This window comes from Telmatherina bonti, assembly GCF_933228915.1.
Source record: "Telmatherina bonti genome assembly, chromosome: 4".
Classification (NCBI taxonomy): Eukaryota; Metazoa; Chordata; class Actinopteri; order Atheriniformes; family Telmatherinidae; genus Telmatherina; species Telmatherina bonti.
This window is the reverse complement of record NC_136622.1, coordinates 38,183,186-38,245,685: the sequence shown is the minus strand read 5'-3', so window position 1 is coordinate 38,245,685 and position 62,500 is coordinate 38,183,186. Positions and strand designations below refer to the sequence as shown.

The 62,500-nt window shown below is 46.4% G+C and overlaps 2 protein-coding genes across 2 annotated transcripts in view; both read left to right on the top strand.

Moving 5' to 3' along the window:
- Positions 1-1,556, top strand: part of otud5a (OTU deubiquitinase 5a) — a 31,535-nt gene extending 29,979 nt beyond the window's left edge. Inside the window, 1 exon segment of the mRNA XM_079239760.1 lies at positions 663-1,556. Within this exon segment, the coding sequence (XP_079095886.1) occupies positions 663-802 (140 nt within the window). The 3' untranslated portion in view covers positions 803-1,556.
- A 22,973-nt stretch (positions 1,557-24,529) lies between these two features.
- On the top strand, positions 24,530-34,994 carry slc35a2 (solute carrier family 35 member 2). The gene is made up of 5 exons (XM_079239759.1): positions 24,530-24,744; positions 25,172-25,354; positions 25,862-26,013; positions 28,484-28,606; positions 29,736-34,994. The coding sequence occupies exons 1-5, from the start codon at positions 24,684-24,686 to the stop codon at positions 30,321-30,323; spliced, it is 1,107 nt and encodes a 368-aa protein (XP_079095885.1). The 5' UTR covers positions 24,530-24,683; the 3' UTR covers positions 30,324-34,994.
- Positions 34,995-62,500: the final 27,506 nt, after the last annotated feature.

The window sequence follows — 62,500 nt, the reverse complement described above, 5'->3', positions numbered from 1 at the left end:
AAAGCTGCTGTGTGTGTGTGTGTTAAAGCTGCTGTGTGTGTGTGTGTGTGTGTGTGTGTGTTAAAGCTGCTGTGTGTGTGTGTGTGTGTTAAAGCTGCTGTGTGTGTGTGTGTGTGTGTGTGTGTGTGTTAAAGCTGCTGTGTGTGTGTTAAAGCTGCTGTGTGTGTGTGTGTGTGTGTGTGTTAAAGCTGCTGTGTGTGTGTTAAAGCTGCTGTGTGTGTGTGTGTGTGTGTGTTAAAGCTGCTGTGTGTGTGTGTGTGTATGTTAAAGCTGCTGTGTGTGTGTGTGTTAAAGCTGCTGTGTGTGTGTGTGTGTGTGTGTGTGTTAAAGCTGCTGTGTGTGTGTGTGTGTGTGTGTGTGTGTGTGTGTTAAAGCTGCTGTGTGTGTGTGTGTGTGTGTTAAAGCTGCTGTGTGTGTGTGTGTGTGTGTGTGTGTGTGTGTGTGTTAAAGCTGCTGTGTGTGTGTTAAAGGTGCTGTGTGTGTATGTGTGTGTGTGTGTTAAAGCTGCTGTGTGTGTGTGTGTGTGTGTGTGTTAAAGCTGCTGTGTGTGTGTGTGTGTGTTAAAGCTGCTGTGTGTGTATGTGTGTGTGTGTGTGTTAAAGCTGCTGTGTGTGTGTGTGTGTGTGTGTGTGTTAAAGCTGCTGTGTGTGTGTGTGTTTCAGGTCTGACTGACTGGGAGGATGACGAGATCCTGGCCTCGGTTCTCGCCGTCTCTCAGCAGGAATATCTGGACAGCATCAAACACCAGAGCGCCGCCGCCGCCATGCATCGCGAGAGGGAGCCGTCACCTGACAGCAGCTGATCCCGGGGAGCGCACACACAACACACACATTGACAGGCTGCCCCCCTCCCCCACCCTCCTCCCCCGCCTCACCTTTGACTGCCAACGGAGCTGAAAGAGAAAATAAAGCCTCCATCTTGGTCCTGCTTCCTGGTTCCTCTCACTTCGGTCTGACAGCTGATTTGGGATCAGTTGCGTTTGTTTCGGCGTGTTTTTGGCAGCTTCCAGCAGCTCCACTCCGGTCGGCACAATCAGGCTGCTAGCTCTGTGGCTAACAGAGCCATTGGTTTCAATGAAGAATGCTAATCAGGACTGAGCCTCTTTAGCGCTCGTTAGCCAGCAGGCTATCACACTAAGAAGTCTTACGTTTATTTTTGCTGCTTCGCCGCCAACAGCCAAATCATTTCTCCGTGCTGGCGGCCGTTTAGTGTGAACACGTCATCAGCTGCCAGAGAAAAGCCTTCAGCCTCGCGGCCTGTAACAGCTTCTCATCTTCCTCCTCCATCACCTTCATCATCAGACTTATTTAGCTGCATGTTTAACTGACCACGGCCGATATCATAGAGAAAACACCTCACAGAAAAGGAGAGAAAATAGAGAATTGTCATACTTATCCTCCTAATGATTGATTATTGTTGTTATTATTAATAATATAAGTTTGTTTTATTTTCTCGTTTAGGATGAAAACTTTTTTTCTTGGAATAAAAAGAGGAAAATGTTTCTGAAGAAGTTTCTGACTTTCATTTTATCCATTTAGTTTCTTTTCTTCTGGAGTAAAACAACAACAACGTCTGGCGTCCGATGAAGAGCGGAGTGAGGATGAGGAGGGTTTCTGTGTGAAAACATCTGAGGATAAAACGTTTAACAAGTTCAGGGTTCAGCCTGAACCCTGAACTTGTTTATCAGAAAACAGATTTGATTTTGTTTTATCAGAAAACAGATTTGTTTTGGCTTCCTCGCCCATCATGTCACCATAATGTCCCCATACTGTCTAATTCATGTCCCCATAATGTCCTCATACTGTCTCTGTTATGTCACCATAATGTCCCCATACTGTCTAATTCATGTCCCCATAATGTCCTCATACTGTCTCTGTTATGTCACCATAATGTCCCCATACTGTCTAATTCATGTCCCCATAATGTCCTCATACTGTCTGTTATGTCACTATAATGTCCTCATACTGTCTCTGTTATGTCACCATAATGTCCCCATACTGTCTAATTCATGTCCCCATAATGTCCTCATACTGTCTCTGTTATGTCACCATAATGTCCCCATACTGTCTAATTCATGTCCCCATAATGTCCTCATACTGTCTCTGTTATGTCACCATAATGTCCCCATACTGTCTAATTCATGTCCCCATAATGTCCTCATACTGTCTGTTATGTCACTATAATGTCCTCATACTGTCTCTGTTATGTCACTATAATGTCCTCATACTGTCTCTGTTATGTCACTATAATGTCCTCATACTGTCTCTGTTATGTCACTATAATGTCCTCATACTGTCTCTGTCATGTCACCATAATGTCCCCATACTGTCTAATTCATGTCCCCATAATGTCCTCATACTGTCTCTGTTATGTCACTATAATGTCCTCATACTGTCTCTGTTATGTCACTATAATGTCCTCATACTGTCTCTGTCATGTCACCATAATGTCCCCATACTGTCTAATTCATGTCCCCATAATGTCCTCATACTGTCTCTGTTATGTCACTATAATGTCCTCATACTGTCTCTGTTATGTCACTATAATGTCCTCATACTGTCTCTGTTATGTCACTATAATGTCCTCATACTGTCTCTGTCATGTCACCATAATGTCTAAGTCATGTCTCCATAATGTCCCCATACTGTCTAATTCATGTCCCATAATGTCCCCATACTGTCTCTGTCATGTCACCATAATGTCTCATTCATGTCCCCATAATGTCCCCATACTGTCTCTGTCATGTCACCATACTGTCTAATTCATGTCCCCATAATGTCCCCATACTGTCTCTGTCATGTCACCATACTGTCTAATTCATGTCCCCATAATGTCCCCATACTGTCTAAGTCATGTCTCCATAATGTCCCCATACTGTCTCTGTCATGTCACCATACTGTCTAATTCATGTCACCATAATGTCCCCATACTGTCTAAGTCATGTCTCCATAATGTCCCCATACTGTCTAATTCATGTCCCCATACTGTCTCTGTCATGTCACCATACTGTCTAATTCATGTCCCCATAATGTCCCCATACTGTCTAAGTCATGTCCCCATAATGTCCCCATACTGTCTAAGTCATGTCCCCATACTGTCTCTGTCATGTCACCATAATGTCCCCATACTGTCCAATTCATGTCCCCATAATGTCCCCGTACTGTCTCTGTCATGTCACCATAATGTCCCCATACTGTCTCTGTCATGTCAGCATAATGTCCCCATACGGTCTAAGTCATGTCCCCATAATGTCCCCATACTGTCTCCGTCATGTCACCATAATGTCCCCATACTGTCTCCGTCATGTCACCATAATGTCTAAGTCATGTCCCCATACTGTCTCTGTCATGTCCCCATAATGTCTCCCATACTGTCTAAGTCATGTCCCCATAATGTCCCCATACTGTCTGTCATGTCCCCATAATGTCCCCATAATGTCTCTGTCATGTCCCCATACTGTCTCCGTCATCTCCCCATACTGTCTCTGTCATGTCCCCATAATGTCCCCATACTGTCTCCGTCATGTCCCCATACTGTCTTTGTCATGTCCCCATAGTGTCCCCATACTGCCTCTGTCACGTCCCCATAATGTCCCTATACTGTCTAAGTCATGTCCCCATACTGTCTCTGTCATGTCCCCATAATGTCCCCATACTGTCTCTGTCATGTCCCCATAATGTCCCCATACTGCCTCTGTCATGTCCCCATAATGTCCCTATACTGTTTAAGTCATGTCCCCATACTGTTTCTGTCATGTCCCCATAATGTCCCCATACTGTCTCTGTCATGTCCCCATAATGTCTCCGTCATGTCCCCATAATGTTTGTCATGTCACCATAGTGTCCCCATACTGTTTCTGTCATGTCCCCATAATGTCTCCGTCATGTCACCATGTCTCCATCATGTCCCCATAATGTCCCCATACTGTCTAAGTCATGTCCCCATAATGTCTCTGTCATGTCCCCATAATGTCTCCATGACCCCGTCATGTCCCCTTAATGTCCCCATACTGTCTCTGTCATGGCCCCATAATGTCTCCGTCATGTCCCCATAATGTCTCCATCATGACCCCGTCATGTCCCCTTAATGTCCCCATAATGTTTCTGTCATGTCCCCATAATGTCTCCATGACCCCGTCATGTCCCCTTAATGTCCCCATAATTTTTCTGTCATGTCCTCATATTGTCTCCGTCATGTCCCTACCATGTCTCCATGTCCCCATAATGACTCATGTTTCCATGTCCCCATATTGTCTAAATCATGCCCCACAATGTCCCCATCATCTCCCTATAATGTCTCCATCGTGTCCCCGTCATGTCAACATAATGTTTCCATCATGTCCCTATAATGTCGCCGTCATGTCCACATAATGTCCCTGTCATGTCCCCATTATGTCTCCATCATGTCTCATCATGTCCCCACAATGGCTCCATAATGTCCCCGTAATGTCCCCATCATGTCCCAGTAATGTACCCATAATGTCTCCATCATGCCCCCATAGTGTCTCCATCATGTCACATAATGTCTCAGTCATGTCTCCATAATGTCTCCATCATGTCCACATTATGTCTCCATAATGTCCCCATCATGTATCCATCATGTCCCCGTCATCTCTCCATCGTGTCCCCGTCATGTCTCTATCATGTCCCATAATGTCTCCATGTCTCCTGTCATGCCCCTATAATGTCCCCATAATACCCCCATCATGTCCCCATAATGTCTCCATCATGTCCCCATAATATCTCCATAATGTCCCAATAATGTCTTCATCATGTCCCCATAGTGTCTCCATAATGTCCCATCGTGTCCCATAATGGCTCCGTCATGTCCCCATAATGTCTCTCATCATGTCTCCGTCATGTCCCCGTCATGTCTCCATCATGTCCCCATATTTTCTCCGTCATGTCCCATAATGTCTCCATCATGTAACCATAATGTCCCCATATTTTCTCCGTCATGTCCCCATCATGTCCCCATATTGTTTTCATTGTCTCCATGTCTCCATAATGTCCCCATGTCTCCATAATGTCTTCATAATGTCCCCATCATGTCTCCATGTCTTCATAATGTCCCCATCATGTCTCCATAATGTCCCCATCATGTGTCTGTAACCCACATAGTGCTACGAGTATGTGTCGCTATAGTGCCGGATTGTCCTTGAACGCACCGTTTGTTCACGTGACACTTTACGTATGCACGCACGGTGACGTCTGAGCCTGTCCGGCCAATCCGAGTTGCGGCAATTCTTCTTACACGCTGCTGGCGTCTTTCCCAGTCGGTGTGTGAGAAACGTCAGAGGAGGCTGCAACAGGTTGGTCCCGAACAAACTCATTCAAACGCCATCAGGTGTTTCTTATGACTTATGACAGTCGTCATATATTTTAGACACGTCTATGCCCGCCGTGGGCGCTGTGAACGTCATTGCAGGCGGACCCCTACCTTGGATTGGTGAGTCTGCCTGTTTGAGGCTGTGCCTACATTGGTGCATCCACTGCTGATGCTGACGCTGTCAGTTGAATGGTTTGATTTTGTGTTTTATGAATTCAGCAACATACTGTAACTGCATAGAGTGTTGCATTGATATGTTTTCTATTATTGTATGTGTTGCTTAAGTAACCTGAACAGATTTTGAAGTGATTTGAACTGTGTGCACCAAGTTAATGGAAGTAGTGAAAATAACCAAGGGTTCATGAATCCTGATGATTAGTTTTGACTGATGATTGGCTTTGCTGTTTTGATGCAGGCCAGGTGTGCCCTGTGAGGTACAAGGAATTGGATGGTGAGCTAGAACAAGAGCCTGAACCGCTACCCGGATTGTCTCCTCTACAGTCTGGTAGGAGATTGTTGCAGCCAGCTGCTCCCACCGTTGTCCACTCAAACACACTATGCGCATTTGGACTTTCAGCACTCATGGACTCAAAAAGAACTGATATATATATATTTATACATATGGACAATTCTCATCTCTCTGAACCACAAACCTTGACTTGGATAACTGGGAGCGAAGACAGCAAAACTGGCTGGATTGACTGAAATCTTATTTGTTGCAACCTTTTGAATAACCTGAACAGCTGTAAATATTGTACATTGTGCCATGTCACTGTTAATAATAATCCACCTGTTATCCAAACTTATAACATTTGTCGCTGTTCACTGTATCCCCACCTCCTCCAGCAGTTACCTAGACTTCTGATTTAATTGCCCAGATCAATAGTCTCTACACTCTTACATATAAGGTTGGTTACATGTCCATAATGTCTTCATAATGTCCCCATGTTTCCATGTCTTCATAATGTCCCCATCATGTCTCCATGTCTTCATAATGTCACCATCATGTCCCCATATTGTCTTCATCACGTCCAATAGTCTCCATCACGTCCCCATAATGTCTCCATCATGTCTCATGTCTCCATCATGTCCCCGTCATGTCCCCATCATGTCTCCGTCATATCCCCATGTCTCCATGTCCCCGTCATGTCCCCGTCATGTCTCCATCATTTCCCATAATGTCTCCATCATGTCCCCATAGTGTCTCCATAATGTCCCATCGTGTCCCATAATGGCTCCGTCATGTCCCCATAATGTCTCCATCATGTCCCCATGATGTCTCCATGTCCCCATCATGTCCCGATAATGTCTCTGTAATGTCCCCATATTGTCTCCATCATGTCTCCATCATGTCCCCATAATATCTCCATAATGTCCCAATAATGTCCCCATAATGTCTCCATCATGTCCCCATAGTGTCTCCATCATGTTCCATGTCTTCATCATGTACCCTATGTTTCCTTCATGTCCCCATAATGTCTCCATCATGTCCCCATAATGTCCCCATATTTTCTCCGTCATGTCCCATAATGTCTCTGTCATGTAACCATAATGTCCCCATATTTTCTCCGTCATGTCCCATAATGTCTCCGTCATGTCCCCATATTGCTTTCATTATGTCTCCATGTGTCCATAATGTCCCCATCATGTCTCCATAATGTCCCCATCATGTGTCCATAATGTCTTCATAATGTCCCCATCATTCCATAATGTCTTCATAATGTCCCCATCATGTCTCCATGTCTTCATAATGTCCCCATCATGTCCCCGTCATGTCACCATCATGTCCCCATAATGTCTCCATCATGTCCCCTATAATGTCTCCTTCCTGTCCCCATATAGTCTTTATCACGTCCAATAGTCTCCATCATGTCCACATAATGTCTCCGTCATGTCTCATAATGTGTCCATCATGTCCCTGTCATGTCCCCATCATGTCTCCGTCATGTCCCCATAATGTCCCGATGATGTCTCTGTAATGTCCCCATATTGTCGCCATCATGTCCCCTTAATGTCTCCATATTGTCTCCGTCATGTCCCCATAATGTCTCCGTCATGTCCCATGATGTCTTCATAAAGTCCCCATCATGTCTCCATAATGTCTTCATAATGTCCCCATAATGTCTCCATCATGTCCCCGCCATGTCCCCATCATGTCTCTAACATGGCCCATAATGTCTCTGTCATGTCCCCATCATGTCCCCATATTGTCTCTGTCATTACCCTATCATGTCTCCATTATGTCTCCATAATGTCCCATCATGTCTCCGTAATGTCCCCATCTTGTCTCCATAATGTCTTGATAATGTCTCCATAATGTCTTCATAATATCCCCATCACGTCCCATCATGTGCCATAATGGCTCCATAATGTCTCCATCATGTCCCCATAATGTCTCCGTCATGTCTCATGTGTCCATCATGTCCCCATCATGTCTCCGTCATGTCCCCATAATGTCCCGATGATGTCTCTGTAATGTCCCCATATTGTCGCCATCATGTCCCCTTAATGTCTCCATATTGTCTCCGTCATGTCCCCATAATGTCTCTGTCATGTCCCATGATGTCTCCATGTCCCCGTCATGTCCACATAATGTCCCGATAATGTCTCTGTAATGTCCCCATATTGTCTCCATCATGTCCCCTTAATGTCTCCATATTGTCTCCGTCATGTCTCCATAATGTCTCCATCATGTCCCCATAATATCCTCATATTCTCCTCATCATATCTTCATAATGTCCCCATCATGTCTCCATAATGTCTCCATCATGTCCCCATAATATCCTCATATTCTCCTCATCATATCTTCATAATGTCCCCATCATGTCTCCATAAAGTCCCCATCATGTCTCCATAATGTCTTCATAAAGTCCCCATGTCTCCATAATGTCCCCATAATGTCTCCATCATGTCCCTGCCATGTCCCCATCATGTCTCTAACATGATCCATAATGTCTCTGTCATGTCCCCATAATGTCCCCGTCATGTCCCCATATTGTCTCCATCATTACCCTATCATGTCTCCATTATGTCTCCATGTCTCCATAATGTCTTCATAATGTCCCCATCATGTCTCCGTAATGTCCCCATCTTGTCTCCATAATGTCTTGATAATGTCTCCATAATGTCGTCATAATATCCCCATCATGTCCCATCATGTGCCATAATGGCTTCATAATGTCTCCGTCATGTCCCCATAATGTCTCCATCATGTCTCCATAATGACGGTGAAAGCAGGTGCGGTGCGCGCTCCCGATGTAGTGCAGTGGCGGGAGGCGGGGCTTAATGCGGAAGAGTCTCAATCCACTCGTTTTGCCCGCAGGCTGATCTGACAGCCTACGGAGAGGGTCGGTCTGAAGTAAATAAAGCCATTTGTGACAATAACTCCATCAATCCCTGCCCTTCTGGTCTCAGAAATAAAAATAAATTAGCCTGAAATGCACAGAATAGTTCCACTCAAGTTCACACAAGTTTCTCACGCGGGGTTTAAATATTCATGTTGTCCAGCCCATATCTGATTGGTGGAGAGACTGAAACGATTGAGCACACGTCTCCGCGTTGATTGGAGGAGACGGCGTGGTGGGCGTGGCCTGAGAACCGGGTATAAAAAAGAAAAGTGGCGCAGCGCGGAGAAAACGGTTCTGATCCGGGTTCGACCTTAGAGGGAAAAACGAGCAGACAGGAAGTTTTGGAAGAGTTTCCTGCTGAAGCTGGACGTAAAAAGCGCGAAAAGACAAAGTTGCTCGTGACATGTTGGACAGAAGGCTCATGCAGTTTCACCTGGAGGGGGGCGCGCGGTAGGAAGACCAGGTTGAGTCAGTTTCTATTAGAGATCCCGTTGCCATGGCAACAGCATCCGCAGGATGTTTTATTTATATAAATATCAACTGATCAGTGACGTGGAAAAATAAATATTTAGTTTTAGACATAAATGTCTGAAATGTTGCATCATTTGTGTTTTTCACAAGTAAAAATGTCTTGGGCGCCTGGAAACTCACCTGTCCCCTATACCTGTTCCTATACCAGTCCCCTTACCTGTCTCTCTACCTGTCCCCTTACCCATCTCTCTACCTGTCCTCTACCTGTCTCTCTACCTGTCCCCTTACCTGCCTTTCTACCTGTCCTCTACCTGTCTTTCTACCTGTCCCCTTACCTGTACTCTACCTGTCTTTCTACCTGTCCTCTACCTGTCTTTCTACCTGTCCCCTTACCTGTCTTTCTACCTGTCTCTCCACCTGTCCCCTTACCCATCTCTCTACCTGTCCTCTACCTGTCCCCTTACCTGTCCCCTTACGTGTCTTTCTACCTGTCTCTCTACCTGTCCCCTTACCCATCTCTCTACCTGTCCTCTACCTGTCCCCTTACGTGTCTTTCTACCTGTCCCCTTACCTGTCTCTCTTCCTTTTCCTCTACCTGTCCCCTTACCTGTCTTTCTACCTGTCTCTCTACCTGTCTCTATACCTGTCCCCTTACCTGCCTTTCTACCTGTCCTCTACCTGTCTCTCTACCTGTCCCCTTACCTGTCCTCTACCTGTCTTTCTAACTGTCCTCTACCTGTCTTTCTACCTGTCCCCTTACCTGTCTTTCTACCTGTCTCTACCTGTCCCCTTACCCATCTCTCTACCTGTCCTCTACCTGTCTCTCTACCTGTCCCCTTACCTGCCTTTCTACCTGTCCTCTACCTGTCTTTCTACCTGTCCCCTTACCTGTCTTTCTACCTGTCTCTCCACCTGTCCCCTTACCCATCTCTCTACCTGTCCTCTACCTGTCCCCTTACGTGTCTTTCTACCTGTCTCTCTACCTGTCCCCTTACCCATCTCTCTACCTGTCCTCTACCTGTCCCCTTACCTGTCCCCTTACGTGTCTTTCTACCTTTTCCTCTACCTGTCCCCTTACCTGTCTTTCTACCTGTCTCTCTACCTGTCTTTCTACCTGTCTCTATACCTGTCCCCTTACCTGCCTTTCTACCTGTCTCTCTACCTGTCCCCTTACCTGTCCTCTACCTGTCTTTCTAACTGTCCTCTACCTGTCTTTCTACCTGTCCCCTTACCTGTCTTTCTACCTGTCCTCTACCTGTCTCTACCTGTCCCCTTACGTGTCTTTCTACCTGTCTCTCTACCTGTCCCCTTACCTGTCTCTCTACCTTTTCCTCTACCTGTCCCCTTACCTGTCTTTCTACCTGTCTTTCTACCTGTCTTTCTACCTGTCTCTATACCTGTCCCCTTACCTGCCTTTCTACCTGTCCTCTACCTGTCTCTCTACCTGTCCCCTTACCTGTCCTCTACCTGTCTTTCTAAGTGTCCTCTACCTGTCTTTCTACCTGTCCCCTTACCTGTCTTTCTACCTGTCTCTCTACCTGTCCCCTTACCCATCTCTCTACCTGTCTCTCTACCTGTCCCCCTTACCTGTCCCCTTACCTGTCTTTCTACCTGTCTCTCTACCTGTCCCCTTACCCATCTCTCTACCTGTCTCTCTACCTGTCCCCTTACCTGTCCCCTTACCCATCTCTCTACCTGTCCTCTACCTGTCCCCTTACCTGTCTCACTACCTGTCCCCTTACCCATCTCTCTACCTGTCCTCTACCTGTCTCTCTACCTGTCCCCTTACCCATCTCTCTACCTGTCCTCTACCTGTCTCTCTACCTGTCCCCTTACCCATCTCTCTACCTGTCCCCTTACCTGTCTTTCTACCTGTCTTTCTACCTGTCCCCTTACCTGTCTCTCTACCTGTCCCCTTACCTGTCCCCTTACCCATCTCTCTACCTGTCCTCTACCTGTCTCTCTACCTGTCCCCTTACCCATCTCTCTACCTGTCCTCTACCTGTCTCTCTACCTGTCCCCTTACCCATCTCTCTACCTGTCCCCTTACCTGTCTTTCTACCTGTCTTTCTACCTGTCCCCTTACCTGTCTCTCTACCTGTCCCCTTAGCCATCTCTCTACCTGTCCCCTTACCTGTCTCTCTACCTGTCCCCTTACCCATCTCTCTACCTGTCTCTCTACCTGTCCCCCTTACCTGTCCCCTTACCTGTCTTTCTACCTGTCTCTCTACCTGTCCCCTTACCCATCTCTCTCCCTGTCTCTCTACCTGTCTCTCTACCTGTCCCCTTACCTGTCCCCTTACCCATCTCTCTACCTGTCCTCTACCTGTCCCCTTACCTGTCTCACTACCTGTCCCCTTACCCATCTCGCTACCTGTCCTCTACCTGTCTCTCTACCTGTCCCCTTACCCATCTCTCTACCTGTCCTCTACCTGTCTCTCTACCTGTCCCCTTACCCATCTCTCTACCTGTCCTCTACCTGTCTCTCCACCTGTCCCCTTACCCATCTCTCTACCTGTCCCCTTACCTGTCTTTCTACCTGTCCCCTTACCTGTCTCTCTACCTGTCCCCTTAGCCATCTCTCTACCTGTCTCTCTACCTGTCCCCTTACCTATCTTTCTACCTGTCCCCTTACCCATCTCTCTACCTGTCTCTCTACCTGTCCCCTTACCTGTCTTTCTACCTGTCTCTCTACCTGTCTTTCTACCTGTCTCTATACCTGTCCCCTTACCTGCCTTTCTACCTGTCCTCTACCTGTCTTTCTAACTGTCCTCTACCTGTCTTTCTACCTGTCCCCTTACCTGTCTTTCTACCTGTCCTCTACCTGTCTCTCTACCTGTCCCCTTACCTGTCCTCTACCTGTCTTTCTAACTGTCCTCTACCTGTCTTTCTACCTGTCCCCTTACCTGTCTTTCTACCTGTCCCCTTACCTGTCCCCTTACCTGTCTTTCTACCTGTCCCCTTAGCCATCTCTCTACCTGTCTCTCTACCTGTCCCCTTAGCCATCTCTCTACCTGTCTCTCTACCTGTCCCCTTAGCCATCTCTCTACCTGTCTCTCTACCTGTCCCCTTACCTGTCTTTCTACCTGTCCCCTTACCCATCTCTCTACCTGTCTCTCTACCTGTCCCCTTACCTGTCTTTCTACCTGTCCCCTTACCCATCTCTCTACCTGTCTCTCTACCTGTCCCCTTACCTGTCTTTCTACCTGTCTCTCTACCTGTCCCCTTACCTGTCTCTCTACCTGTCCCCTTACCTGTCTTTCTACCTGTCTCTCTACCTTTTTGTCCCTACAGGTTGCTGTAAAGCAGATCTCTGCAGACGGAGTCCACCAGTGGACCCGCCTGGTGAGTCCTGTAAACAACAACAACAAACATGTGACGTCATGTCGTCCCCTGCTGCAGACGCAGGGGACCTTGTCAGACCGACCCAGTTCTACTGTCCCGGTTCCACTGACCCACCAACGTCTCCGGCCCTCCGCAGGTTCCTCCGTCAGGTCATGGAGGTGTTGCGCTTTGTCAACGTGCAAGGCATCGTGGACAGAGACATCAATGTGAGAACATGGTGGTGGACAGACGGACGCTTCACATCTAGATCGGAGAGTTTGAAGGTAGAGAAACGCCTCATCGTCATCTGACCTTTACCCCCCCCCCCCCACCCCCCACCACCAGAACCGGCTGCTCCATCAGAACCGGCTGGTCCAACAAAACCAACTGGTCCAGCAGAACCAACTGGTCCATCAGAACCAGAACCAACTGGTCCATCAGAACCAGAACCGGCTGGTCCAACAAAACCAACTGGTCCAGCAGAACCAACTGGTCCATCAGAACCAGAACCAAATGGTCCATCAGAACCAACTGGTCCATCAGAACCAGAACCGGCTGGTCCAACAAAACCGACTCGTCCAGCAGAACCAACTGGTCCATCAGAACCAGAACCAACTGGTCCATCAGAACCAGAACCAAATGGTCCATCAGAACCAGAACCGGCTGGTCCAACAAAACCGACTCGTCCAGCAGAACCAACTGGTCCATCAGAACCAGAACCGGCTGGTCAAATCAAATCAAACTTTATTTGTAGAGCACTTTTCGTGCTTAAAAACAATACAAAGTGCTTTACATTATAAAACAATTTACATCAAAATAGATAAAACACTAACACACATACACATCCCCTTTCACCCACCCACAACCACCCCCACCCATGCCCTATTTGCCCTGTAACAGTTAAAAGAAGATGAATGGCCAGGTGCATTTGTACCAGATGTGCACCAGATAAGGAAATTATATTCTCAGGGAGCCTCTACACAAAGGGCTACCCCCAACCAAGACCACCCAGGCCATCACCATGGGGGCCACCCGGGTCCGGGCAGACAGGACCCACGCCACAACTGGTCCAACAAAACCGACTGGTCCATCAGAACCAGAACCAAATGGTCCATCAGAACCAACTGGTCCATCAGAACCAGAACCAAATGGTCCATCAGAACCAACTGCTCCATCAGAACCAGAACCAAATGGTCCATCAGAACCAGAACCGGCTGGTCCAACAAAACCGACTGGTCCAGCAGAACCAACTGGTCCATCAGGACCAGAACCAACTGGTCCATCAGGACCAGCTGGTCCAGGAAAACTGGCTGGTGCCATCAGGGGGGAAACTAATTCATGTTTGTATAAAATATTAAAAACAGACATGAAATTAAATTTAATCAGAAACGACTCGATCTATATTTGTTATATTCATTTTTACGTTTATAAATAAATTTTTAACATTTATTTTTATTTTGTTGAAATTAAAATGTTTTATATATATGATACAAAACGTATTTGTTTAAATATCAATATTTTTAATAAAAATGTATGTAAATTTGGTTGTACATTTGATACATTTTAAATCTGATATAAATATTTAAATTGAAAAAAAAAATTTTTATGGAATTTTTAATTATGGAATAAAATTGCATTTTGACTTGAAGCTTCAGTCGTTTTGTTTTTATCGACTCCTTTTATTTTATCGACGCATTTTGTTTTGACTTGTTTTTGTTGACTTGTTTATCTTGACTCTTTTTGTTTTGATCGACTCGTTTTGTTTTTGTTGACTTGTTTGGTTTTTATTATTTTGTTTCTTTTTACTCGTTTTGTTTTTATCAACTCGTTTTTTTATCGACTCGTTTTGTTTTCAATGACTGTTTTTATCGACTTGTTTTATTTTTAACGACTTGTTTTTGTTGAGTTGTTTATTTTTTATTAAATTTTTGTTTTTATCAACTCGTTTTGTTTTTATCCACTTGTTTTGACCGACTCGATTTGTTTTCATTGACTTTTTTTTTTTTTTTACAGATTCGTATTCTTTTTAATTGACTTGTTTTGTTTTTGTTGACACGTTTTGCTTTTATCTACTCATTTTGTTTTTTTCAACTCTTTTTGTTTTGACTCGATTGTTTTTTGTTGAAGATGAAGATGACTCGTTTTGTTTTTGTTAAATTATTTTGTTTTTATTGACTTTTGTTTTTATTGACTCGTTTTGTTTATGTTGACCCGTTTTATTTTGACTTGTTTTGCTTTTGTTGACTCGTTTTTATCTACTCGTTTTGTTTTCATTGACTTTTTTTATCAACTCATTTTGTTTTTATTGACTCGTTTTATTTTTATCGACTCGTTTTGTTTTTATCTACTCGTTTTTTTTACCGAATCCTTTTGTTTTTATTGACTCATTTTGTTTTCATTGACTCTGCTTTTACTGACTCTTTTGGTTTTTATCAACTCGTTTTGTTTTCAGTGACTGTTTTTATCGTTTTGTTTTGATTAAATTTTTGGTTTTATGTAGTTGTTTTGTTGTCATTGACTCTTTGTTTTGATTAACTCGTTTTGTTTTTAATGTACTCTTTTTTTATTGACTTGTTTTTATTGACTTGTTTTTTTTTTACTCGTTTTGTTCTTATTAAATTGTTTTTATCTATTTTTTTGTTTATTTTATCGACTCGTTTTGTTATTCATAAATTATTTTGTTTTTATCTACTTTTTTTGTTTTATCGATTCGTTTCGTTTTTGTGGACTTGTTTTGTTTTTATTAAATTATTTTGTTTTTATCTATTGGTTTTGTTTTTATTGACTCGTTTTGTTTTTTTGTTTTTTACTGGTTTTATTATTAAATTATTTTGTTTGTGTCTACTTTTTTTGTTTTATCGACTCTGCTGGAGATCAGCAGGAACTGCAGCGCCGCTGTTTGACCAGCAGGGGGGCGACAAGCACAAGCAAGTGATTTTTCCCAGCAGCCAATAGGAGCCGTTCAACCTGGAACACGGAAGTGATCGTTTCTGTGTCGGGGTGAAGACAGAGGTCTCACTATGGCAGTATTTACGTCTACATTTGTAGATTTATGTTTAAATGTAAAAAGCAGTGACTTTTATCACACATTAAAAACCTGTCTGCATAATTTTGATAAAAATTCTATAAAAAGAAAAAAACTAGATAGGAAAAGCATTTCAGAAAGTTTCTTCCAACAGCAGGTCTAATGCAGGTCTAGAACAGGTCTACGGCAGGTCTACTGCAGGTCTCCTGCAGGTCTAGAGCAGAGGACGATGGGAGGAAGGGTCTTCGGCTATCAGCCCTCTCTCTTATGAGCAGGTCCCAGTCTGGGTTCAGGAGGCAGACTCCCTCCACTCCTTGAAGATCAAACTGAAAACCTTCCATCTTCCAGTCAGGAGACAAACATCTCCTGAGTCTGCAGGTACGGGACCCACCTGTCCAGGTGATCTTATAGTTCGGAGTCGTCTAGACATCCATTAGTTATGTAACCATGGAGACGTCGCCTGATGCATTGAGTGATACCTCGTTCCTGTCCCTGTCGCCTCGTGCAGATCAGGGCGGGGACTGGATCCAGGTCCAGATTCAATGCAATCAGTTGGTTTCTGTTGCAGCTTCCGAACCACCTTTGCCGCTGAGAGTTTGGGTGGGGTCCTCCTGTTCGCTTATTTGTGACGCGCGAGGACGTTCTCTTGACAGAATACCCTGAAATCCAGGGATGCGTTTAATACTTTATTGCGTCTCCAAGCTATAACAGCGCAATCAAGATTGAATGAATGGATTGTTTTAACCAGGGAGATAACAGACAGAAATGATGTATGAATGTGTGGATAGCGGTCAACAAAATTATGGCGACTACCCCACCCTTGCTCTCTCATCCGTTTCCCAGGTAAGTATGCGCCTTTATACACCTCTGTGCAAGCACACGCCCAATCACACACAAACCACCACCTCTGCCACACACACTAATGCACCGTGCACCTCCTCCTCATCTATGTCTCCTACACAATTCACATCACTAAACTACAACAGGAGACATAATTAGTTAGCATATCAACATCAAATACCAAAATGTCTAATACATTTCCAAAGTCTACAAATAAACAAATGATAAACAGTTCTTCTCGACATCCTGATAACCAGATAGTGACTAGTCCAACTTAAAAAAAAAAAGAAAGTCTATATAGATGTCAATATTGTCCTCATGCTGCCTCCTCTGCTTCCAGCAACAAACAGACCTTGGATATGGGTCTGTCCAAGCATCTGGTCTTAGTCTTAATCCGAATTCGATGAACAAGTCCATTGCTGTCCGGAAAGGTTTGTAATATACGTCCCATAATCCAGGAATTACGAGGTGCAGTACTGTCCACAAGCAGAACTAGATCCCCTGCAACAAGATTTTTCTGGGCTCCAGTCCATTTCTGTCGTTCCTGTAACAGAGGTAGGTACTCCTTTGTCCAGCGTTTCCAGAAAAGATCAGATATACACTGTACTTGTCTCCATCTTCTCCGGGCATACAGGTCTGTCACTTGTAACTCTCCAGGCGGTAAAGAAGGCTGGTTTTTAAGCAGTAACAGGTGATTTGGTGTCAGCGCTTCCAAATCATTAGGATCCGTAGAGGCCTTAGTGATGGGTCGACTGTTGAGTATGGCTTCGACTTCACAGAGAACTGTGTGGAGTCCCTCCTCATCCAAACGTTGCTCTCTGAGGGTGGAGTTGAGGACTTTCCGCACAGACCTGATCAGTCTCTCCCACACTCCTCCATGATGTGACCCTGTCGGGGGATTAAATGTCCACTTTATACCCCTTTGGAGCAACACATCATGCAACTGTGCCTGGTTCCACTGTTCGATTGTCCTTTTCAGCTCGTGTTCTGCTCCAATGAAATTCGTCCCATTGTCAGAACACAGCTCACGGACCTGTCCTCTCCTGGATATAAAACGCCTCAAAGCATTTATGAAAGAGTCAGTATCCAGAGAAGATGCAACCTCAATGTGAACTGCTCTTAATGCAAGACAGGTAAATATCACTCCATATCTTTTCACTCTGCTCCTCCGGCTCCTTACTTCAAAGGGTCCGAAGTAGTCGACTCCTACACAGGTGAATGGAGGTTCATCAGGCTTGAGTCGTTCTATTGGTAAATCTGCCATCTGCTGATAAACGGGTGCAGCACTGAGCCTTCTGCAGATGGTGCATTTGGACAGGACTCTCCTAATGGCAGTGCTTGCCCCTGTCATCCAGTATTTCTCCCTGAGCTTGGACAACATATGGTTGTGTCTACTGTGTCCTACAGCTTGATGGATATACCTTAGCAGCAGAGTAGAATTATGGAGATCCTTTGACAGAATTATAGGATGCTTAGCCTCCATTGGCAATGCTGCTTTACTAAGCCGACCTCCCACACGCAAAACTCCATCCTCAAGTCTTGGAGCCAACTTGTACAGGTGACTGCCTTTCTTCACATTTTGCTCCTTCTCTATACAATACAGCTCCTCTGAAAACTTCCTCCTCTGGCAAAACTGTATTATCGCCAGCTCAGCCTTTTCAATGTCCTCCACTACAAGACATCTCTGGACAGATGTGCTCTTGAACATGCACATTTCTCGCTCCATCAGCCTCTGCTGCTGCTCACACCCTTCGCTCTGCTTCATTATTAACCTTTTCCTCTCCTTGCTACAGGACCTCAGCCATTCCTTGTATTTAAGCCACCACGCCACTGCCTTCTTTAATCGAATCCAAGAGGAATAATGGTGGATCAGGGAAGTGGTGGGGTCTTCCTCAGGTTGTACAGCATTTACAATGGTACTTCTCTTGATCTCCGGATCGTCCCGCGAGAAGTGGCTTGAGGGCTCGAGGTTAACAGGCCATTCCGTTTCTGGTTGACAAAGAAATGGAGGTCCCGTTAACCAGAGTCTGTTCTTCAAGAATGCCTTCACGTTGAGCCCCCTGGATGCTGCATCGGCTGGATTTAAAGCTGTATCCACATATCTCCACTGTGTCGGGTGCGATGATTTCTGAAATCCAGTTGGCAACAAACACCTTGAACCTAGAGTTTTGGTTTCTTATGTATTTCAGCACTGAAGCACTATCGGTCCAAAACACGGACTCCTGAAGACTCATGTGTACACTCATTCTGTAATAGCAGGTAATTGACTGTGCCATAGCCCTCTTCACAAGCATCACAGAAATGATGCAGTTGTGCTGTAATAGCATCTCCAAAGTCCAGGGGTTTTAAACATCTGTGTAGCTCAAAGCTGTCCAGTAGGTAAAGCCCTTGCATCCACTTAAGCCACTCTTGGGAGACGGCTTCTGGAATGAGATCGTCCCAACCAACTTTTCTTCTGCACAAATCCCTTAAAATCCTTTTTTCAGTCAGAACAAGGGGACTGAGCATACCCAGAGGGTCGTAAATAGAACTGACGACTGAAAGGATGCCTCTGCGGGTGAGTGGTCTGTCCTTCCATAAGAGCTTGAATTTAAAGGTATCTGACTTGATACACCACTCCACACCCAGAACTCTTTCAATGGGCACTAACTCCTTCTCCAAATCCAATTGGTCGGCACCTTTAGCTCTGTGGGATTCTGGAATAGCCTTGAGCACTTCAGATCTGTTACTGTGCCATTTGGTCAGACAGAATCCCCCTTTAGCACACAGTGATGTAAGCTCCTGATAAAGGATCAGTGCTTCCTCCTCTGTAGCAACTGATACCAAACAGTCATCCACATAGAAATAGTGCTGCAGTTTATCCACTGTCTCCTCACTATACTCTTGTCTGAAATCCTCTGCGCATTTCCTGAGGGCAAAGTTGGCACAGCTAGGAGAGGATGAAGCTCCGAAAAGATGCACCTTCATCTTATACACACCGGGTGTCTGGCTCAGGTCTCCTTGGGGCCACCAGAGGAATCGCAACAGGTCAGTATCCTCTGGGGGCACCCGCAATTGCTGAAACATAGCTTCTATGTCGGCTGTGATAACTACAGGTTCCCTCCTGAACCTGGTCACAACTCCAATTAATGAGCTAGTTAAAGCAGGGCCTTGTAACAGCGCTTCATTCAGAGATTGCCCATTACACCTAGCACCACAATCAAACACAACTCTGAGCTTTCCCTTTGTTGGATGATGGACCCCATGATGCGGTATGTACCAAACCCTACCATCTTTTCTTTCCAATTTTGAACTGGAAACTCTTTCAGCATAACCTTTACTGAGAAGACCATTTATAAAGCTGTTATATTCCATGTGGTACACTGGGTCCTTCTGAAGTTTCCGCTTCAGATGGTATAAGCATTGTTCCACCATTTTTCTGTTGTCCACCATGCAGATATTTGGAATTTTCAGAGGCAGAGCGATCTGGTAATGACCCTCAACGTGTTTGGCTGATTTTGCAACCATGTCCATGAACTTTAGGTCTTCCCTGGACAGACCCAACTGTTCCTCCACAGCAGATTCTGGAAAGTCCATCTTAAATTGTTGTTGCCACAGTTCATCCAGATTCACAATGGACACACGATTTACAGTTACTGGCTGCTTACAGTGATTGGCCTCTCCACCATTTCCTGTTAGTGGTCCATTCACTGTCCAGCCCAGCACTGTCCTCACTGCGTACGGCCCATTATGCTTGCTAAGGATGACCTCCAGTGGCTCCATGGCTCTTGGGACATTTGTTCCAATCAGCAAGTCTATTCCAGCCCGAATCTGTGGTAAGGAGAGATGTTTTAAATATGGCCACCTTGTCAGATCTTTATTTCTGGGTATGTTTGCTGTGTGGACTGGCATTGACATCTGAGTGTACGCTTTTGGGAGTTCAATGAAGATGTCCCCTCCAAGTGCTGCCACCTCTAGCTCTGGCACGATGTAGCTATTAACCACCTTTTCCTGGCCCATTGTTCTCAGGAGAATACTGGTTCTTTTCCCAGACAAACTGAGCTTCTGCTTCAGTCTCTCCGTACAGAACACTGCAGTACTTCCCTGGTCCAGGAAAGCATATGTGAGAATGATCTTATTTCCCTTTTTTGCCTTCACTTGGACTGGCACAATAGGAAGCTTACAATCCATGTCACCAGCCCCTGTAAACCCACTTGAAACCACGGTACTATCCACTGTCACTTGAACGCTGCTTTCAGCCTTCTCCGTCATTGCCACGCTGTTCTTATGAAGCACAGTAGGATGTTTTTGGCCACACTTAGAGCAGAATATCTTCCTTTGGCAATTCCTGCTGATGTGTCCTGTACACAGACAGCGAAAACAGGCACCATTTTCCTTCAGGAAGTCTATTTTCTCTTTGTGTGCCATTTTGTCCAACCGTGCACACACATCTAATGTGTGTCCTCCAGTGCAGCAGGGACAGATCTTTGCCGATAGCCTCATATCCTTGGCATTTTTCACAAACTGGGTTTTTTGCTCCACCTGATTTACTGTGGTAGCAAAGCTGGTTCCTCTGATGTTAGAGCGAGGGGACGGTTGGTGTTTCATTTGTCTTAATGTAGCTGTATCCTGGATGTTTCCAAACACGGGCTCTGTCAAGATTTTCACCTGCTTTTCTACAAAGTTGTTAATATCCAAAAACCTTGCTCTTCTATTGTTGTTTTCTTGCAGGTCACAAGCGTGGTTCCTCCAGCGGTCTCTGAGATTGTAGGGCAGTTTTTTGATGATCTCCATCATGTTTGTGGGAGTGTCCAGATCATTTAAATACTGCACATCTTCCATGGCGTTACAGCATCCACGCAAGAAAAGACTGTACTCCTGGAGGGTCCTCACATCCTCTGTTTTAATGGCAGGCCATGACAAAGCTCTCTCCATGTATGCTGCTGCCACCTTTTGCTCATTACCATAATGTTCTCTTAATAGAGCCTTTGCCTTGACGTATCCTCTGTCTGACCCCATATGCTGACAACTCCTCACCAACTCCTTTGCTTGTCCTTTGGTGTACTGTCCAAGAAAATAGAGCCTATCACAGCTGTTATTTGTGTTTCGTTCGACTCCATTTTCAAAAGCTTTAATAAATGAATGGTATTTGAGCGGATTGCCATCGAAAACAGGAATTTCCCTTCTGGGGAGTGCTGAAAGACACTGTTGCTGCATCAGAAGTGTGGTAATTTCATTTTGCTTTCTCATAATATCTAGTACACTGTAATTTTGTGAAGAGTCAGTTTGTGTAACATTTGTTATCGGATCTTCAGGAGCCATTAAATAACGTTGGAGCATGTAAGAAGGACCTGGGGGCTGTTTCTGGTAGGTGTGTGACTTTTGATTTCACAGCTGGATGTGTGGTTTCAACTGCATTGCATTTTTATTCAAATGGCAATGGCGGCACAAATTCAGTTGCATTGACATTTAGTTGTTTCGAGCATGTTTTTTCATAATAGGAATTCATCCCATCTGAAACCTGTGACTTTGATTTACGGCCAATGCTGCTTTGTGATTTTATATTGCTTAACTTTGCCATTTCTTCAGCAATTTTGTTCTCCAACAGCAGCTGTTCACGTCTTTTGCGCAATTGTAACTCTTCTTCATCCAGTGCGTATTTTTCCTTTAATGCCTTTTGTTTTATTGCCAGAATTGCAAGATTTCTTTCAGCCTTTGAATAAGCAGATGAGCGTGAACTCTTGTCTGCATTTGAGATGCTGCCACAAGGCCGCAGTTCATCCTGAAGGTCTTGTGCAGTGGATCCAGGTACTGGGGGAGCAGCAGCAGGCATGTGTTTGTCGTTTTTGACAGGAGCTTGTTCTGCGTAATTTATATCCTTTGATGGTTGTTCAGCAATATTTCTTTGAAATAATATTGTATTTGAGTTTACATGTGTATTTTCCTGTGTCCATTTCTCCACTTGTTCCTTGAATGCATCGCTGTGATCCATAATGCTGTTAAACCAGTCATTCTGTTTTGTATATTCATCTTCAGGAAGTAGTGGAAGTAACTCGTTGTGTAGGTCTGTGGCCCTTTTACATAGTGCGTTCAAGTTGTCCAGTTGTGAAAACATTTCAGCCGCACTATCCTTTGATTTCATGTGCGCCTTTATTTGCGGAATAAGTGATTTGAGTTTATTAACCACACTTTTGCAGTCATGCTGGAGCCGTTCAATTTTATTCTCCAGCGCTTTAACAGTCAGTTTAATTTCTCTTTTTCCCTTTTCCATATTTGGACATTCATCCTGAGAGAGTATGCGACTCATTTCCGTCTGATTTTATTGCGTAGAGCAACACGATCACAGTTCATAAAGAGCATCCAAAATCCATCCATAGACACTGTTTTAATAATCATTCCACCTGGCATCAGAATTTATCCACAGACATTGCATTTGAATTCATGCAAAGCAAATTCAATACAAACGTCTCCACAATCAGGTCTTCAGACACCACCAGCCACCACGTGCTTATGCCACAAAGTCCCGACATCACAATCCCACAAAACTCGGGTTTAGGCCACCATCAATGTGCCGTGACAACCAGCGTAACATCCCATCACAACTTAGTCCTCATTTGGCATCACGCATTTCCATGAAGAGAAATCCTCCATCCAAACTTGAACAGATTCAGCCTACCTGTTCCCAGGTGTAAGGATGACGTGGTGTAACCTGTGCGGCACTTAGCTGTGGTTCCTTCGTCCTCAATCCAGTCGTTGTGTGATGACTTGGCTCTTTGGTGCTCGCAAGCGGATTAATGATTTCATTAAACGCCGATTTTTGTTGACAGAATGTTGCGGCTTCCAAACCACCTTTGCCGCTGAGAGTTTGGGTGGGGTCCTCCTGTTCGCTTATTTGTGACGCGCGAGGACGTTGTCTTGACAGAATACGCTGAAATCCAGGGATGCGTTTAATACTTTATTGCGTCTCCAAGCTATAACAGCGCAATCAAGATTGAATGAATGGATTGTTTTAACCAGGGAGATAACAGACAAAAATGATGTATGGATGTGTGGATAGCGGTCAACAAAATTATGGTGACTACCCCACCCTATGTGCCTTTATACACCTCGCCCAATCACACACAAACCACCACCTCTGCCACACACACTAATGCACCGTGCACCTCCTCCTCATCTATGTCTCCTACAGTTTCTATTAGATCGGCTATTGATCTTGGATTGGCTGGAATTGATTCTGTAAAGCCCTGAGATCACGTTGCAAGTACAAACAAAGCTGAATAGAACTGAATAGCATGGCCCTGCGACAGATTGGCGAGCTGTCCAGGATGTACCCTGCCTTTCGCCCAAAGGCTGCTGGTATGGGCTCCAGTTTCCCCGCGACCGTTAATCGGACTAAGCGGGTTCAGGAAATTAATGAATAGAATAGAATAGAATAAGTAATTAAGAAGATGGAGCTTGGTCCAGCTGTTTGCTTTCATGCAGCGGCGGTTTGAGGTTATGAAGGAGCTCCTGTGTCTGATGGAGTTTCACCTCGACTGCGGTGCCAGTGGCCCACGGGGTGTACAGTGAAGCAACAGGTGGAAATGATCAGATTATGGAATCACCTTCTTCACCAGAAAACAGACTTACTGGAAACATTTTTATATTCCCCTCAGCAAATTAATTTATTCAGGAATAGTTTATTGACAGTGGTGTAGTAGTTCCCCAAGAAGTTGCCCTAACACCCGTGTACTCACACGTGCACCTGTGTATATCCCCATATACCTTTCAGATGATCTAATGTTTTATTCTTTCATGAAAACTGGACTAAAGCCCGCAAAGTTTAAGCCAAACAATCAGGTTAATTCCAACAGGCTAAGCTAGGCTATTAGCTTCTAGCTAGCTTAGAAACTTTTCAGACTTGCGTTAAAAAGTGTGAAATTAGTTTAAACTCGTGACAATAAAACATTTTTTTATTAACATTATGGTGTGATTCACGTCTCACTTTCTGATCAATGTTGGTTTGGAAGAAAACTGCGGGTCTGTTATTTACTTCTCAGAGACAGAGCGGTTTTTGTTGTTTTTTTCCCCCGCAGAGTGACACCTCCTGTCAGTGTAGCGATCTGCGCAGCTGTAGTCGCTTCTCTTCCGGGACACCTCAGCGCCTCCGCGGAGTCTTCTCCTCCTGCAGGTCCTCCTTCTCATCCTGCAGGTCCTCCTTCTCCCGTCCCTCCAGGGAACTCCAGCTCCGGTCACATCTGGCCGGCAGACCTGCTGCCTCCTCCCGCACCAGCACCGCACCAGGCCGGCGCGCGGAGCTCCGGTGGACCGCAGGAGGCTAGCGGCGCGAGCCGAACAGCAGCAGGGGGAACGCGGTCTCCGCGCGCAGCATGTCCCCGGGAGGCCGCAGCACCGCGGCGGAAGAGCCGGCGGCCAGGGGTCAGAGTGAAGGTGAGCCGGACCGGATGGGTCCTCTGGGGATCGAACCCGCGAGTCAGATCGTCTCAACGGAGAGTAACTTCCGGTTTACCTGCGGGCTCGCGCTGCTAACGGCTAGCTGGCAGCAGCCAATCACCTTTTAGATAAAGATGCTCGCGCCAGGTAGAGTCAGGTAAACACCGGTACCGGCGACTGGTTAACCGGACTAACTAGTCTTACTGGTCTGACTGGAGGCTTACTGGCTGACACGTCACGTGACTGGAACAGCCAGGTGTGTCTGAAGGTTGGTGACGTGGAGGGTGGCCAGACCACACGTGCACGCGCGTCCATGTTCACAGTGAGGAGTCAGAAGGGTGTGTGTGTGTGTGTGTGTGTGTGTGTGTGTGTGTGTGTGTGTGTGTGTGTGTGTTTGTTTCTGATGTTGTGTGTGTGTCTGCAGCCAACCGGAAGTTGAAGTACATCAGCTTGGCCGTGCTGGTGGTCCAGAACGCCTCGCTCATCCTCAGCATCCGCTATGTGCGCACGCTGCCCGGAGACCGCTTCTTCGCCACCTCGGCCGTCGTCATGGCCGAGTTCCTGAAGGTGCTGACGTGCCTCCTCATCATCCTGCTGCAGAAGAGATGTGAGTTGTTTTAATACGCGCTTCATTCTGGTTGCTGATGATCTGTGTGTGTGTGTGTGTGTGTGTGTGTGTGTGTGTGTGTGTGTGTGTGTGTGTGTGTGTGCGTGCTTGTTTTTCCATCGTCATGAGGACCACATGTACTTTTCGACCGTTGGATCGGGACATTGTGCAAAGTGAGGACCTTGTTGTTGGCCTGGACTTTTTTTTATTTAACGGCCTCCAGAGAAGTCGATAAAGTGTAGATTCATCTAAAAGTTTCAGACAGGTCCTCAGGAAAGTGGCAGGAAAAAAATCAGCAGCTGCAAACCAAACATGTTAACAGGTTCAGTGGTACTTAATGAAGAGATCCTCTCATTATACTCAGTAGTTTTTAATAATCAGAGGTGAATATTGTGTTAAACGGTAACATTGCACTTTTTCTATGTGAAGCAGAAATGCTGGGTGTCAGCAGGTTAATGTACTCGGTCCCTACTTCCCCATGTAGACAGGAATGTGTGTGTGTTGCAGTCAGTGTGAAAGAGACCTCCCTGTTCCTGCTTGATGCCGTCGTCTTTCAGTACAAAGATACCCTGAAACTGGCGGTCCCGTCCCTCATCTACACACTCCAGAACAACCTGCAGTACGTGGCAATCTCCAACCTGCCTGCCGCCACCTTCCAGGTCAGAACCAAGTGGTTTGTACACGTCCGTCTCACACAACATTCATGTTTCTTTCTGATTTCTGGAAAACATTTTGTTAATTAAACTCTCATGTTTGTTAATAATATCCAACCAGAAGGGAATCACTGTCCATCAAAATCAGATGTCTTGGAGTAGTTGATCAGGGGCCTCGTTTATAAAACTACAACGCTGACTACAGGTGGCGTACGTACAGGAAACAGGAAATGTGGTGCAAAAAAACTTCCCGATTTATAAAGCAGCACGTCCCACGCCTGCTTCGCTTTATAAATCAGGACCAAGGCTAAATGTTGCCTCGTGAGGAAACATCTTGTCACATCCACATGTTGGCCATAAATATATAATATATAAATATGAATTCATCTCAGTGGTTCCACCTTGTCCCCCCTGCAGGCGTGTCCTGGCAGAGGAGGAGGTGCAGGAGACGGAGACATAAAGACAGAAATGAGACTAAACTTGTGAATAAATGAGAATTGTCCACCTCTAATGTGTTGCATCACTTCTAGACGTTTGGCAGCAGTTTGGTTCCAACATGATGGTTGGAGGTCGGGGACAACAGCGCTGGTCGCAGCTGAACGGGACACGTTACCATTTAGTAGCATGTTATGTAGCGTCTCCACTATCTGCACACATCTGCAGCTGTACAACAGGTTTCCTCCTGGGCATGGAGGCACCTCCACCTGCCTCCATCTGCCCGATGGCCGCTACACCACGTCTGGCTGTGGAGAACATCGTTCTGTTCATGTAGAGCTTTATTAGTACGGCAGCTTCTGTACGACTTATTAACTGTGTGATGTGGCTTTTCTAACATGTAGAACTGCTTGGTTTCAGAACATTTTCCTGCTGGACGTTTTACGTGCTGGAGGAACTTTTTCTCTTCTCCTGCAGATGCTGTTAATGTCCAACATTCTGGGGGAAAGTTTACGTTTCATTTGGAACAAATGGCTCAGATTTCTTTTTATTTCCTGCCTTTGGTGTCGCCGTTTCCCGTTTCTCCAGATGTTGTCGTACGCCGGGGTCAGAGTTGGCGTGGAGGTCGGGACGTTTTACCGCCAAGTCCTGCTTTTAGAAACCCCAGAAGTGGACTGGGACTGGTCTACGCCGGGTTTGGTGCGAAAGTTTAAGAAATGTGGCCCCTGGTCTTTATTATTCTATCTTTATGCTCACATTAATTAGATAACTGAAGAAATCTGATCACCAAGCATGATAACAGACTGTTATTTGTTCTCCAGAAAACCAGACAGCCTGATCAGGTTGTTCAGTTCTTCTGATTCACCAATATGAATAAATATGAGGAAGGAGTTCCATTTCTTTGTTTAATTGACCAGTAGCTTCAGATAAAATCTGTCAGAATGACCTGGTTGTGCAGAAGCTTGTTGCTTATGGTGGCAGGAAAATAAATCAGTTTCTGAATTAATCAAACACTTCCAGGTTCAATGGTAATTATCAGACTTCCACAATGAGGAGGAAGAAGCGGTTTCTGTAAGATCAGAGGATGCTGCTTCAGAACCGCAGTCAGGAAGTCTGGGTATAAATGAAGTAAAGCATTCAGATATAGTCTAGTTAGCAGTTTATGACCTCCCATATTAGCAGCTAACGCTAGGATGGTAGGCCACTGCTAATGCTAACACTGGGGCTGTTACTTTTAACAGGATGTTATATAAAACATCGAGATGTGATTGGAAGTTGTTGGAGAATGAACTTTATGCCCATCTGTGTGTAAGAAGTTGCTGCTTTACCAGTTTTGCTAAACACCTAAATGAGCATTCAGCTCCAACAAAGCCAGTTATTTTTCTGGTCTTTACATCTGGTTTGTTTTTGTGCTGAAGTGAACGTTTCCTCGACGGTTTAGTAACTGTGCTGCTCTGGATTTTAGCCTCAGCTGACTAAAAACTCTGACAGAAGCAGCTGTTAAACTCTCCGCCTCTAAAACCAAGCTCTGGAGGCTGAGTGGAGGAGAAGCTGCCGCAGCTAGCGTCTTTAGCATCATCTGAAACTCCCTTCACCTCACCCAGCAACACCCCCTCCCCATAAACACTTCAACGCCCCCTTTTTGCTCCCTGCACCCCCTGACGGTCTCAGGCCAGCAGAAAGAAAAGAAGTCCCTGACTTGTCAGAGTCCCAGCAGAATAATTAATTCCAAATAAAAACTTTATTTAACTGTGGCAATTGTGCGATGAAATTGTGTTCCCGTAAACAAAGGGAGTGTTGTATGGAGGGCTAGAGGGGGGAGGATAAGAAGCAGCACCTCCCGCTCCACACACTAACACCTGCGTCCACCTGGACTCGCAGCAGTCTGTGACCTCCCTCCTGGTTGAGTTTTTGCTTGTGGTGTTCTATCTCTCAGATGTAAGTCGCTTTGGAGAAAAACATCTGCTGTTTAACAGTAGAATAAGGTGGAATGCTGTGCAGGCCACTACCTGACAGGTAATCTGTGGCTCCTCCCCCTCAGGTGACGTACCAGCTGAAGATCCTCACCACTGCTTTGTTCAGCGTCCTGATGCTCCGGAAGTCTCTGTCCAGAGTTCAGTGGGTTTCCCTGCTGCTGCTGTTTGCCGGCGTGGCCATCGTCCAGGTAGGTCCGACCCACCTGTCTGATGCGGTCGTATCACGGACGCTCACACGAGGATAACCCAGCACAAACAGCCGGAAGTACAGCTGCAGGAACAGCTGGAGGAACAGCTGGAGGAACAGCTGGAAGAACAGCTGGAAGAACAGCTGGAAGAACAGCTGGAGGAACAGCTGGAAGAACAGCTGGAAGAACAGCTGGAGGAACAGCTGGAGGAACAGCTGGAGGAACAGCTGGAAGAACAGCTGGAAGAACAGCTGGAAGAACAGCTGGAGGAACAGCTGGAAGTACAGCTGGAAGTACAGCTGGAGGAACAGCTGGAAGAACAGCTGGAAGAACAGCTGGAGGAACAGCTGGAGGAACAGCTGGAAGAACAGCTGGAGGAACAGCTGGAGGAACAGCTGGAGGAACAGCTGGAGGAACAGCTGGAGGAACAGCTGGAAGAACAGCTGGAAGAACAGCTGGAGGAACAGCTGGAAGAACAGCTGGAGGAACAGCTGGAAGAACAGCTGCAGGAACAGCTGCAGGAACAGCTGGAGGAACAGCTGGAGGAACAGCTGCAGGAACAGCTGCAGGAACAGCTGGAGGAACAGCTGCAGGAACAGCTGCAGGAACAGCTGGAGGAACAGCTGCAGGAACAGCTGCAGGAACAGCTGCAGGAACAGCTGGAGGAACAGCTGGAGGAACAGCTGGAAGAACAGCTGGAAGAACAGCTGGAGGAACAGCTGCAGGAACAGCTGGAAGAACAGCTGGAAGTACAGCTGGAAGAACAGCTGGAGGAACAGCTGGAGGAACAGCTGGAGGAACAGCTGGAAGTACAGCTGGAGGAACAGCTGGAAGAACAGCTGGAAGTACAGCTGGAGGAACAGCTGGAAGAACAGCTGGAGGAACAGCTGGAGGAACAGCTGGAAGTACAGCTGGAGGAACAGCTGGAGGAACAGCTGGAAGAACAGCTGGAGGAACAGCTGGAGGAACAGCTGGAGGAACAGCAGGAGGAACAGCAGGAAGAACAGCTGGAAGAACAGCAGGAGGAACAGCTGGAAGAACAGCTGGAAGAACAGTTCTGTTAACATTTTAGCTCCTTTCTTTATTAAAACCTAAATTACTCCGATATAAATGCTCCGTCTCTCTGCAGGTGCAGCAGGAAGGAAACAAGGAGGCGTCGGTGTTGGACAGCTCCAACCAGAACTACACGGTGGGGCTGGTCGCCGTGGTGATCAGCTGTCTGTCGTCCGGATTCGCCGGCGTTTACTTCGAGAAGATCCTGAAGGGGAGCTCGGCCTCGGTGTGGGTGAGGAACGTGCAGCTGGGGATCTTCGGCATGGCGCTCGGCATGCTGGGACTGTGGTGGAACGACGGCGCTGCTATCGCCGAGCGTGGCTTCCTGTTCGGCTACACCGACATGGTGTGGTGCGTCATCTTCAACCAGGCGTTCGGCGGGCTGCTGGTGGCGGTGGTGGTGAAGTATGCCGACAACATCCTGAAGGGTTTCGCCACCTCCTTCTCCATCGTGGTCTCCACGGTGATGTCCATCTACCTGTTCGGCTTCCACGTGGACCTGCTCTTCACGGCGGGGGCGGGGCTCGTCATCGGCGCCGTGTACATGTACAGCCTCCCCAAAGCGGCCGTCGGCTCTCCTTCCCCCAGCTCCTCCTCGTCTTCCTCTGCGTCCTCAGCGTCGGAGATGGACGCGTTTCTGCCAAAGTCAGTGCCGGTGAAGTGATTCTGTTTCTCTGGCGCCCCCTGGTGCTCACTTCCTGTCTGCTCTGCGGGGCAAACTAACCAATCACTGAGCTTCATCTGCTGCTTCTCCTCTTCCTCTTCAGCTCTGCGTGCCCTTCATCACGCCGCCTCCTCCTCCTCAACACTAACGCCTCCTCCCTCACCAGACTAACCCCACTACCCAGGAGGAGGAGGAGGAGGAGGAGGAGGAGGAGGAGCCGCAGCGTCTCCTCTCTGCCTTAAACTAACTGAATGAAGATGAAGGCCTTATGCTGATTATTGATTATTGATCTGTGGGGGTGTTGGCTTCGTGTTTCTGGAACTTGACACGCTTTTATGTTCGGTGCCTTTTCTTCATCTGTACAGAAGCCATACGGTCGCGTCGCTGTCGCATGGATCAGCTGATCGGCGGTCGGACGCCTCGTATTGATCCGATGCCGACTGCTTCTCGTTGTCGCCGTCTGAATGTTTCTGTCGTCCGTCTGCAGCTCGTTTGGGGGGCGAGAGGAAAATGTGAGTTTTTTTGTCTCTGGGCCGTCAGCGGGGATCGATTCGGCTCGTCGGATCTTTCAAGCTGAAGGTTGAATCGATCTGATTGGTTGATGGATCAACTCTTTCCCGAAAGACGGACAGAAGATTTCTGGTTAGTTTCAGTCAGAATAAACTACAGGTGAGCTAACAAGCTGCTGTCATGAGATGATTGAGTCCCGTGGGACGTTTGATTTACAACCAAAACCTGCTAAAAACGTTTTCCTTTTATCTTCGTTTCTCTTCAGTCCAGATCAAACGACCAGAAATGTCATTTTAAGGATTTCTACCGTCAAACGCCGGTTAGTTGACACGATGTCTTCCTGAAAAGCAGTTTTATGACAGATTGGCTCTGTGGAGATTCATTTCAAATAAAATAACTTTTTTCTTGCATTGATTTATTAATTATTTCCATTTTTGACCATTAGAGGAAAAAAATCCCAAAAACGGCTGAAAATAAAAAGAATTTTTTGCAGTAAATGTAATTAAAACCGATAGATTTCCGGCTTTGAACGTCTCGACGTTGCTGCGGTTACAGCTCAGAAGTTCTGCTCATGTTGCTGGAGAACGGGCCGGAACCGTGACGTGTTGGGTGGTTTTTTATCTGGACTGGCGAGTGGAAAATGTTCGCGTTTTTTTTTTACGTTTTTGTCCTCCGACCTGAAAACGGTAAATTTGACTTGATGTGGTTTAAACTGCAGTTTTCTTCTGTTTGTCTTTCATAGTTTGATACGAAGGAAAAAAATCACGACTTAAAGCTCGAAAATCCCGACTAACTTCAGCGTGAACGCCTGTTTTTATTTTAACTGAGGACGGGTCCGGTTCTCCGGTCTGGTTCTCCGGTCCGGTTCTCTGGTCTGGTTCTCTGGTCCGGTTCTCCGGTCTGGTTCTCCGGTCCGGTTCTAAGGTCTGGTTCTCCGGTCTGGTTCTCTGGTCCGGTTCTAAGGTCTAGTCCGGTCCGGTTCTCTGGTCCGGTTCTCTGGTCTGGTTCTCTGGTCCAGTTCTCTGGTTTAGTCCGGTCCGGTTCTCCAGTCTGGTTCTCCGGTCCGGTTCTAAGGTCTGGTTCTCCGGTCTGGTTCTCTGGTCCGGTTCTAAGGTCTAGTCCGGTCCGGTTCTCTGGTCCGGTTCTCTGGTCTGGTTCTCTGGTCCAGTTCTCTGGTTTAGTCCGGTCCGGTTCTCCAGTCGGGTCCAGATTCAGACAGAAGAGATTCCCAAACATGTTTCATCCTGTTGAGAGACGTCGCTTCACGTCTGATGATGCGTTCACTGACAAACATCTCAGAACACGTCGGGATCCGGTCCAGCCAAGATCCGGTCCAGCCGATTTCCGGTCCAGCGGGATCCGGTCCAGCCGATTTCCGGTCCAGCCGGGATCCGGTCCAGCCGATTTCCGGTCCAGCCGGGATCCGGTCCAGCCGATTTCCGGTCCAGCGGGATCCGGTCCAGCCGGGATCCGGTCCAGCCGATTTCCGGTCCAGCGGGATCCGGTCCAGCCGATTTCCGGTCCAGCCGGGATCCGGTCCAGCCGGGATCCGGTCCAGCCGATTTCCGGTCCAGCCGGGATCCGGTCCAGCCGGGATCCGGTCCAGCCGATTTCCGGTCCAGCCGATTTCCGGTCCAGCCGGGATCCGGTCCAGCCGATTTCCGGTCCAGCCAAGATCCGGTCCAGCCAAGATCCGGTCCAGCCAAGATCCGGTCCAGCCGATTTCCGGTCCAGCCGATTTCCGGTCCAGCCGGGATCCGGTCCAGCCGGTTTCCGGTCCAGCCGGGATCCGGTCCAGCCGGTTTCCGGTCCAGCGGGATCCGGTCCAGTCGTAGTCAGAAACCCGGCGAACTCGTCACTGCGTGAAATATTACGTTTGAACTTTGAGGACATTTCCGTCATCCTGCTGTGACGCCTGCAGACGTAAGTCATGGAGGCGGCCATGTTTCCTCGCTGCCAGCACGTCCCGTTTCCTGCATTCCTCACACGCAGCGGTCTGAAGTGAACTGGACCTGGTCCCAGTTTGCATCGCTGTTCCTGCAGACAGAAAAACTCACAAACTCTGTTTTCTGACCATCAGAATCAACTTTCTGATCAAACTGTGAAGGAAAAAGAATTTCTGCTGTTTGACGACCGATTAACACGCGAGGCGTGAAGCGTCCTGCTGGGATGGAGGGCGAGGAGGAGCTGCCAGCTGCAGATCCATCAGCGTTTCGGATCATTTCTCCGCTCAGCGTTGGGATCTGAAACGTTCGGCTCACAGGATTCATCTTTAAATAAAGTTTTATTTGCACCATAATTTTAAAAATTTCCTTCAAAAGCAAAAATGTGGTTTTTTTTCCAGCCTGATTTAGTTTCTTTACACGAAATGAAACTTTTCTTCTGGATGGAAACGGGTTTTAATTCCTCAGCAAGTCATTTGTTTCTGAATTGATTTCTTTCCACCGTGGAGCTGAAATAATTTTTTATTGTTTAAAAAGAGGAACATTGAGAATAAAATATCGGAGTAAAATCCAGACATTTGCGAAGACGGCGTGAATCTGCTGGAAGAAAAGCTTTCTCCGTCACGGTGATTACATCTGCCGTAAAGCTGATTAAAATGATTCTTTCATCCAGTAAAAAACAGTTTCTCAGCATAAAGACGTTTTATATTAAAACGTTCTTTTCATTAAATCCTTTTTCTGTCAAGTTTCTGTCAGTCATGAAGTTTTTCTTCCAAAAACGAATTACAAATGAATTTATTTTCTATTTAAAAATCGGAACGTGATGACGATGTGGGAACCAGGGGATTGTCTCGTCCGTCAACAGATGTCCGATGTCTCCGGGTATCTGTTGGACGCAGTGGGGGGGTCACCACCCCAGGTCTTCCTTGAGTCTCTGGTGTTTGTCCAGTTTCTCGTCCTCCTTCCTCCTGATTTTTCCACCGTTGGGGATGAAGCGTCCATGTCTGCTGCTGGTGCAGGGGGTTGGACACCGCCATGCTGTCTGGATCTGGAGACCCCGCAGGATCCTACACCACCTTCCCTTCAGCTGAGGCGTCTGGACCTGCCTTAGTCCCTGTAGGTTCAGGGTTCTGCTTGAGACCACCTTATGGTTTTCGTTGGGTTGTGGTATCATGTAGTTTATCTGGTCTGGACTGTAGAAGAGGATCTGGAACCTGTGGCCTGTCTTTAGTCCCGTTCCCACCATTGGTTCCAGCCCGGGATGGGAACAGTCCTACTTTGTCGGGACCTTTCCACTGGGCTCTGTCCCAGGCGGTCTGTTGATTGGTCGAAAGCGTCGGTGCTTCTCCTGCGTCTTGCTAAAAGGAACAAAGCTCAGTGTTTTAATGTGCAGAGGATTCAAAGCCGGATGAACCGTGCCGATGTCCACTGCCGTCTTCTGTCTGTGTCGCCGTCATCTTTGCGAGGAATTCGACTGTTCACGTGATGGAAGCCGTCCTGTTGCCATGATGATATGCTGGGATGAAGCGATGCATCCATCACCTACAGCATGGGGCACCAAGACACGTGTCTACCAAAGCAAAGCTTCCCATCCCGAGCTGGACTGGGACTTTGTGACCATCTCTGAGGGGATTCAGGGCTTCTAACTTTTGTAGCTGGTTTTGAGCCTCCATGGTCATCCTCCTCCTCCTCCCTGTTGAGTTGTTGATGAAGACTCTCGGTGTGGTGGTGATGCGGTGGAGATCAGATCAGCATCCATCACGGCACTGAGCAGATCCAGGCGGAGCGCCGATGTGATGGTCGGATCATGTGACAGTTCTGTCATCACCTGGTTTTCAGCTCCTCTGGTTTTATAGGAAACGTTAGAAGCTGCGATTTTCATCCTGTTATGTTTACAAAAATTATTTAAAAATTTCTGATGTTAATTTTTCCTGTTTGTTCCCGATGAATCCTTGCTGCCTGTTGATGATTCTCAGCTGACAGTCTGGAGCGCCACCTGCTGGTGGACTGAAAAATACCTCCTGATCCCATCAGAACCGTCCAGGCCTCCTTTATCTGAGACTGTTCGGGTCTGGTCGGATCCAGCCGGTTGTCGTCTAGCTGGAGTTTGTGTGAAACCTTCAGATCTTTTGGACTCTTTCACGTCTCGCTGCACTTGATTGTTTATTTGTATCCATGTAAATACTTCTTTTGGTAAAGTTTTATATAAACGGGACTTGGGCTCAAACTCTGGAGTTTGTCTTTACTTTGTGATGAATGATGATATGGAACCACAGGAGTGCCACAAAGAAGCCTGGAATAGAATTAGACAAAGTTTTCTAGATTATGTAAATAAAATGGACAGATATTTTGAAATGTATAAAATGATGAATAAAATATAAATAGAACTTTAAGGATTGGAAGGAATTTAATGTGTTAATTACGATTAGCAAAATAAATGCATTAAAGAATTATTGCATTTCATTGCAGAACGTTTGTCAGTGATCAGATTATACACACATGCACATTGTAGACTTTCACTAAGCAATTCACGGAGCAATTTGTCGCTACTTTCAGCCGTTTTTCAGACCCTCTAGTGACTTTAAAGACAAAGCGAGCATTAACAAGTTCAACAATTTTGTCTAGTGATATTGCAGACTTCTGATGAGTAACGTGAAAACAGATAGCGTTTATTAATCTCTGTTAGGGGCTGCTGTGTAAAACCCTCCACCGCCCAGAACTCTCTGGAAGCTGCGTAAACCCCTCCCTCATCCAGAAGAACTCTCTAGAAGCTGCGTAAGCCCCTCCCTCATCCAGAAGAACTCTCTAGAAGCTGCGTAAGCTCCTCCCTCATCCAGAACTCTCTAGAAGCTGCGTAAGCCCCTCCCTCATCCAGAAGAACTCTCTAGAAGCTGCGTAAGCCCCTCCCTCATCCAGAACAACTCTCTAGAAGCTGCATAAGCCCCTCCCTCATCCAGAAGAACTCTCTAGAAGCTGCGTAAGCCCCTCCCTCATCCAGAAGAACTCTCTAGAAGCTGCGTAAGCTCCTCCCTCATCCAGAAGAACTCTCTAGAAGCTGCGTAAGCTCCTCCCTCATCCAGAACTCTCTAGAAGCTGCGTAAGCCCCTCCCTCATCCAGAAGAACTCTCTAGAAGCTGCGTAAGCCCCTCCCTCATCCAGAAGAACTCTCTAGAAGCTGCGTAAGCCCCTCCCTCATCCAGAAGAACTCTCTAGAAGCTGCGTAAGCCCCTCCCTCATCCAGAAGAACTCTCTAGAAGCTGTGTAAGCCCCTCCCTCATCCAGAAGAACTCTCTAGAAGCTGCGTAAGCTCCTCCCTCATCCAGAAGAACTCTGTAGAAGCTGCGTAAGCTCCTCCCTCATCCAGAAGAACTCTCTAGAAGCTGCGTAAGCCCCTCCCTCATCCAGAACTCTAGAAGCTGCGTAAGCCCCTCCCTCATCCAGAAGCTTTTGTAAGGAGTAAAGTAATCCTAGTGAGGAATAAAGTAATCAGAGTAAGAAGTAAAGTAATGCTAGTAAGGAGTAATGTAATGAGTAATAAGTAATACAAAAAAAGTAAAGTAACCAGGGTAAGTGGTAAAGTAATGCAAGTAACTTGTTAAGTAATCAGAGTAACGAGTAAAGTGATCAGAGTAAGTAGTAAACTAATGCTCGTAACAAGTCAAGTAATGCTAGTAAAAAGTAAAGTAATCAGAGTAAAGTAATGCTAGTGGCGAGTAAAGTAATCGGAGTAAGGAGTAAAGTAATGCTAATAACGAGTAATCAGAGTAAGTAGTAAACTCATGCTAGTAACGAGTCAAGTAATGCTAGTAAAAAGTAAAGTAATCAGAGTAAAGTAATGCTAGTGGCGAATAAAGTAAGCGGAGTAAGGAGTAAAGTAATGCTAATAACAAGTAATCACAGTAAGTAGTAAACTCGTGCTAGTAATGAGTAAAGTAATGCTAGTAAAAACTAATCAGTAAAGAGTAGTTATGCTAGTAACAAGTAAATTAATCAGTGAGAAGTAAAGTAATGCTAGTAAGGAGCAAAGTAATCTTGAGTAAGGAGTAATCAGACTGATGAGTAATACAATTAACAAGTAACCAGCGTAAGTGGTGAAGTAATGCAAGCAACGTGTAATCCGCGTAAGAAGTAAAGTAATGCTAGTAAGGAGTAATGTAATCTGAGTAAAGTAATGCTCGTGGCGAGTAATTGGAGTAAGTCATGCTAGTAACGAGTCGAGTAATGCCAGTAAAAAATGTAAATTAATCAGAGTATCGAGTAAAGTGATGCCAGTAACAAGTAAAGTAATCAGAGTAACGAGTAAAGTAATGCTAGTAACAAGTAAACTAATAAGAGTAAAGAGTAAAGTAATCGTAGTAACAAGTAAAGTAATCAGAGTAACGAGTAAAGTAATGCTAGTAACAAGTAAACTAATAAGAGTAAAGAGTAAAGTAATCACAGTAACAAGTAAAGTAATCGGAGTAAATTAATGCGAGTCATGAGTAAAGTAATCAGAGTAACGAGCAAAGTATACTAGTAACGAGTAATCAGTCAGGAGTAAGTTGGAGGAGATCTCCGAGTCTGGCTGCGATCTGACCCAGATGTCCAGGAGGACATCAGAACTGGGACAGTCTGAAAGGTTCTGGATCTGTTCCATATTTCCATCCAGATTCCAAGTCTGGATCAGAGAGAGGAGGTACGGATGTGTTGGGAAAATTCTGGATCATTGTGTCCGTCCGGTTACCATGGATACGATATAGAAACATGCAGGATTCATCAAAACCATGAAGAGCTTCATGATACACTGATTCACCTCCTGCTACACCTCCTCCTCCTACTACTACACCTCCTCCTACTGCTACACCTTCTCATACTGCGACAACTCCTCCTACTGCTACACCTTCTCATACTGCGACAACTCCTCCTACTGCTACACCTTCTCATACTGCGACAACTCCTCCTACTGCTACACCTTCTCATACTGCGACACCTCCTCCTACTGCTACACCTTCTCGTACTGCTACACCACCTCCTCCTACAACTACACCTCCTCCTACTGCTACACCTCCTCCTACTGCTACACCTTCTCATACTGCTACACCTCCTCCTACTGCTACACCTTCTCATACTGCTACACCTCCTCCTACTGCTACACCTTCTCATACTGCTACACCTCCTGTTCGTACTGCTACACCTCCTCCTACTGCTACACCTTCTCATACTGCTACACCTCCTCTTACTGGTACACCTTCTCATACTGCTACACCTCCTCCTACTGCTACACCTTCTCATACTGCTACACCTCCTCCTACTGGTACACCTTCTCATACTGCTACACCTTCTCATACTGCTACACCTCCTCATACTGCTACACCTTCTCATACTGCTACACCTCCTCCTACTGCTACACCTTCTCATACTGCTACACCTCCTCCTACTGCTACACCTTCTCATACTGCGACACCTCCTCCTACTGCTACACCTTCTCCTCCTACTGCTACACCTTCTCATACTGCTACACCTCCTCCTACTGCTACACCTTCTCATACTGCTACACCTCCTCCTACTGCTACACCTTCTCATACTGCTACACCTCCTGTTTGTACTGCTACACCTCCTCCTACTGCTACACCTTCTCATACTGCTACACCTCCTCTTACTGGTACACCTTCTCATACTGCGACACCTCCTCCTACTGCTACACCTTCTCATACAACTACACCTCCTCCTACTGCTACACCTTCTCATACTGCGACACCTCCTCCTACTGCTACACCTTCTCATACTGCTACACCTCCTCCTACTGCTACACCTTCTCATACTGCGACACCTCCTCCTACTGCTACACCTTCTCATACTGCTACACCTCCTCCTACTGCTACACCTTCTCATACTGCTACACCTCCTCCTACTGCTACACCTTCTCATACTGCTACACCTCCTCCTACTGCTACACCTTCTCATACTGCGACACCTCCTCCTACTGCTACACCTTCTCATACTGCTACACCTCCTCCTACTGCTACACCTTCTCATACTGCGACACCTCCTCCTACTGCTACACCTTCTCGTACTGCTACACCACCTCCTCCTACAACTACACCTCCTCCTACTGCTACACCTCCTCCTACTGCTACACCTTCTCATACTGCTACACCTCCTCCTACTGCTACACCTTCTCATACTGCTACACCTCCTCCTACTGCTACACCTTCTCATACTGCTACACCTCCTGTTCGTACTGCTACACCTCCTCCTACTGCTACACCTTCTCATACTGCTACACCTCCTCTTACTGGTACACCTTCTCATACTGCTACACCTCCTCCTACTGCTACACCTTCTCATACTGCTACACCTCCTCCTACTGCTACACCTTCTCATACTGCTACACCTTCTCATACTGCTACACCTCCTCCTACTGCTACACCTTCTCATACTGCTACACCTTCTCATACTGCTACACCTTCTCCTACTGCTACACCTTCTCATACTGCTACACCTCCTCCTACTGCTACACCTCCTCTTACTGGTACACCTTCTCATACTGCTACACCTCCTACTGCTACACCTTCTCATACTGCTACACCTCCTCCTACTGCTACACCTCCTCCTACTGCTACACCTTCTCATACTGCTACACCTTCTCCTCCTACTGCTACACCTTCTCATACTGCTACACCTCCTCCTACTGCTACACCTTCTCATACTGCTACACCTCCTGTTCGTACTGCTACACCTCCTCCTACTGCTACACCTTCTCATACTGCTACACCTCCTCTTACTGGTACACCTTCTCATACTGCGACACCTCCTCCTACTGCTACACCTTCTCATACAACTACACCTCCTCCTACTGCTACACCTTCTCATACTGCGACACCTCCTCCTACTGCTACACCTTCTCATACTGCTACACCTCCTCCTACTGCTACACCTTCTCATACTGCGACACCTCCTCCTACTGCTACACCTTCTCAAACTGCGACACCTCCTCCTACTGCTACACCTTCTCATACTGCTACACCTCCTCCTACTGCTACACCTTCTCATACTGCGACACCTTCTACTGCTACACCTTCTCATACTGCTACACCTCCTCCTACTGCTACACCTCCTCCTACTGCTACACCTTCTCATACTGCGACACCTCCTCCTACTGCTACACCTTCTCATACTGCGACACCTCCTCCTACTGCTACACCTTCTCATACTGCTACACCTCCTGTTCATACTGCTACACCTCCTACTGCTACACCTCCTGTTCATACTGCTACACCTCCTCCTACTGCTACACCTTCTCATACTGCTACACCACCTTCTACTGCTACACCTTCTCATACTGCTACACCTGTTCGTACTGCTACACCTCCTCCTACTGCTACACCTTCTCATACTGCTACACCACCTCCTACTGCTACACCTTCTCCTTCTACAGCTACACCTCCTCCTACTGCTACACCTTCTCATACTGCTACACCTCCTCCTACTGCTACACCTTCTCCTTCTACTGCTACACCACCTCCTACTGCTACACCTCCTCCTACTGCTACACCTTCTCCTTCTACTACTACACCACCTCCTACTGCTACACCTTCTCATACTGCTACACCTCCTCCTACTGCTACACCTCCTCGTACTGCTACACCTTCTCCTTCTACTGCTACACCACCTCCTACTGCTAGACCTCCTCCTACTGCTACACCTCCTCCTACTGCGACACCTCCTCCTACTGCTACACCTTCTCATACTGCGACACCTCCTCCTACTGCTACACCTTCTCATACTGCTACACCTCCTCCTACTGCTACACCTTCTCATACTGCTACACCTCCTCCTACTGCTACACCTTCTCATACTGCGACACCTTCTACTGCTACACCTTCTCATACTGCTACACCTCCTCCTACTGCTACACCTTCTCATACTGCGACACCTCCTCCTACTGCTACACCTTCTCATACTGCGACACCTCCTCCTACTGCTACACCTTCTCATACTGCTACACCTCCTGTTCATACTGCTACACCTCCTCCTACTGCTACACCTTCTCATACTGCTACACCACCTACTGCTACACCTCCTACTGATACACCTTCTCATACTGCCACACCTCCTACTGCTACACTTCCTGTTGCTACTGCTACACCTCCTCCTCCTACTGCTACACCTCCTGCTACTGCTACACCTCCTCCTCCAACTGCTACACCTCCTGCTGCTTCTACACCCCCTCCTCCAATTGCTACACCTCCTACTACTGCTACATCTCCTCCTCCTACTGCTACACCTCCTACTACTGCTACACCTCCTACTACTGCTACACCTCCTCCTCCAACTGCTACACCTCCTGCTGCTGCTACACCCCCTGCTGCTGCTACACCCCCTCCTCCAATTGCTACACCTTCTCATACTGCTACACCTCCTCCTACTGCTACACCTTCTCCTTCTACTGCTACACCACCTCCTACTGCTACACCTTCTCATACTGCTACACCTCCTCCTACTGCTACACCTCCTCGTACTGCTACACCTTCTCTTTCTACTGCTACACCACCTCCTACTGCTAGACCTTCTCATACTGCTACACCTTCTCATACTGCTACACCTCCTCCTACTGCTACACCTTCTCCTTCTACTGTTACACCACCTCCTACTGCTACACCTTCTCATACTGCTACACCTCCTCCTACTGCTACACCTTCTCCTCCAACTGCTACACCTGCTCCTTCTACTGCTACACCTTCTCATACTGCTACACCTCCTCCTACTGCTTCACCTTCTCCTTCTACTGCTACACCACCTCCTACTGCTACACCTCCTCCTACTGCTACACCTTCTCCTTCTACTGCTACACCACCTCCTACTGCTACACCTTCTCATACTGCTACACCTCCTCCTACTGCTACACCTTCTCCTTCTACTGCTACACCACCTCCTACTGCTACACCTTCTCATACTGCTACACCTCCTCCTACTGCTACACCTTCTCATACTGCTACACCTCCTGTTCGTACTGCTACACCTCCTCCTACTGCTACACCTTCTCATACTGCTACACCTCCTCTTACTGGTACACCTTCTCATACTGCGACACCTCCTCCTACTGCTACACCTTCTCATACAACTACACCTCCTCCTACTGCTACACCTTCTCATACTGCGACACCTCCTCCTACTGCTACACCTTCTCATACTGCTACACCTCCTCCTACTGCTACACCTTCTCATACTGCGACACCTCCTCCTACTGCTACACCTTCTCATACTGCTACACCTCCTCCTACTGCTACACCTTCTCATACTGCTACACCTCCTCCTACTGCTACACCTTCTCATACTGCTACACCTCCTCCTACTGCTACACCTTCTCATACTGCGACACCTCCTCCTACTGCTACACCTTCTCATACTGCTACACCTCCTCCTACTGCTACACCTTCTCATACTGCGACACCTCCTCCTACTGCTACACCTTCTCGTACTGCTACACCACCTCCTCCTACAACTACACCTCCTCCTACTGCTACACCTCCTCCTACTGCTACACCTTCTCATACTGCTACACCTCCTCCTACTGCTACACCTTCTCATACTGCTACACCTCCTCCTACTGCTACACCTTCTCATACTGCTACACCTCCTGTTCGTACTGCTACACCTCCTCCTACTGCTACACCTTCTCATACTGCTACACCTCCTCTTACTGGTACACCTTCTCATACTGCTACACCTCCTCCTACTGCTACACCTTCTCATACTGCTACACCTCCTCCTACTGCTACACCTTCTCATACTGCTACACCTTCTCATACTGCTACACCTCCTCCTACTGCTACACCTTCTCATACTGCTACACCTTCTCATACTGCTACACCTTCTCCTACTGCTACACCTTCTCATACTGCTACACCTCCTCCTACTGCTACACCTCCTCTTACTGGTACACCTTCTCATACTGCTACACCTCCTACTGCTACACCTTCTCATACTGCTACACCTCCTCCTACTGCTACACCTCCTCCTACTGCTACACCTTCTCATACTGCTACACCTTCTCCTCCTACTGCTACACCTTCTCATACTGCTACACCTCCTCCTACTGCTACACCTTCTCATACTGCTACACCTCCTGTTCGTACTGCTACACCTCCTCCTACTGCTACACCTTCTCATACTGCTACACCTCCTCTTACTGGTACACCTTCTCATACTGCGACACCTCCTCCTACTGCTACACCTTCTCATACAACTACACCTCCTCCTACTGCTACACCTTCTCATACTGCTACACCACCTCCTACTGCTACACCTTCTCCTTCTACAGCTACACCTCCTCCTACTGCTACACCTTCTCATACTGCTACACCTCCTCCTACTGCTACACCTTCTCCTTCTACTGCTACACCACCTCCTACTGCTACACCTCCTCCTACTGCTACACCTTCTCCTTCTACTGCTACACCACCTCCTACTGCTACACCTTCTCATACTGCTACACCTCCTCCTACTGCTACACCTCCTCGTACTGCTACACCTTCTCCTTCTACTGCTACACCACCTCCTACTGCTAGACCTCCTCCTACTGCTACACCTCCTCCTACTGCGACACCTCCTCCTACTGCTACACCTTCTCATACTGCGACACCTCCTCCTACTGCTACACCTTCTCATACTGCTACACCTCCTCCTACTGCTACACCTTCTCATACTGCTACACCTCCTCCTACTGCTACACCTTCTCATACTGCGACACCTTCTACTGCTACACCTTCTCATACTGCTACACCTCCTCCTACTGCTACACCTTCTCATACTGCGACACCTCCTCCTACTGCTACACCTTCTCATACTGCGACACCTCCTCCTACTGCTACACCTTCTCATACTGCTACACCTCCTGTTCATACTGCTACACCTCCTCCTACTGCTACACCTTCTCATACTGCTACACCACCTTCTACTGCTACACCTTCTCATACTGCTACACCTGTTCGTACTGCTACACCTTCTCCTTCTACAGCTACACCTCCTCCTACTGCTACACCTTCTCATACTGCTACACCTCCTCCTACTGCTACACCTTCTACTGCTACACCACCTCCTACTGCTACACCTCCTCCTACTGCTACACCTTCTCCTTCTACTGCTACACCACCTCCTACTGCTACACCTTCTCATACTGCTACACCTCCTCCTACTGCTACACCTCCTCGTACTGCTACACCTTCTCCTTCTACTGCTACACCACCTCCTACTGCTAGACCTCCTCCTACTGCTACACCTTCTCCTCCTACTGCTACACCTTCTCCTTCTACTGCTACACCACCTCCTACTGCTACACCTTCTCATACTGCTACACCTCCTCCTACTGCTACACCTTCTCCTTCTACTGCTACACCACCTCTTACTGCTACATCTTCTCATACTGCTACACTTCCTCCTCCTATTGCTACACCTTCTCCTTCTACTGCTACACCTCCTTTTCCTACTGCTACACCTCCTACTGCTACACCTCCTACTGATACACCTTCTCATACTGCCACACCTCCTACTGCTACACTTCCTGTTGCTACTGCTACACCTCCTGCTACTGCTACACCTCCTCCTCCAACTGCTACACCTCCTGCTGCTTCTACACCCCCTCCTCCAATTGCTACACCTCCTACTACTGCTACATCTCCTCCTCCTACTGCTACACCTCCTACTACTGCTACACCTCCTACTACTGCTACACCTCCTCCTCCAACTGCTACACCTCCTGCTGCTGCTACACCCCCTGCTGCTGCTACACCCCCTCCTCCAATTGCTACACCTTCTCATACTGCTACACCTCCTCCTACTGCTACACCTTCTCCTTCTACTGCTACACCACCTCCTACTGCTACACCTTCTCATACTGCTACACCTCCTCCTACTGCTACACCTCCTCGTACTGCTACACCTTCTCTTTCTACTGCTACACCACCTCCTACTGCTAGACCTTCTCATACTGCTACACCTTCTCATACTGCTACACCTCCTCCTACTGCTACACCTTCTCCTTCTACTGTTACACCACCTCCTACTGCTACACCTTCTCATACTGCTACACCTCCTCCTACTGCTACACCTTCTCCTCCAACTGCTACACCTGCTCCTTCTACTGCTACACCTTCTCATACTGCTACACCTCCTCCTACTGCTTCACCTTCTCCTTCTACTGCTACACCACCTCCTACTGCTACACCTCCTCCTACTGCTACACCTTCTCCTTCTACTGCTACACCACCTCCTACTGCTACACCTTCTCATACTGCTACACCTCCTCCTACTGCTACACCTTCTCCTTCTACTGCTACACCACCTCCTACTGCTACACCTTCTCATACTGCTACACCTCCTCCTACTGCTACACCTTCTCCTTCTACTGCTACACCACCTCTTACTGCTACACCTTCTCATACTGCTACACTTCCTCCTCCTATTGCTACACCTCCTACTGCTACACCTCCTACTGATACACCTTCTCATACTGCCACACCTCCTACTACTGCTACATCTCCTCCTCCTACTGCTACACCTCCTACTACTATTTCTACTACACCTCCTCCTACTGCTACACCTCCTGCTCCTTCTGCTACACCTCCTCCTACTGCTACACCTTCTCATACTGCTACACCTCCTACTGCAGCTACACCTCCTCCTCCTGCTGCTATACCTCCTGCTGCTGCTACACCTCCTCCTCCAACTGCTACACCTCTTACTACTGTTACACCTCCTGCTGCTGCTACACCTCCTCCTACTGCTACAGCTCCTGCTACTGCTACACCTCCTGCTGCTGCTAGACCTCCTACTACTGCTACACCTCCTACTACTGATACACCTCCTGCTGCTGCTGCACCTCCTACTATTGCTACACCTCCTGCTACTACACCTCCTCCTCCTACTGCCACACCTCCTGTTGCTGCTACACCTCCTACTACTGCTACACCTCCTGCTGCTGCAACACCTCCTCCTACTACTGCTACACCTCCTGCTGCTGCTACAACTCCTCCTGATACACCTCCTGTTGCTACTGCTACACCACCTCCTACTGCTACACCTTCTCATATTGCTACACCTCCTCCTACTGCTACACCTTCTCCTTCTACTGCTACACCACCTACTACTGCTACACCTGCTCATATTGCTACACCTCCTCCTACTGCTACACCTTCTCATATTGCTACACCTCCTCGTACTGCTACACCTTCTCATATTGCTACACCTCCTCCTACTGCTACACCTTCTCATACTGCTACACCTCCTGTTCGTACTGCTACACCTCCTCCTACTGCTACACCTTCTCATACTGCTACACCTCCTGTTCGTACTGCTACACCTCCTCCTACTGCTACACCTTCTCATACTGCTACACCTCCTCTTACTGGTACACCTTCTCATACTGCTACACCTCCTCCTACTGCTACACCTTCTCATACTGCTACACCTCCTCCTACTGGTACACCTTCTCATACTGCTACACCTTCTCATACTGCTACACCTTCTCATACTGCTACACCTCCTCCTACTGCTACACCTTCTCATACTGCTACACCTCCTACTGCTACACCTTCTCATACTGCGACACCTCCTCCTACTGCTACACCTTCTCCTCCTACTGCTACACCTTCTCATACTGCTACACCTCCTCCTACTGCTACACCTTCTCATACTGCTACACCTCCTCCTACTGCTACACCTTCTCATACTGCTACACCTCCTGTTCGTACTGCTACACCTCCTCCTACTGCTACACCTTCTCATACTGCTACACCTCCTCTTACTGGTACACCTTCTCATACTGCGACACCTCCTCCTACTGCTACACCTTCTCATACAACTACACCTCCTCCTACTGCTACACCTTCTCATACTGCGACACCTCCTCCTACTGCTACACCTTCTCATACTGCTACACCTCCTCCTACTGCTACACCTTCTCATACTGCGACACCTCCTCCTACTGCTACACCTTCTCATACTGCTACACCTCCTCCTACTGCTACACCTTCTCATACTGCTACACCTCCTCCTACTGCTACACCTTCTCATACTGCTACACCTCCTCCTACTGCTACACCTTCTCATACTGCGACACCTCCTCCTACTGCTACACCTTCTCATACTGCTACACCTCCTCCTACTGCTACACCTTCTCATACTGCGACACCTCCTCCTACTGCTACACCTTCTCGTACTGCTACACCACCTCCTCCTACAACTACACCTCCTCCTACTGCTACACCTCCTCCTACTGCTACACCTTCTCATACTGCTACACCTCCTCCTACTGCTACACCTTCTCATACTGCTACACCTCCTCCTACTGCTACACCTTCTCATACTGCTACACCTCCTGTTCGTACTGCTACACCTCCTCCTACTGCTACACCTTCTCATACTGCTACACCTCCTCTTACTGGTACACCTTCTCATACTGCTACACCTCCTCCTACTGCTACACCTTCTCATACTGCTACACCTCCTCCTACTGCTACACCTTCTCATACTGCTACACCTTCTCATACTGCTACACCTCCTCCTACTGCTACACCTTCTCATACTGCTACACCTCCTCTTACTGGTACACCTTCTCATACTGCTACACCTCCTCCTACTGCTACACCTTCTCATACTGCTACACCTTCTCATACTGCTACACCTTCTCCTACTGCTACACCTTCTCATACTGCTACACCTCCTCCTACTGCTACACCTCCTCTTACTGGTACACCTTCTCATACTGCTACACCTCCTACTGCTACACCTTCTCATACTGCTACACCTCCTCCTACTGCTACACCTCCTCCTACTGCTACACCTTCTCATACTGCTACACCTTCTCCTCCTACTGCTACACCTTCTCATACTGCTACACCTCCTCCTACTGCTACACCTTCTCATACTGCTACACCTCCTGTTCGTACTGCTACACCTCCTCCTACTGCTACACCTTCTCATACTGCTACACCTCCTCTTACTGGTACACCTTCTCATACTGCGACACCTCCTCCTACTGCTACACCTTCTCATACAACTACACCTCCTCCTACTGCTACACCTTCTCATACTGCGACACCTCCTCCTACTGCTACACCTTCTCATACTGCTACACCTCCTCCTACTGCTACACCTTCTCATACTGCGACACCTCCTCCTACTGCTACACCTTCTCAAACTGCGACACCTCCTCCTACTGCTACACCTCCTCCTACTGCTACACCTTCTCATACTGCTACACCTCCTCCTACTGCTACACCTTCTCATACTGCGACACCTCCTCCTACTGCTACACCTCCTCCTACTGCTACACCTCCTCCTACTGCTACACCTTCTCATACTGCGACACCTCCTCCTACTGCTACACCTTCTCATACTGCGACACCTCCTCCTACTGCTACACCTTCTCATACTGCTACACCACCTCCTACTGCTACACCTTCTCCTTCTACAGCTACACCTCCTCCTACTGCTACACCTTCTCATACTGCTACACCTCCTCCTACTGCTACACCTTCTCCTTCTACTGCTACACCACCTCCTACTGCTACACCTCCTCCTACTGCTACACCACCTCCTCCTACAACTACACCTCCTCCTACTGCTACACCTCCTCCTACTGCTACACCTTCTCATACTGCTACACCTCCTCCTACTGCTACACCTTCTCATACTGCTACACCTCCTCCTACTGCTACACCTTCTCATACTGCTACACCTCCTGTTCGTACTGCTACACCTCCTCCTACTGCTACACCTTCTCATACTGCTACACCTCCTCTTACTGGTACACCTTCTCATACTGCTACACCTCCTCCTACTGCTACACCTTCTCATACTGCTACACCTCCTCCTACTGCTACACCTTCTCATACTGCTACACCTTCTCATACTGCTACACCTCCTCCTACTGCTACACCTTCTCATACTGCTACACCTCCTCTTACTGGTACACCTTCTCATACTGCTACACCTCCTCCTACTGCTACACCTTCTCATACTGCTACACCTTCTCATACTGCTACACCTTCTCCTACTGCTACACCTTCTCATACTGCTACACCTCCTCCTACTGCTACACCTCCTCTTACTGGTACACCTTCTCATACTGCTACACCTCCTACTGCTACACCTTCTCATACTGCTACACCTCCTCCTACTGCTACACCTCCTCCTACTGCTACACCTTCTCATACTGCTACACCTTCTCCTCCTACTGCTACACCTTCTCATACTGCTACACCTCCTCCTACTGCTACACCTTCTCATACTGCTACACCTCCTGTTCGTACTGCTACACCTCCTCCTACTGCTACACCTTCTCATACTGCTACACCTCCTCTTACTGGTACACCTTCTCATACTGCGACACCTCCTCCTACTGCTACACCTTCTCATACAACTACACCTCCTCCTACTGCTACACCTTCTCATACTGCGACACCTCCTCCTACTGCTACACCTTCTCATACTGCTACACCTCCTCCTACTGCTACACCTTCTCATACTGCGACACCTCCTCCTACTGCTACACCTTCTCAAACTGCGACACCTCCTCCTACTGCTACACCTTCTCATACTGCTACACCTCCTCCTACTGCTACACCTTCTCATACTGCGACACCTTCTACTGCTACACCTTCTCATACTGCTACACCTCCTCCTACTGCTACACCTCCTCCTACTGCTACACCTTCTCATACTGCGACACCTCCTCCTACTGCTACACCTTCTCATACTGCGACACCTCCTCCTACTGCTACACCTTCTCATACTGCTACACCACCTCCTACTGCTACACCTTCTCCTTCTACAGCTACACCTCCTCCTACTGCTACACCTTCTCATACTGCTACACCTCCTCCTACTGCTACACCTTCTCCTTCTACTGCTACACCACCTCCTACTGCTACACCTCCTCCTACTGCTACACCTTCTCCTTCTACTGCTACACCACCTCCTACTGCTACACCTTCTCATACTGCTACACCTCCTCCTACTGCTACACCTCTTCGTACTGCTACACCTTCTCCTTCTACTGCTACACCACCTCCTACTGCTAGACCTCCTCCTACTGCTACACCTCCTCCTACTGCGACACCTCCTCCTACTGCTACACCTTCTCATACTGCGACACCTCCTCCTACTGCTACACCTTCTCATACTGCTACACCTCCTCCTACTGCTACACCTTCTCATACTGCTACACCTCCTCCTACTGCTACACCTTCTCATACTGCGACACCTTCTACTGCTACACCTTCTCATACTGCTACACCTCCTCCTACTGCTACACCTTCTCATACTGCGACACCTCCTCCTACTGCTACACCTTCTCATACTGCGACACCTCCTCCTACTGCTACACCTTCTCATACTGCTACACCTCCTGTTCATACTGCTACACCTCCTCCTACTGCTACACCTTCTCATACTGCTACACCACCTTTTACTGCTACACCTTCTCATACTGCTACACCTGTTCGTACTGCTACACCTTCTCCTTCTACAGCTACACCTCCTCCTACTGCTACACCTTCTCATACTGCTACACCTCCTCCTACTGCTACACCTTCTCCTTCTACTGCTACACCACCTCCTACTGCTACACCTCCTCCTACTGCTACACCTTCTCCTTCTACTGCTACACCACCTCCTACTGCTACACCTTCTCATACTGCTACACCTCCTCCTACTGCTACACCTCCTCGTACTGCTACACCTTCTCCTTCTACTGCTACACCACCTCCTACTGCTAGACCTCCTCCTACTGCTACACCTTCTCCTCCTACTGCTACACCTTCTCCTTCTACTGCTACACCACCTCCTACTGCTACACCTTCTCATACTGCTACACCTCCTCCTACTGCTACACCTTCTCCTTCTACTGCTACACCACCTCTTACTGCTACATCTTCTCATACTGCTACACTTCCTCCTCCTATTGCTACACCTTCTCCTTCTACTGCTACACCTTTTCTCATACTGCTACACCTCCTTTTCCTACTGCTACACCTCCTACTGCTACACCTCCTACTGATACACCTTCTCATACTGCCACACCTCCTACTGCTACACTTCCTGTTGCTACTGCTACACCTCCTCCTCCTACTGCTACACCTCCTGCTACTGCTACACCTCCTCCTCCAACTGCTACACCTCCTGCTGCTTCTACACCCCCTCCTCCAATTGCTACACCTCCTACTACTGCTACATCTCCTCCTCCTACTGCTACACCTCCTACTACTGCTACACCTCCTACTACTGCTACACCTCCTCCTCCAACTGCTACACCTCCTGCTGCTGCTACACCCCCTGCTGCCGCTACACCCCCTCCTCCAATTGCTACACCTTCTCATACTGCTACACCTCCTCCTACTGCTACACCTTCTCCTTCTACTGCTACACCACCTCCTACTGCTACACCTTCTCATACTGCTACACCTCCTCCTACTGCTACACCTCCTCGTACTGCTACACCTTCTCTTTCTACTGCTACACCACCTCCTACTGCTAGACCTTCTCATACTGCTACACCTTCTCATACTGCTACACCTCCTCCTACTGCTACACCTTCTCCTTCTACTGTTACACCACCTCCTACTGCTACACCTTCTCATACTGCTACACCTCCTCCTACTGCTACACCTTCTCCTCCAACTGCTACACCTGCTCCTTCTACTGCTACACCTTCTCATACTGCTACACCTCCTCCTACTGCTTCACCTTCTCCTTCTACTGCTACACCACCTCCTACTGCTACACCTCCTCCTACTGCTACACCTTCTCCTTCTACTGCTACACCACCTCCTACTGCTACACCTTCTCATACTGCTACACCTCCTCCTACTGCTACACCTTCTCCTTCTACTGCTACACCACCTCCTACTGCTACACCTTCTCATACTGCTACACCTCCTCCTACTGCTACACCTTCTCCTTCTACTGCTACACCACCTCTTACTGCTACACCTTCTCATACTGCTACACTTCCTCCTCCTATTGCTACACCTCCTACTGCTACACCTCCTACTGATACACCTTCTCATACTGCCACACCTCCTACTGCTACACTTCCTGTTGCTACTGCTACACCTCCTACTACTATTTCTACTACACCTCCTCCTACTGCTACACCTCCTGCTCCTTCTGCTACACCTCCTCCTACTGCTACACCTTCTCATACTGCTACACCTCCTACTGCAGCTACACCTCCTCCTCCTGCTGCTATACCTCCTGCTGCTGCTACACCTCCTCCTCCAACTGCTACACCTCTTACTACTGTTACACCTCCTGCTGCTGCTACACCTCCTCCTACTGCTACAGCTCCTGCTACTGCTACACCTCCTGCTGCTGCTAGACCTCCTACTACTGCTACACCTCCTGCTACTGATACACCTCCTGCTGCTGCTGCACCTCCTACTATTGCTACACCTCCTGCTACTACACCTCCTCCTCCTACTGCCACACCTCCTGTTGCTGCTACACCTCCTACTACTGCTACACCTCCTGCTGCTGCAACACCTCCTCCTACTACTGCTACACCTCCTGCTGCTGCTACAACTCCTCCTGATACACCTCCTGTTGCTACTGCTACACCACCTCCTACTGCTACACCTTCTCATATTGCTACACCTCCTCCTACTGCTACACCTTCTCCTTCTACTGCTACACCACCTACTACTGCTACACCTGCTCATATTGCTACACCTCCTCCTACTGCTACACCTTCTCATATTGCTACACCTCCTCGTACTGCTACACCTTCTCATATTGCTACACCTCCTCCTACTGCTACACCTTCTCATATTGCTACACCTCCTCCCACTGCTACACCTTCTCCTTCTACTGCTACACCACCTCCTACTGCTACACCTTCTCATACTGCTACACCTCCTCCTACTGCTACATCTCCTGCTGCTGCTACACCTCCTCCTCCAACTGCTACACCACCTGCTGCTGCTACACCTCCTCCTCCAACTGCTACACCACCTGCTGCTGCTACACCTCCTCCTCCTACTGCTACACCACCTGCTGCTGCTACACCTCCTCCTCCTACTGCTACACCTCCTGCTACTGCTACACCTCCTACTACTGCTACACCTCCTCCTCCAACTGCTACACCTTCTGCTGCTGCTACACCCCCTCCTCCAATTGCTACACCTCCTACTACTGCTACATCTCCTCCTCCTACTGCTACACCTCCTACTACTGCTACACCTCCTGCTACTGCTACACCTCCTACTACTGCTACACCTCCTCCTCCAACTGCTACACCCCCTGCTGCTGCTACACCCCTCCTCCAATTGCTACACCTTCTCATACTGCTACATCTCCTACTGCTGCTACACCTCCTCCTACTGCTACACCTCCTGCTGCTGCTACACCTCCTCCGCCTACTGCTACACCTCCTCGTACTGCTACACCACCTCCTACTGCTACACCTTCTCATACTGCTACACCTCCTCCTTCTACTGCTACACCTCCTCCTACTGCTACACCTTCTCATACTGCTACACCTCCTCCTACTGCTACACTTCCTGTTGCTACTGCTACACCTCCTACTCCTGCTACACCTCCTCCTCCTACTGCTACACCTCCTCCTACTGCTACACCTCCTACTACTGCTACACCTCCTCCTCCTACTGCTACACCTCCTCCTACTGCTACACCTTCTCATACTGCTACACCTCCTCCTACTGCTACACTTCCTGTTGCTACTGCTACACCTCCTCCTACTGCTACACCTCCTACTACTGCTACACCTCCTCCTCCTACTGCTACACCTCCTCCTACTGCTACACCTCCTACTACTGCTACACCTCCTCCTACTGCTACACCTCCTACTACTGCTACACCTCCTGCTGCTGCTGTGATGTGTGTTTATAATGTGCAGGAAAACAAGGGTCTGAACCTCCTCCAGGAGATCTTTCTGTGGAGTCGTGTCACGCAGGACACCGTTCTCATAGAACTTCTGGTCCGATTGGAGCCAGAATGCAGTATAACTCAGGTTTATCTTTCAAAGCTGATTCTGTCACCAGGATGTCATCACAAACTGCAGAAAATATCTGAAAAAATTCCATATATTGAAAATATTTCAGTATTCAGTTCAGCGGTACGAGGACTCCAGGAGTTTTCTAGACCTGCAGCTCCAGCAGAACTGAACTGAGTACGCCTGATTTCTAGACAAATAGAATGTAATCACATTTTGTAGAAATGAAAAAGTACTATAGAAAACTTCAGTTAAGATACTACAGTAGTTTTATTTTCTCACATTAAAGTGAAAAACAGTGGAAAAAACTAACAGATCAAAACTGAAACGTTCCAGAATAAACTACATGTTGTCTCAAATGTCGCCCCCTGGTGGTGGAAATACATGCTGCATGGTGTTTCAACAGCAGGTAAAGCAGATAAATTATGACCTTCAAGGCTTTCCATACCTGCTGACCCCTTTCAGTCCAATCCATCTTTAATCAGTCCTCTTTATCAGAACCACCTTCTACAACCGAGTCGTCTTCTTCCTTTGGTCCACCTTCTAGTACCGGGTTGTCCTCTTTATCAGAACTTTTTAGTACCGGGTTGTCGTCTTCGTCAAGAGTGAATTTGACCCATATATTGAGCGAGGTCGCAACGTTCCTCAGAGATTTAGCTCCATATTGACGTGAAGCATCACATTGCTGCTAAACATCCATGATGAGAATCTTTGGGACATGTTGCATCATCCTGCTAGTTTCCATCAGAAGTTGCTACACAGGATGGATCCATGTTGTCATGATGTTTGCAGCAGAATCTGACCATGTGAATGTGGAGCTGAACTGGAGACTCATCAGACCAGTTTCTCCATCTTCTATTGTCCAGTTCTGGTGAGTCTGTGTGAATTGTAGCCTCAGTTTCCTGTTCTTACTGACAGGAGTGAACCGACGTGGTCTTCTGCTGGATGTGTTGTGTTCAGATGTGACTCTAATGACGGTAAAATGATGGGGTCGCTTCTACGTTGTCGTTCCTTTGGTTTTTAATCATTTTAGCTTTGTTCTTCTTGGTCCCATTTCTTTGAGCTATAAGTGTTTCTGTCTGATTGTATGACTCAGACTGAACTTTCCTTTCCCCTCCTCCTCTATTCATCCTACAGGTGTGTAGGTAAAGAAAAGGGATGCTGAGACAGTCTTCTGCTACTTCCTGCTTGCTGAGATCCAAACCCGACATCTGACCTTCAGATTCCCTCCAATAGGTTGAGCTCCAGTGTTTCAGTGCTTCATATTTATTGACGATGTTTACACATGTTTACACTCCATCACTGTTCAGGTTCTCACCAGCTCGTTACTTTAACCCTTACAAACAAACCCAGAGATGTTTCTGTTCCAGATGTTCTTCAGAACCAAGAGATGCTCCTCAAAGTCCAGGAAGGAGCTTTCATGGCTGAAAATCTGGAGCACCTGATACAACAAATTACAAAAAAATTGTTTTTGTTAAATTATTTGTTGTTAACATTATGTGTCGGTAGCATCATTTGTTGTTGTTAGCAACAAATTGTTGTTTAAATGATCATAAAACTAAATTTACATCATACTATATCAGTGTTGTTGCTTTAGTTTAGTTGGTTTAATTAAGTTTAGTTGGTTTAAAGTTGGCTTAGTTTGTTTAGTTGGTTCAGTTTAAGTGGTTTAGTTGGTTTATTTTAGTTTCGTTGGTTTAGATAGGTTGTTTAGTTGGTTTAGTTTAATTTAGGTGGTTTATTTTAGTTGGTTAGTTTGTTTGTTTAGCCTGTTTAGTTTAGACAGACTAAACCTGCAGATGACGTGGTCCTGTTGGCTTCATCTGGTCGTGATCTCCAGCTCTCGCTTGAGCGATTCGCGGCCGAGTGTGAAGCGGCTGGGATGGGAATCTGCACCTCCAGATCTGAGACCATGGTCCTCAGCCGGAATAGGGTGGATTGCCCTCTCCGGGTCGGGAGTCAGGTCCTGCCTCAAGTGGAGGAGTTTAAATATCTCGGGGTCTTGTTCACGAGTGAGGGAAGGATGGAGCGCGAGATGGACAGACGGATCGGTGCGGCGTCTGCAGTAATGCGGACTCTGCGCCGGTCTGTCGTGGTGAAGAAGGAGCTGAGCCAGAAGGCGAAGCTCTCGATTTATCAGTCGATCTACGTTCCTACCCTCACCTATGGTCATGAGCTGTGGGTCGTGACCGAAAGAAGGAGATCTCGTATACAGGCGGCTGAAATGAGTTTCCTCCACAGGGTGGCCGGGTTCTCCCTTAGAGATAGGGTGAGGAGCTCGGTCATCCTGGAGGAGATCAGAGTAGAGCCGCTGCTCCTCCGCATCGAGAGGAACCAGTTGAGGTGGCTCGGGCATCTGGTCAGGATGCCTCCTGGACCTCCCTGGTGAGGTGTTCCAGGCACGTCCCTCTGGGAGGAGACCCCGGGGAAGACCCAGGACACGCTGGAGGGATTATATCTCTCGGCTGGCCTGGGAACGCCTCGGGATCCCCCCGCAGAGTTGGCAAATGTGGCTGGGGAGAGGGAAGTCTGGGCTTCCCTGCTTAGGCTGCTGCCCCCGCGACCCGACCCCAGATAGAAGATGGATGGATGTATAGTTTAATTTAGGTGGTTTATTTTATTTTTGTTACTTTAGTTTAGTTGGTTTAGTTTAGTTTAGTCAGTTTAGTTTAGGTGGTTTAGTTTAGTTAGTTGATTTAGTTAAGTTTAACCAGATCATTAAAAATAACCTGCATGTGTCTGGCTTAGGTTTTAGTGACCTGAATTTTCATTTTCAGAATCTCTGTTTCTAAATTCTACGACAGATTTAAGGACAGTATCAATAATTTGTCTTTAATCGGCATTTCAGTACATTGATCCATGATTGATATTTTTATTAAAGTTTTTTTTTTTTATGAAACTTTAATTTTTTAAATGAAACATCTGTCATTTAAACAGTCTTTAAAAAGTGCCTTGAAGAGAAAGATTTATTCATTTTTTAAAAGTTTCTTCCTTGTCATTGATCTGTTGTTGTCTTGTATTTTTCATTTCAAACATTTTTTTGTGTTGTGATTCAATTGTGAAACCAGTTTAAACTGGATTTTGATTGGTTTGTTAATGGAAATGTAAACATTCTGAATCGAACTCCATGTTTTTATTGATTAATCAGAAACATTAAAGTTTTGGTTTGTTTTTTTTTTTAAATTTTTTTTTCTGTTTTCTGACGGACAAAAGGGAGAAATGTGTAAATGAGATGCAGGTGGGGTTTAACATTCTCAACAAAACAACCTGATCAAGCCCTTTACTGACAATCTTCAGTTTTTATTTGCAATGTTCAATAAATTTTTATTTGGTTATTTGATAAATATTTTATTTACAACTCAGACACAAGTGCGAAGACCAGTGATGAAACCTCTCCCAGCTTCTCTTTGCAGAGATGCACCAGACAGCTTTCTCCATCATCTTTTCCCGTTTGGGGACGTCCTTTGTTATATTTCTGTACAGGTGCAGCAGATGGTCCTGAACCCAAGTTTTATATACATACAAAGAAAACAACAACACTCCTCACATTCATACACACACACATACCATAGCATGCCCCTTTTATGTAGACAATATTAGGTTGCAGAGTGATGGCATCATATCTCTATCTTCAGGTCCAATAAAGTTCAAGTTTCTAATGTAAAATATATACCTCAGTTATTAACTTTCAAATTTAAATTGGTCAAGGAAACTAAAGTTGTCATCTCTACTATCTCATCCATGAAGTTTAAGAGAGGTTAGAACCTGGAAGTAGTTAAGCTTTTTACCTGTGACATCACACTCAGCAGCCAAAAAACATTCAGGTCAAATTAATAAAAATAAATAAATGTTTTAACAATTTACATCCGCTTCACCTATCTTCCTGATGTTAAAATGGTCATATATGGTTCCCATAATTGCACAATTTTTTCTAGTTTACCTTTGGAAATATAAGTCTCTCCAGTCCAATATTTTCTGAAAGTTCTCTTTTCCATTGTGTAATTGAAGATGGCTCCATATTCTTCCAGTTGAATTAGTTTTTTAGTCTGTGGAACATTTTCTGGATATATTCCCAGTATACAAAGTCTGGCACATAGTGGCATTTTGATTCCAAATATTTCAGACAAACACTTTAAAATGCTTTCGCAAAACCTTTGTATGTCCGGGCATTCCCATAGACAATGGATGAATGTTCCTTTGTCATTCCGACATTTGGTACATGGGTCAGAAATATTGCTTGACATACAATATATAACTTTTTCAGGAGTTACATAGAACCTTGTTAACCACTTATATTGTAGAAGTTTTAGTTATGTATAGTTTATTTTTTAGCCTTAAAACATGCCTCACTCCATTCTAATTCATCAATATCTTCTGGTATATCAGTTCTCCATGCGTTTAATTTGTCTGTAGTAGACTCTTTAGAATGTGACATTATTAGATTATAATATTTAGACAATCGTCCTTTTTCTTTGTTTTTTCTAATTAATTCTTCAATCAAAGATAATTTAGGAATATATATAATATCAGAAGATCTAGATGACATGAAACTTTTTAATTGTAAATATTTAAAGAAGTGTTTTGAAGGAATTTGATATGTCACACTGATCTTGAAATGTAAGCAACATTCCATTAACATACAAATCTTTAATGGTATGAATGCCTTTCATTTTCCATATTTTAAATCCACCATCATTTTTACCAGGTGTAAACTGATCGTTACTCCACAAAGGGGAAAACTGGGAGAGTTGCAGATTCTTCTCCATGTTCATGAGCTGTGTGCCAGATAACAATAGTATTCCTTCAAAAAAGGGTTTTTTGTTCTGTTTGTTTTTTTTAATGTTTTCAAGTCTGCAGAGTAAAGGTAGCTATATATTGGTAAATCTGGAATCGACTGTTGTTCAATATTCACCCAAGTTGGGGAAGACTTTGTGCTAAAATAATGTGTCGCTGATGCTAGCTGGGCTGCCATATAATACCACCTTAAATTTAGAAGTTGAAGCCCTCCTCTGTCATAGGGTAGGTATAATAATTTATACCGAAGTCTTGCTTTCCTATTGTTCCAAATAAATTGACTAAATAACTTATTTAAATTATCCAAAAAATTACATTGGTAATGCCAAGGGGAGAGTCTGAAAAAAAAAAAAAATTGGCAAAATTGACATTTTTATCACATGTATTCGTCCTATCATTGATATGGGTAGATTTGACCACCTGTTCAACATTTCTGTAACCACGTTTACTAAGGGGTTTTCATTTGTAGAAATAAATTTATTTAAATCTGGTGTAATTTCAATGCCTAAATATTTAAAACCATGTATAGCAATTGTAAATTCAGTGTGTACAGGGGGTTCCTTTTTTCTTCCTCATTCAAAAACATGAGCACTGATTTTGTATTGTTATTTTATAGCCTGAAATCTTTCCAAATTCTTCAATTAAACTCACCAAATTTGGAATAGTGTTCTTTAAATCTGTCAAAAAGAAAATGATATCGTCAGCAAACAAAGAGATAAGATGACTCAGATCTCCAATCTTGATGCCTGATATTCCTCCGTGAGTTCTCACTGCTATGGCCAATGGTTCCAAAGCTAAAGTGAAAAGTAACATGGATAAAGGACATCCTTGTCTAGTTGAACGTTGCAGATTAATGGGTTCTGAAATATTATTATTAGTTAATATTTGTCCAGTGGGATTTGTGTAAAGCAGCCTAATCCACTTAATAAATGTCTCTCCTAACTTTACTTTGGAAGCAATTTAAACAGATAGTCCCACTCTATTCTGTCAAAAGCTTGACAGGCATCTACTGCCAGCATTGCAGTGTCTCTGGATTCATGTTTTTCATATAGAATATTTAGAACACATCTGATATTATGGTAGCCTTGTCTCATTTTGATAAAACCTTGTTGATCATCAATTATCAATTTTGGCATGTATTATTTTTTCTTTCTTTTTGAAAGTATTTTACATAAAATTTTCATATCACATCCTATTAAACTGATCCCCCTGTATGATGAATATTCTGTAGATGGTTTGTGTGGCTTTAAAATGAACGTTATAGTGGCTAGTCTTAATGAGTCCGGGAGTATACCCATATCAAAGGATTCTCTAAACATATTAAGGAGTGGTTTTGCTAATTTATTTTTAAACAAATTATAAAATTTGGCCGGCAGTCCATCTGGTCCAGGAGCTTTACCACGATTCATTTCTCCTACAGCTTCTATTTATTCTTCGGTTGTAAGAAGGCTGTCAAGAAATTCCGGACTTCCTCATTTGGACTGCATTCTGATTGGTATAATAATTTATAAAACTCTCGAAAGCTTTCATTGATCTCCATTGGGTCGTTAGTAATTTTATCTCCAGTTGACTTTATACTAAATATTGCTCTTTCAGCCTGTTGTTTTTTAATTCTCTAAGCCAATAGTTTGCCTGCTTTTTCTCCCTGGTCATAAAACATTTGTTTTGTCCACATTAGACTTTTAGCTACTTTGTCAGTTGTTAGTTTATTATATTTTGCTCTCATAACCAGTAATTGTTTTAATTTTTCAGGATCACTGCATTCAGAAAGTTAATTTTCTAGCAAATTAATTTGACTATCTAATTGGATAATTTCTTGATTATATTTTTTATCTTGGGTACTGGTGTAACTAATAATCTCTCTTCTAATACAGGCTTTGAAAGCTTCCCATCTGATACAAGCCGATGTTTCCCCCTTATTAAACTCAAAATAATCATCAATACATTTTTCAACAAAATTATTGAAAGTTTTGTCTTTTAACATAAAGGTTGAAATTTCCATGTTTTTGAATATCCATTTCCCTTACCAAATTGTATTTTCATAGAGACCGGTGCGTGATCACTTAAGACCAAGGTACAGTTGAAGTCTCCACCTATAACATATTGTCCCTCTAAATTGGAAATATCTAAGAATAATTTTTCAAAGAAAAAAAAAGATGGTGATTCTTTATTGGGACCGTAAACATTAATGAAATTGATTTTCTGTGACAGGACATTTCCATATATCATAATATATCTCCCACCTGTATCTACTATAAGCTTTGATTTTTGAAATGGTATTGATTTATGTATTAAGATAATAACCCCTCTTGCATGACTCATAAATGCAGCGTGGAGAACCTGGCTTGACCATCTTTTAGTCAACATTTTAACATCTGTTGCAGGTAAATGCGACTCCTGTATAAAAACTATTTTGGATTTTAAGTATTTTACCCTGTTTAGTACCTGTTTTTGTGTGTGTGTCTTGTCCAGCATTTAGGCAGCAGAATGATGGTCTGGATGTTCTGCTGAGCAAATTTTCTCTGCCAAGGGAAGCTTTATAGATATAATGATCCCCTTGACTTTCTGAATTTTTATCTTATTTCTATATTTATTTTGTATTATTGTTTGAATTGTAGAGTTTGTACTACTGGACCAGAGAGGACAGACGAAAGACAGAAAGAGAAAGGAGAAGAAACACCTCATATGGAAAGTGAAAGAGATAAAGGGAGAGAAAAGAAAAAAAAAGAAGCCTAAAAAAGAAAGTAACCCAAAAACAAAAAATCCCAACAACCTAGAGTTGTATACATATATACACACACACATACACATACACATATATATATATATATATATATATACACATACATATACATACATATGTATACATATATGAATATACACCTCTATGCACACACACACATACATACGTACGAACATATACGCACTTGCCAGTATTAACACATATACATACACATACAAGCCAACTTTAGATCATAGTAACTAAACTATGAATGTAAAAAGTTAAATATAAATGAGAAACAAACAGAAATGAGAAAACTAGCTGCTGTTAGTGAATAAACCTGCAGACGACTCGGTGACTGTGTCACATGCAGAACATGCAGAGTGGAACGTGTTCAGAGAAGATCATGCCAGTGTGACCCCTCCCACACAAAGGCAAGAGGCACGCCAGGAGGACCCCCGAGACCGGGGCCATTGGCAGCCACCCCCAGGCGCAGACCCCAACCGCCCCCCCCCCCCCCGGAGCCAGCCATGCACCGACCCAGGAGGCGGCAGAGGGGGGGTCCCAGCCAGAGTCCCCCCCAGTCAGGGGGAACAGGCCCCAGCAGGCCCGGACCAGCGAGGACCGGCCCCGCCGGGCACCGGCCCCCCAGGGCAGACAGAGCGCGGGCCCCACGGCCCCAAGAGCCCAGAAGCAACCCCCCACCCCCGCAGGCAGAGGGCCCAGCCCACACCGACGGAGGGCCGGGATCCCCAGACCGCCACCGAGCGGCAGCCAGGCCGCACCCCAGTGGACCAGCAGCGCTCCCCGAGCACCAAGACCCCCCTTTCCTATGCGCACACACACACACACACACACACACACACACACACACACACACACACACACACACACACACACTTCCTCCTTAAACACACCCTATCCACCCATTCTCTTACACACGCTCAAACTCACACTCTCCTACCCCCGTGCCCCCACTCACACACACCCCTATACACACATACACACCTCATAACACCCCCCCCCCCCACAAGCTCCCTTTATATACACCTCAACATGCACCCCCCTACTAAGACCCCATTCACACACTCCCTTCTTTATACTCACACACCCCATTACACACACATCCCCACTCCTTCTATAATCACCCATTCTTCCACACACACACCCCACTCTCCACAAACACACCCCACTCTACACACACACACACCCCACT

Excerpts from the sequence above, each read along its gene's own strand:
- slc35a2 (XM_079239759.1), top strand. The coding sequence starts at position 24,684 with ATGTCCCCGGGAGGCCGCAGCACCGCGGCGGAAGAGCCGGCGGCCAGG. Across the intron at positions 24,745-25,171 it reads GGCCAGGGGTCAGAGTGAAG|CCAACCGGAAGTTGAAGTAC; the intron begins GTGAGCCGGACC and ends GTGTGTCTGCAG. Across the intron at positions 25,355-25,861 it reads CATCCTGCTGCAGAAGAGAT|TCAGTGTGAAAGAGACCTCC; the intron begins GTGAGTTGTTTT and ends TGTGTGTTGCAG.